Source organism: Astyanax mexicanus, chromosome 2 (genome assembly GCF_023375975.1).
Source record: "Astyanax mexicanus isolate ESR-SI-001 chromosome 2, AstMex3_surface, whole genome shotgun sequence".
NCBI classification, from domain to species: Eukaryota; Metazoa; Chordata; class Actinopteri; order Characiformes; family Acestrorhamphidae; genus Astyanax; species Astyanax mexicanus.
The window spans coordinates 70,073,066-70,145,154 of record NC_064409.1 but is presented as its reverse complement, the minus strand read 5'-3'; the positions used below and the strand labels follow the sequence as shown (position 1 = coordinate 70,145,154).

Genomic DNA, 72,089 nt, shown 5'->3' with positions numbered 1-72,089 from the left:
CCCCCCCCCCCCCACACTCTTTCTACATCACGTCTTTCAGGATACAGTGGGAAAGTAGGCCATGAGGAAAGCAGTAGTAAAGCACCGTGCACGGCAGCCTCAGGCATAGGTGTGAAAGCCAGGATACACCCCAGTGAATTCTCCTCTTCTACACAAACAACTCTTTACTAGCATGGCCTCTATTAGCCATCTCTGTCATACGTCCCTCCACCCCCCATTTTCTCTCTCCTTCTCTGCATCTTGGTCCTTTCTTCTATACAGAGGCGTGAAAAGTAATTGCCCCAAACAGATTTTTTTTGTTCTTACTTAAATTTTTTTTCAGATTATAACACAAACTTTAATATCAGACAAATATAAAAAAGCACTTTTTAAATGATAATTTACTTTTTTAAGGGGAAAAAAAACTATCCAAACCAATTTAGCCCTGTGTGAAAAGTGTTTGCCCCACCTATAAATTAACAGCAATTAATCACACTTTTTGGACAGCTGAATTCAATTTAACTACTAACCACAACCAGGCCTGATTACTGTCAGATCTGTAGAATCATGAAAAATTACTTAAATAAAACCTGTCTGACAACATTAAGCAGATAAAAGATATTAAAAAGCAACACATTATCAAAAACAGCCATTGATCCTCTATCAGTCTGGATAAGGTTTTGAAGTAATTTCTAAGGCTTTGGGACTCCAGCGGACCACAGTGAGAGCTATTACTCATATAACACTGGTGAACCTTCCAAGGGGTGGCCAGCTGAACAAAATTACTCCAAAAGGGCATGGCCAACTCATCCAGGAGGTCACAAAGTAACCCAGAACAACATTTAAAGAACTGCAGGTCTCATTTGCTTCAGTTAAGGTCAGTTTTTGGAAGGTGTGTGTCACGTTACATTTGGCGTAAAACTAATGTATAATTTTAGAAAAAAAATGTCATACGGAACGTAAAACATGGTGGTGGTAGTGCAAATGGTCTTGGGCTGCTAGACATCTTGCTGTAACAGATGGAACCAGAAATTCTGCTGTTTACCAGACAAACCTGAAGGAGAATGTCCGTCCATCTGTTCATGACCTCAAGCTCAGGCGTACTTGGGTTCTGCAGCAGGACAATGATTCCAGACACACAAACAAATCCACCTGTGAATGGCAAAAAAAAACCTAACAAAATTAAGGTTTTGGGGTAGCTTAGTCAAAGTCTTAAAGTTTAAGATGCTGTAGTGTGATCTTAAACAGGCTGTTCATGCTTTAAAAAAAACTCAAATGTGTCTGAATTAAAACAACTAAAGAAGAGTGGACCAAAATTCCTCCACAGAGATGTGAAAAACTCATTGCCAGTTATCAGTAAAACACTTTTTCACACAGAGCTGGATTGGTTTGGATAGCTGTGAATCTAACTGATGCACTAAGAAAGAAAGAGATTGCACAAACAAAAGCCAATCAGGATGTATATTCTGTCTACAGAGTACACTGAGCACAAGGAAGGACCAATCACGAAGCTCTGTGTCACAAATATTGTACGTATATGATTTGAAGGTGTCGGGGAGCTGCTATCAATAAGAAGGAGAATCCTGTGAGTCACAGGAGAGGTAGGATGTCTGAGTAAAATAGTATGAAAAATATTTCTCTAATATAACTTTCTTGACTGTCTTGTTACCTGGTTGTTTGGACCTGGTTTTACAGTTTACTTACTTTTTTATACAGACTTAGTTTTTAATCATCAAGACAGACGAAAAATATGTAGATGACTTGATCATGATAAATTCTGCTTGTGTGCACAGCTTTTAGCCACTAATGTTAAGAAGCTGAGGAACTAAGAAAATGCTATATTATAAGTACTATTATTTTATAGTCACTTTTACTGCAATTTGAATTCAGTTCACTTGTTTTTTTTTCTCTTTATGGATTGTATGTTTTGTTTAATTGCGTTTAACCAGTGTTCTCTAAAGCTGTAAAGCTTGTAAAGTCTACTTCACCAAGGCTAGTCCTCCTTAAGCCTTGACAACCCGAGATGCAACTGGATGCCCCAACATTCCAGGGCTATCGGCGTGGCTGATTGGTATCGGTCCTTGTTGTGTCTGGACTGAAGTAGTCTATTTGGGCTAGCTGATAAACAGCCCATCGCTGATCACTGCTTTCTAGAAGACCAGAGTGCTGTGGATCTGTGTTGTGTTGTTAGAAAGAGAGAGTAGAGAGAGAGAGAGAGAGAGAGAAAGAAAGAGAGTAGTCTGTTCTACACAGGAGTGTTTGGCTGGAATTGGTTTGGCTCTAGGCGGCTCATTAAAGCAAATGAAGATGTTGTTATGGTAATGGTCAGGGGTGTAGGGAAAATGTGAGGGAGCTTTTATGAACAGTACAGTATGATGTGACCCACATTCTCTCCCGGACTGGCTCTGTCCATTGTTACACCCTGTGTCATCATGTGATGTATTTTTTTTCCCTCATAAATGGTCACCTTTTTGAGTCTGAAAGATGTTTTATCTCTCCACTCAATTTATAACTCCAGTTAGCTACATGCAAATTTGTATTTTAATTGTATATTAAGAAAATATCTTACATAGTTGAATAGGTTATTATATGTTATTATGCTAGTGGTGTAAGAAAATATCGAAAATATTGATATATCGATAAAATATTGTGATATTTTTGTTTTTCAATTCTGTATGATTTTATTTTTAAACACAGAATCAATTTTAATTATTAGTATACATGTAAAGATTGGTTCCAGACAGTGGGTCATTTATTTTTGTGTCTGCCCACTAGACGTAAGATAGCAATGTTGTAAGATATGTTATATCTCATCACTAATATAATATAATAAAATAATATCACAATATATTGCGATATATTGAATCATCATTTCCTTACTTACATATTACATATTACCATGTTCGCTAACAGCAGCACTAGCTCTTTCGTCGTTCAGAGGCGAGTAAATCAGACTGTAGCCTGTTTTTTTGTTGTGTTAAATCAAGCTATGTTAGACAAACTGCTAGCTAATAGCGCCCTGGGTTACCAGAACCTGGGTTTCTCTGTCTATTGCTATCAGACGCCATTTACCTCCGGCTAATGCTAATGCTGCTGCTCCCAGCCTTATTGATGGAGAAACTTCACTGAAAAATCACCCTTAGAGAGAATATTGGAAATCTAAGCTTACTGTAATTAAACGGAAGCTCTTTACTCACCCAAATAAAATCTGTGTAGATTAACATCCAGCACTCGTTTGACTCTAAAAGAAGATGTTTTTGTTTACTTAGGCCCTCCCCTTAGCTTCCCTATTGAAAGGAAAAGATGGCGACACTAGGGGTGGGAATCGTTTACTATCTCACGATTCGATTCGATTCCGATTTTGGGGGCCACGATTCGATTCAAAATCGATTTTTGATTCAAAACGATTTGATTTATAAAAATTTCTGCTTCTGGCTTATGAATCTTATTGAAAAAAGCCTCCAAAATATACACTGGTCCTGAAGCAGGTAATGTGTTACAAAAACAATAAAATGTGCAGGAATGTGGGTCCTCAGTGACAGAGGAATCACTGGGATATCACAATGACGTTAATGAACAATAAATAAATAATAAATAACACTGATTTATTACCAGGCTACTAGCGGTGGTGTGTAGGTGACGCTGCTGGGCTGATGTGATGATAGCACTGGAGCGCTAAAGTTCAGGAGCAGCTGCTGATTAACTAGTTAATTTAAGGTCGTTGTATTTCTTCAGAAAGGGGGCAGGAGGTGGAGAAATTAATTCATATTGTCCATTCCTTAATTCCTCTGTGATGAGGAGCTGAAATTAGCTCTGATTAGCTTATTGTTATTTTTCCGTTCCGCCTTAAATGCTGCAGCCCGCTGCCACCTGTAGCGTTATTTAAGGTGGAACTGGAAAGTTAGCTAGTTAGCTAGCTAACAGTTACTGAAACTAACTACTAGCGATCTTTTTTATGCTTGTTATGAAGCATTCTGCCATAAAACATTAAAACTACACGTTAATCTAAGGTAATATAGTGCTTGTTCTGCCATCTTACCGGTGATTCTCAAACACCTACTACGCTCTGTGTGTGTCTGGAAGATCTCCGTTTGAAGGGACAAGCGCTATCCCCAGGGTTGCCAGGTCCAACAAAAATACCCAGCCCAAAATCAGTCTAAAACCCGCCCCTCAGAATCGATTTTGGGACATTTTAAATCGATTCTGAATCGTAGTAAATGAGAATCAAGATTCTTATGTGAATCGATTTTTTGGCACACCTCTAGGCGACACCCTTGCTCACTTCGATGTAGGCATCCTTACTAGTGTCACTTATAACCTGGTGCACCTAATGTATAAAAATAGACCAGAAAGTAGACGTTCATTGATAGTGTGCCTTATAAACTGATGCGCTTTATAGTCAGAAAAATACTTAACTGTTCTGTGGTTTGTCTCTGTGCATTGTCATAGTGTGGTGTGTGTGTGTGTGTGTGTGTGTGTGTGTGTGTCCATGTATTTGTGATTAGTGTGTTGTTTTTGTTTGTAGTAAGTGTGTGTGTGCGTGTATGAGTGTGTCCATGTATTTGTGGTGAGTGTGTGATTTGTGTTCATAGTAAGTGTGTGTGCATGTGTGTGTGTGTGTGTGTGTGTGTGTGTGTTTGTGTGTGTGTGTGTGTGTGTGTGTGTGTGTGTGTTTGTGTGTGTGTGTCTCACAGGCCAAAGCAGAGTCTCTCTCACATGGCCTGAGCCGTGAGTCACATGGGCCGGGCATGTGCCACACTGCACCAGCTCACAATGCACAAACACACACTCACATACACACTCACACACTCACTAACACACACACAAGCGCACACACAAAAAAGACACTTTTTCACTGCCTTTCCTATACACACACACACAACAAGGACAGAATGAGAAATAGAAGACTACTCTGATTGTAAACAGATGAGAGAAGGTGAGGAAGGTCAGAGGTAGCAGATAAAGAGAGAGTGTGGTGTGTGAGAGAGAGAGAGAGAGAGAGGCAGTGTCCCTGTGTTACCTTGTAAGAAAGAATGAGAGCATATATACATATATGATCCTCATATCACCATCAAAAAATAAAGATATCCATATTAAATTGCAATGCTATTCGGAAGGAAGATACAGATTACCAGGAATAATAAATTACTCAAATATTAGTTTGATATGGGTGATATTTAATTATTAAATATTTAATTCTCATTCAGTTCCTGCAGATTTTGCAGAAATAATAGAGTGTTGATAGCACATTCAAAAGCATTCCATGCATTTTGAGTCAGGTATGCATGGCATAGCATCTGTGTCTTCAAGGCAAGCAGTATGTGGGCCAGCATTGTCCTGTTGCAATAGCACACTATCACTGCCCACTGAATGTCCGCAATCATAGCTGTTCAATCAAACCATCAATCCATGCACCCATCTTAGGGCGTTTTCACATAAGCAGTATTTGGTCCGGTTAGAATTAGACTCTGGTTCAAAGAGGTGTGAGTTAATTTCAGGTAATTTTAGACAATTTCTATTGGTCCTTTCATCATGAAATTTTGAAACAGTGTAAGAGATAGTTTGTGTGTTCAAATTATGTAGTAAATTAAAAAACAACAAAAATGGAAATACTTGTTTTTCATTGGGCAGCGACGATATACTTCTTTTATTTGAGCTAAACTGCTGACAAGGCACAGTTTAAACGGATATATTATCCAGAAAATGCTATTTACCACAGTTATGAACAAATGCTGTCTCTGCTGCTCCATGCTGTTTACATGCACCATGTGTGCTGCGTTCACTGCTCTATTTACTATGTGTACATCTGCGCTGCACGTCCCAATAAAAACACAGTTTAAAACACAGCAGCAAATTTTTAGTTTTCAATGTTAAAGCAGCTTCACAGTGCACAGATATATGAGCTGAAACAAAGAATCTTCTCACTATATTTACTTTATTTGCTCCTGCGCCAGACAGCTCTGACCAATCAGAGGAGACAACATGCTTTCGTGGTTTATTGGTGCGTATTTTGGTGCGTTTAGGTTTATGCCTGTGTAAAACCAAACCAAAAAAGAAACTTGGAGAAACGCTCCAAGTAAACGAACTCATCAACTGATCTGAACCATAGTGACGTAAATTTTTTTAGCTTTTCTCTTTATTTTTCTTCACTAATATGTGTAAACATTATTCTAGGAAGACTCCTTCTATGGATGTTTCGATGTCTATGTATGAGTATGTTTAAGTGTTTCCAGATGTATACAATATAACACCCTATATAAGCAGGTCTTTGTCCTGTGAAGTCCTGTGAAGAGGAGAGGGCAGGAACATCAGAATTGGGCAACATCTCTCTCCAGGGCTGGCGTAGGACCGTCTTGAAGATAGTGTCTTAGTCTTTGTAATAAATAATTGTATTACACCTAAGTCAGTGTCTGTGGTGTCTTCTTCCTCATCTTCAAGCATCTTCACAGCAAAGAGACAGCGATAAACGACAATAGAAACCAACTACAGGTGTGAAAACGCCCTTGAACTCTTTCTTTTAACTCAGAGTTAATACAGAGAATATATACAGTGCACACCTATTCTATTTATTGCATTCAGCTACTGTACTTTACATTGTCCCCATTGTTGGCATATATGTGAAAATGCACACACATATAGGTTGTTTAGTCCTTGTTAGGGTTGCCACCTTTCAGAATTTAAAATAAGGGACGCCAAGTACCGCTCCTCTGGGCCATGTCCAGCACAGGCCCGACTGTGGGACGGGGCACGTGCAGCAGTTGTAGTTTTATTTTGTGCTGGTGTTTTTATTGAAGGGGTAATCAAAAAAGCAATTAGTCAAACTTAAAGTTTAAAATGCTTTACTAGCATTGAACACTTTATCTTATAAAATGCAGTTAATTAAATATTCATTGAAATATATTTGTGTGCAACAACAAACATTTGAAATATAAACTAAATAAATTGAGAATGTAACTTTGATGTGCTGAACTATAGGGACACTCTTTAAGCCATGGGGTAATCTTTACTTAAATTGAACAGTATTAGCTGGTGCCTTTCTTATAACTTGAAAGGAAGTCAGGTCATCCGAACAGTTAAACCGCACTTTTTATAATATTTTTGTAATGATCACTGGACACTAAATTTAAATAAAAAAATATATATAAACATTTTGACACAAAATACCCAGAAATCTTAGAAATTATTTTTTAGATTTAATTTTACAGATTTAAAATGTTGACATTTGTGAGGAATACAGTGTCCAGTGATCTCCCGAGACATTGTAGATCAACAAATAAAAAAAAAAGGATATATTAGGTTTTTCACAAATCGCGTTCCTTATTGGTTCAATACCGGATGCAACATTTAGTTGCCAAATATGGGACGATTCCGTTTTTTAAGGGACGGGTGGCAACCCTAGCCCTTGTAGGGAAATATTGTCAAAAGAATAGGACTATCTGGAGCAGGCTAGAGGGATATAAAGGGTTGGAACTGTGTTCTCTGGAGTTGATGGTCTTCTATCCAATACTTTTGAGATGAGCCCTCACAGCTATGCTCATCACCAATCATCCATCAGCGTAAAATATCACATTGACAGAAACAAGACAATGGCTAATCCAGGGTCAATCCTTCTTGGTTGTTGTATTGTATTGCACTCGGCTGAAGCCAGGGGGTACTAGTGAGGTTCAGGGTTTCACTATAAGTGAAAGAGCCACTGAAGAAGCCTCACTCACTGCCCTCTTTCTCCTGACTCTGCTCTACAGGCCTCGTTCACCAGCCTCCTACTGTCAACCTACAAAACCCGAGATCCACAGATCCACAAGTGGAGTGAGTGTCAGCAGATCCCACTCTCAACACCTTCAGCCTACAGGGCTAATGAGACACACACACACACTCATCCCACACTGTATTCCACAGCCTACACTCCTCACACGCCGCAGCTTCATTCAAGCTGTTGCCATGGAGAGACAAGATATCAAAGGCTATATTTGAATCCCACATCTAATAGCGTGCAGAGAGAGGCGTCCATGAGAAACAGCAGACTGAGACAAATACTGTACAAACATGTTCAACAGCAGGCGCTTCTAGTTCTTGCTCAATCTCTAAATCTCTCCTACAAATCTGAAGCTCCAGTTCTGTAAAAAGAAATGAAAATTTACAGTTCCAGCCATGTAACGACCTGAAATCTGAAACTTGCTTCTTTAGTTAAGCATACCTGCTAGGGGTGGGTGATATGGCCCTAAATTAATATTACAATATTTAATGGTATTTTCACTATAACACGATTCAAATATACACTGACATGCCAAAAGTCATGAAACAGGAACTGGAATCATGTCCCACAGCCTTTGCTATGTTTGGACACACCTTCTTATTCAATGTTTTTCATTATTTCTTTATTTAATTAATTTTCTGCATTTGGAATGAGCCGGAGCTTCATGGCATAAAGGAAAAGCAGCAACTATAGTTTGGCCCATGAAGACACTGCGATTAAAATACCAAGAGTGTGCAGATCTGTCCTCAAAGATGAATGCTAATTGGAAGAATCTAAAGTATTAAAACATATTCTGGTTTGTTTAACACTTTTTGTTTATTAAATAACTCTGCATGTGAAATATCTCACAGGTTCCAGATATTAACCAAGTAATTGCGAGGTACAAACCTCAGTAACATGATGATAAGTACCAATACAGTCTCCTTATACTAAAAAAAAGCAGAGCTTATTTCATTGGTTGACCCAAGTTTTTACCATGTAGATCAACACACATTCTTTTGTAGAATTAACTTTTGTAAGTACAGTGTACTACATTGTATAAAAAAAAAACAGACAGAACATAGCTTTTCAATATAAAATGTGCAATATAAAATCATAAGAATGGAAAAAACACTTAGCATTAGGAGAGGTGTGTCCAAACTTTTGACTGGAACTGTACTGGCACTGTTCCTACATGACACATGTGACACTTATTCACACTGGCCAGTGTTCAGCCTTATTCACAAGTCAACACCTCACAAATCCCAAGTCTATACCCTGATGTAACACTTTGTGTTTTCTCTTTTTACAATTTAGATGCTGTTATCCCATGACTTTTGGTATTACAGTCTGTAATCACTTTGGATTCAAGCAAACTGTAGCCAAACTGGGCTAGTCTAGCTAAGAAATAGCCTAATAGTAGCTTTCCAGCTAACAGGTTAATGTTACCTTGCCAGTTATGGTCTACTGACTGGGTACAATGGGCATGTGGGATAGACAAAGGATTATCTCACGTGTCTTATGATCATCAGGAGGCAGTGTTGCAATTTAGCTTCTTTGTTGCTAGATTTAGTTACTCTTAAACCCATACAGCAAGCTTTTTGTACAAACCTACAACACTCCTTATAACTTCAACATGAATGTACAGTATGTAGCAAATTTGTATCTGTTTTTTTTGTATCATCAAAGTCTAAGGATTAAACTTAGTATTGTTTTATTTCTGCTTTAACTTAGTTTCAATACAGCATATGTTTAGACTGGGGGACAAATCATTGAAACATGATAACATTAGGGAAGTCCCAATCCAAAAGTCCCAATGTATTGACTTGGGTTCAGAATCGATCCAGGCATATTTAAAAGGGTTGAGTATCATTATTTTATTCATAGTCCAGTTATGAGTCTATGTTTAACCCCTATTGTTCAAAGCCATCTGGCGTCTGTAAGGCATTACTGTATGTTAAGGGTTCAAAATGATATCGGTTTATATTGATATTGGCCGATAACGTTTTTTTTTTTAAATAATTTTAACAATCTTCTTACTAAAAAATTGTGGGGTCGGGTCGGGCTGGATTTTTTTGAACCCGATCTAAGGTCTACCATGAAGTAACATGTGCTCTCCACACACAAGATTAAAATCATAATATTATGAGGATAAAATCTTGGTATTTTGAGGCAATTTTTCACCATCTACCCAGGAGAAGGTCACATGAAGCGTAGATTTAAATTTGCATTTACCCAGCATGCTTTGCCGAGAAAAACTCTACAAACTCAAACAAAAAAAAAACGTATATTAGCTGCAGTGTTCAAAGCATGGGAAAAAAGTTGCGGATTATGGCCCGGAAATTAAGGTAAATGGCATAACGCACTTGCAAACGTCAATCTCTACAATACATATATAATCTATATTTCTTAAATGTCCATGTATTTCGGCATCAGCTGATACTGTATGTACATGTATAATATATGAGATACTGCATCAGCCCATAATTACCATATCGGTGCATCTCTACTGTACATTATAGCACAGGCAGCAGCACTAAGGAGAGTTCTTATGAGGCCAGTTAGAGAGTTTAGCGTTTAGTGTCTGCAGTGTTGAACTATTGTACAGTGGAGTTTGAAAACATAACATATTATCTGAAAGTATACTAAGCAGTCTGACAGACATTTTACAGGTTTGCATTGTTTTTTTTTTCCCATGATATAAGCCCTTTAATGACATTACTACTCCTATTACTACTAATACTAGTACTATTAGTACTTGATTGCTATAATTAGTACTGTTAAACAATCTGCAGAGCCTCTTAAAAACACCAAATACAGACCTCTTTGGAGTGGAACCATATAAGAAACATGTATAATTTCCTAAAAGACCTCACAATGATGATTCTTTCAAAATTCTATTCAATTGTTTAAAGCTCCACTAGGTAGGATTGAGATTTTGTGCTCGTAGGCTCCCCCTACAGTTGTAGAGTGTAATAAATGTTTCAGGCGGATTAGTTTCTCTTTCTCGTTTTCTAGCTTTCACAGACATATTCGGTCTCTTTCCAGCTTCTGCCAGAGTGTCTGTATGTTAGTTTGTAAAGAATGAACCAGTAGTCCTTGTAGAACTGTTCGAACTAAAGGTCGGAAAGCAGGTCGCAGTTCTCGCGAGAGTTGGTCGTGGCCGCCTCGGAAAACTTACAGTTTGAGCTCAGAGGAGCTCCGGCACAGACACGAGAGCTACTCCTCCTATTACACCTCAATGCAGAGCTGCAGTGAGTTTCAAGCTGTAATTTTACTTCTTTAAAAAGATCAAAAATCAAGGAAGTCCTACCTAGTGCTGCTTTAAGTTCCAAACAATTCAAACCTGTCTCAGACCATGAGACGTGAACATGCTGTGTGTGAGCAGGTGATGCGAGTGGGTGGGGCAGTCATGGGCAGTACATCACGTCCCCCATGAGCAAGGCCTGCACACTGCACATGGACCGCCGGCACGACACGCTCTCATCTCTCTGCAGGATGACCTTGCGGCCCGGATCCTGTGACACAGCCGCAGACAGACGCCTGAAAGCGAAGCCCACAAATGGTTATTCAGGCTCGGCCTCGGCCTGGATTCTGGGAAACGGAGCAGCGAGTGATGCCGTGCATACACTTTAATCGCAGAGCGGATCGTATGGTGCAGCCGTGCTGTTTATGGCAGCTTCTGTTTACCTCTGTGTTGTTTAAGATTCAGTCGGGGAGAAATCTGAGCCAGAAAGCCCCCCAGGGCGATATATTCCTGATACATTTATGCTTCGTTTCCAGCGCAGAGAGAGAAAAAAGGGGAGATAAATTTAATTACACATCCTGGGCATAGCCAAACATGTGATATTTTCAACTGTAGTGAGCAGACAATGAGATTTTGTTCTCTTTTACAGGGGGTTTGTTGTGTTTGACCAGAGAGGCTGTGTGAACTGCAGCTCTGCTTGGTGTGGAATACATTCATTATACTTAGTTTGAAACATAAATCCTCATTAGAATCTGAAGAGTAGCCAAGCTTTACTTTTGATATTATTGAAAGGGAATGTTTACAGTCTTTATTTTAAAAATAATTAATTCATGGGAAATTTCTTTGATTTTTGAAAGATAACATTGGTAAAGATAATATTTTTTTTTTGTTTCTTTTAATGGTCATAAAACAATGTTAACATGCTTCATAGTAAAGACTTAATAAGCGGAACACTGAATTTATATAATACAAATATTTTATATTTAACCATGTGATAGAAATCATTTCAAAATTACTCTTAAATTATGTCCTATGGCCATTAAATTGTTCAAATTTGCATACAAACATATGGTGTTATTTTTTTCAGGAAAAAGGCATGTGGTGTCTAGTAAATACTAACCACTATAAATGGTGAGCACCCGATACTATCAGGTGCACTGCACCAGATACTATGAGCCTTATTTCAGCATGTATAGGCGAGCCATCAATCGTGCATAGTGCAGCTTGATGTAGGGTGTGTCAGTGTGTCTTTGCTCTCATAACGACGGAAAAAGTACACCTACTGTGGCTCAAAATGTGCAAAAGCATAATTCTCTTAATTAATCATTGGTGGGTTTTGGGCGTAACATGCAATAAACCAATCAGCGTGAAACTTGCCATTCCCTTGAGGAGCCAGATGTGTTTTGACTTTGGGAGATTGGTATTTTAATGGCGCATGGCTTCTGTGCTTCTCAGTGCAGAAAGAAAACTGATGTACACGTTCACGCTGTGAAGGTATGGAAATTAGTATAATTAGTATTAGCATTATCCACTCTAGACATTTGGCCGTTTAGAGGTGAGTATTATCAGCCTGTAGTCTGCTGCTAAACCTGGCTAGCTCTGCTGGAGCAGCATTAGCATTACTCGCTAAGTGCCAGCCATTGGGCCATTCAGAGGTGAGTATTATTAGCCTGTAGCCTGTACATTTACAATTCTAAAACAAGCTACGTGGGACGAACCACTAACTAATATCGCTCTGGCTTCCTGAAACACTCAAGGTTCCTCAGTGTAGCTCTTTCATATGGCAGTTAGGCTGTCTTAATGGTTAGCCGCTAATGCTAATGATCCAGCCATTGTCGAAATCAGGAAATCTAAGGTTACTGTAAATAAACAGAAGTGCTTTACTCACTCAAATAAAAAATACACTCTCAAAGAAAATAGACGTTAATTGATTGTGTGCCTTATAATCGGGTGTGCCTTATAGTGTGAAAAATAAAATAAATGTTTGACTGATGACTGTTGTCAGGGTTTAAACCAGTCAGTGGCGCACCAGTGTTCTGTTGCCAAGATAGCAATATGCCAGAAATTTACCTAAACACACCTCACTTCCTGACCTCCACGCCCATCAGTGTAGATATATTTTAACGATGCAGAGGCAAGGTGTGAAAATAGACTGTTGGCAGGGTCTAAGATGGCAATGAACATTGAGATGCGCCTTACGCTGGATCTAAGATAGGGCCTTTAATGTTTGTCAGTATTTAAAATTTTTAAGCATTCTTTAATGAGTCAATTCAGTCTTTACATGGATGGATGGATGGATGGATGGATTATGGATGGATGGATGGATGGATGGATGGATGCTTTATTTATCCCGAAGGAAATTTAGGACAATAATCTGTACAAACAACCTGTTTATAATCCATCGTTTTTCTGATGCCACTTAAACCCACATATTTACATACATCCTTTTAGTTGTTCCAAAAAAATTATTCAAACCTAGTCTCAGATCATAAGATGTTAACATGAGATGAGCCCCAGCTGTAATCAGAACTACCCCCTCCGCAGGGCCTGTGGGCGTCCACATCACTCCACAAAGAGTAAATGAATATTGGCTGCTACTGATCATAAACCCAGCAATATCACTGATTCAAGATGGACCCCCTTCCCCCCCTTCTCCCTTAATACATGAAGGGATCTGAAAACCCCACGTTGAACATCAATTCCCCACCCAACACACCCACCTCTCATAACCGGTGTGGAAATGTTAATATTTTGATGCCGCCTACAAGGAGGAAGATTTATGAGCTGCAAAACAAATCAATTAAACACACTCAAACAAAGAGAGCTGCATGTAAAGCAGGTACTCTAACGTATTAGTCACGTTCCTCAGTGGGGTTTCACTTCTCTGCAATGTTTTAAATTAGCTGCATCTACAGTAGCAGCAGTACATTAAGAGTGCAGTTCTTCTAATCAGCACTAATCATCACATTACACACACAACTGACACACAGCTAACAAATCAAGAGTGTACGAGTTTGACCACAATTTGACTATTATTTGCCCCGTGGAAAATACAGCTCTGGAGACTTAAAGTTTCTTTGATTTTACCAAAATAAAAACCTCTGGAATATAATCAAGAGGAAGATGGATGATCACAAGCCATCAAACCAAGCTGAACTGCATGATTTTTTGCACCAGGAGTGGCATAAAGTTATCCAAAAGCAGTATATACGACTGGTGGAGGAGAACATGCCAAGATGCATAAAAAATTGTGATTAAAAACCAGGGTTATTCCACCAAATATTGATTTCTAAACTCTTAAAAAGTTATGAATATGAACTTGTTTTTGCATTATTTGAGGTCTGAAAGCTCTGCATCTTTTTGTTATTTCAGCCATTTCTCATTTCCTGCAAATAAATGCTCTAAATTACAATATTTTTTTATTTTTCAGACAATAAAGTAACACATAAGGAATCAGGTCCTACTTAAAAGTGTTAAACAATCCAAAATACTCTGTGAAGCATTTAGGAGCTCTTACCTGAGGTACTGTTAACTTGTAGTTTCTGAGGTTGATGAACCTATGAACCTATCCTGTACAACAGAGGTAACTCTTGGTCTTCCTGTCCTGGGGCAGTTCTGATGAGAGCCAGTTTTATCATTATGTTTTTGATGGTCTGCACAACTGCACTTGAGGATACTTTCAAAGTTGAAGCTCCCTCCACAGCTCTGCAGTCACAAGCCAAAGAGGGTGAGTCCATATATCCTAATTTATGGGTTGAGGTCAGTCCGGGGGCTTTTCCTGATTCACTAGTTTTTCTGTCCATATTTTTGTATTGGCTAATGCAGGCAATGTAAGTAGAAGAACAGTTTCACATGCAGCATGCGTATGCAACTCAAAGGGACATATTGTATTTAAAAAAAGAGCTAGAACTAAAGGCTTTATTTTACCTTTACCCTTAAACAACTGCAATTCAGATACTCTTTAATGCAGGGGTGTCCAAACTTTTTTGTTGGGGGCCAGAAGGAGAAATATATTTGAAGTCACGGGCCACAGACTCTGTAATAAAACAAATAATGAAATATACCACTTTAAATAATACATTTTCCTGATTACTTTCATTTACACACCATTTTACTTGACCTACTATCTTTATCTTTGACAGTGTTGTGTAAACTAAGATGTTTCTAATTGATGTTTCATTTCATGATGTCTCTTAATATTAAACTCCTTAATTACGGCAACTTTTAGACTCTTAGGCCCGTTTTTCTGAGCTACAACTGAACACTCTCTCCGCTTTTAGACTTTTTTGGCCCGTTTTTTTTGCGCTAGAACTGCGCACTCTCTCCGCTTTTAGACTCTTTGGCACGTTTTCAACTTCACTATTGCCGCTTTTAGACTCTTTAGCTCGTTTCTGACACCTAGCGTTCAAACTTTGAATCTCACATTATAAAAACCTGCTTAACAGCGGGCCAAGTTTCATTCTATTTCCAAAATACCTCCCGGGGTGCTCCAAAAAAAGGAAAATAGTTGCGCTCTCTCTCTCTCTCTCTCTCTCTCTCTCTGACTGAACATAACCTGGAATCGGATTCATACTCTCTGAAAGGAGACTGCATCACACCCACCCAGTTTAAAATTATTCCTTAGCATGCTCAGTGCAATTTCCTATTCTCACAAGAGAGGGACTTAATCCCCCCAAATCATAAAACTTAAGTACGTCAGCTTTAAATATACAGTTGCATATACAGTGTTCTATAAGCACTGAATAAGAATATTGTAAATTGATACAGTAAAAAATGATCATATTGCTCAGCTCTATACAGCTATAAAGCTGTACAAGCAATAAAACCATGCAAAACTGTAGAAATAGGCCTCAGGGGGAAAAACTAGAATATTGATTTGGGCCCTTTAAGGCCGTAACTAACATTTAAATCCTTAAACTGCACATTGTAGTAGCAAGGATGTTTTCATGCTAAATCCAGTGGGTATTTGAGTGTGTACTGTAAGTCTATCCTTGGTCCAGATGAGGCTTTTCAACTGTGGGAGACAATTTGGTATTCCATCTGTGTCACCTAGTGCATGATGCAAATGTTTTCAAGCCAGCGCTGCAGAGAAACGGAGCGATTTTGATCTGGCCCAGGCACGAATAATCAAGCGCTAAAGCTCGATTACAGGCTGAAAATAGCAGCAGCTTACTTTAATGAGATTTCAGCCTGCAGTGAGCACTAGAATGGCCCTGCATAACATTCTCAGAGCCTCCTAAACCCGTCATTAAAAAGACATGCAGCGCTCATATAGAGGCCGCTGAATGCAGGCTGACTGCAATGAAAAAGCCCTACAATGCCGATATACACAGGCGTGAATGGCGCCTGAGTGAAATGATAAAAGATGCTGAATATAGACTGAGGGAGATGAAGGCATGTGAATGAGGCTATACTCAGTACAGATCCGCCTCTTTTTTTTTTTTTCTCAGCACATTAAAGATTTCTGCAATAGCTTTTCCCTCCCTTGCCCAAAGCAGTATCAAAGAACTCAATTTACAGCAGCTCGGTGGCTCAGTCGGGCTAAGAGGCCGGCTGATAAAAAGTGTGTTTGTGTCTCTGATTCTGTGAGCTCACATGAGCCATGCTTGTCCTACATACATAGAAATGCCAAATGTGCTCTGTTACCATTTAAATATGAAATACGATTAATTATACAGTACTGATTATACAGTATGCATTACATATTTCTCATCATTTTGTCAATTTAGTTTGCATACACACTGACATGCCAAAAGTCCTGGGACTAGACAGGAACTAGTATAATGTCCCATGGATGCTAAAGCATGCTACACTGAGCTGTGGGGTATGATTATGGGATCACAAGCATTAATTTAAGTATGTTTTCTGTCATTATCATTTTTTCAGCTTCAGCCCTTAAACAGATGGATTGATATTTGCATCCAGTTTTTGCTGGTAATTTATAGAATGTATTCTTCCCTTCACCCGAGCAATATTGCTAATGCCACTGGCAGCAACACAACCCTAAAGAATGATCCATCTACCCCCATGCTTAACAGTTAGTAAGGTGTTCTTTTCATGAAATGCAATTAAATCCTTCTTTACCCAAAATTACAAAAATGATACATAAAATTGCAAACCAAAGAAATAGGCATATCCAAAAAAAAACAAGAATAATGACAATTTTTACCTGACCTGTGGGATATGCTTGTGGGATACCTTGCATTGATTGTGGATGTGATTTCTGCCATCTGAGTGGATTTTCTGAGTTTATTATGCAGACCACCCACTGCACTGTCCACTGTCAGTGATAATGCCTTATATTATGTATTTCTGGTACACATGACACTGTGTATATTCAGATATAACCTATATGTACCATCTAGTACTGGTATGTTGTATGCATTTGGGATGCAGCCACTCACTTTTATAATCTAAAACATTACAGTGTTTACCTCCTTGGTAAAAATGACAGCTTGCAAACACTTTTTATTACAGCTACAATTATTTCAGTTATTGTAGAATTATGTGTCCAGAAGGCATTTAGTTTAATTGTTGTCGTCTTGCTGAATTTAAAATATTTAAATTCTATTCTGGAAATATTACGACATTATTTGGAAAATATTACAATTTAAAATATTTAAATCTTTTTTTTATGATTTTATTTGTGAAATATTACGATTTCAAATATTTAAATTATATTCTTGAAATATTACGACTATTTGGAAAATATTACAATTTAAAATATTTACATTCCATTTTTGAAATATTATGACTTTATTTGGAAAATATTACAATTTAAAACATTTAAATTCTATTTGTAAAAAATATCACTTTATTTTGGAAATGTTACGATTTAAAATATTAAAATTCTATTTTTTTAAATATTACCACTTTATTTGGAAAATATTATGATTTAAAATATATTACATCTATTCTTTAACTATTACAACTTTATTCACGAAATATTACAAGTTTAATCTTAAAAAGTAGCCCTAAAACACTGTCCTACTAGCTACATATTAGTGCATATTAAAAGACATATTAGTTAGTATTAATAATTGGGACACACCCATTATTATCTTTCCCAACCACACCTGATTTAATTCACCAGTTACCTAGCTAATTGCCATGTTCAGTTGCTAAATGTGTTAGCTTAGCTTAGCTAGCTTTTCCTTGTTATAAAATATATTCAATCATTATTAAAAATAGCTTGTGTTTTGTATTTAATCTCATTTTTTGTAATATTATTATTCTTATTTAAAAATATATTTAACATTCATCTAAAAAAAAAATGTTTTACATTCTAACCAAGTCCTACTGCTGCTGTAAAGGGAGGGAGAGGGGTGGATGGGGAGGGGGCGTGACTTAGAAGCCGCTGCCCAACCGCGTGGCTGTGGTGTGCGACAGGAGGCGGGGCTAAAGGCGGAAATGTGGCGAGGACTGGCTGCTGGGGAGTCACATGTGCGGCCAGCGTGTTGAGGTTCCCACCCACCTACCCAGCTAGCTCTCCGTCTCTCCCTGGGAAAGAACAGCCCAGTCAGTGTGTGAGTGCAGGCTGGGGAAAAAATAGGATGACAACGAGGCAGAAGAAGGTATGGAGAGGATTGTTTCATATTTCATATTTACAATATTAGAATTAACGTCGTTGTTGTGGTAGCTTGTCAATCTGTATATACATATAATTATATATGCTGGTAGGATCGTTAACCTTGCTAGCTGGTGGAAGGCATATATAGCTATGGCTATGGTGTGTGTCTGTCATTAAGCAAACAGGACACGAACTGAGCTGAGAGCTGAGCTGGCAGCACTAACCTAGCTTGCTAGGGTTTCAGCTGGGGAAGCTTTTGGATTAAAGGGGGTAGATAGATGGGGAGATAGACCAGACTAGAGTGGGAACTACCCCTGCCTTGTCCCCCATAGACTGGAGAAGAGACGTCATCAGCATTTTCCTGTCCTCCTAGCTATTTAAATGGTCCAGATTGAGGAGGTCACTGGTGAGAAAACCTTAGAGAAGATCATAGCTAACTAAGTTAAATAGGTAGGTAGTAGATCTCATTCCATCTTATCCTATTCTTTTTTTTTTTCATTTGCTCGAGTAATGAAAGGATAGATAAATAAAGCTAGCTAACCTAGCTAGGTTATAAATAAGGGAGGAGGAGATGGTGGTAGTGGTGGTGTAGTAGGAGGTGGAGGTAACCTATCATTCATTGAAAAGCTAGCTCTAGGTAGGTAAGTCTAGGTAGCTAACCTTTCTAGCTGTTAGCTAGTTAGCTTAGGCTAGTTAAATCCTTTATCTTTCTAGCTAGCTAGCTAGCTTCTCTATTTCAGGCGAGGGCAAAGCTAGTTAGAGAGCTAATTACATAGACAGCTAACCTAGGTTAGATAGAGACGTTTGTATGGGTAAAGATGGCCCATCACTAGCATTTTAGCCTTTAGCATGGTGGTGCATACCTTTTGAGCTTGGTTAAGACCTGGTTTGGCGTGTATTTGCACGGGAAAAACGACGTTTGGTCACACGGTTAACTCCCTTGAACGCCTATTTTTCACCCTCAGCGTTTATTTCTAATGGTTACGTCAGGGACGCACGCAGATACACACGCATACGCACACACACACACACACACACACACACACACACACCAGATGCTTTCTAGAGGCAAGTGCTGCTGTGTTTTAAAAGGGTGGATTGTGTAGTAGCTGTGTGTGTGTGTTGTATGTGCTGTAAAAATGGTGGTGGATTAACTGAAATAGTGAGTGAGTAAATGAACGAAGGAAGGAATGAATTAATGAATGCATTGATTTATGGATGGATGGTTGATTAATTCATTGATTTAATTGATCAGTAGATGAAGGGGGGGAAAAGAAGCTCCTCTTCCACGCCTGTCACAATAGCAGTAGCTATTTTTTTGTGGCTGATCTACCCAACTATATTCTTAAGACCAATTGTTGTTTTTTATTTGCTTGGAGATGGTCCATGATGGTCAATGTGGTTGAAAAGCTGGTCATCCAGAGATTCAAAATCTACCCTACACTAGTATGGTAGCTAGATGGTTAAACAGCTCTTGATCTGATTAGCATGGTGTATGTCTTTTGTTTGATTTTGATAATGCTGGCTAGTAATGCTGGATGACTAGCTTGGTCTTGGTGGTCGACTAGCTAGTGCAGCATAGTCACCCAGACCTGGACTTGCCCCTCAGTCTCCCACATGGTAGCTAACTGGCAGGTGATGGTGTTATTGACTGCACCACACCAACCTTTTGGCCTTGGTGGTCGTGCTTGCTGACCAGCCTGACCTTGGTGTATTTATGGTACGCGATCTTTGTCTTGCGGGTTGACTAGCCTGACCTTGGTGGTCTTTTTGGTCCACAGTCTTGGTCTTGATGGTTAGCTAGCTTGGTCTTAGTGCTTGTGTTTGCTGATCAGCCTGGTCTTTGGGGTCTTTCTGGTCTTGGTGGTCATTTTGGATATCTAGCTAGCTTGTTCAGGTGAATTATGCTTGTAAACCAGCATGGTATGCTTGTAAACCTATGCAGGTCAAAAGTTAATCCGCTCAACCGTCTTGAGTTAGCTGGGTTTTTTTGTCTTTCCACAGCAAGGGCCTGTAAAATGTATTGCAGTACACCCGCTTGCTTTAAATAACAATTTCTTACTTTCATTAGTCATTGCACAACTGGCTAAAATATTGGTGACTTTAATTCATAGATTATGTAGGTTAACTAATATTCAGGAAATTATAATTGGCAATATCCAGGTCATCAAAAATGATTGAGGCCATTGTAAGATAAGCATATAATGCAATTATTGTAAAACCAAAAAAAAAGCCTATCTTCATTTCTTTCCTCCCTTTCCAAGGTATTCATCGAAACTCATCAAGAATCAACGGACTCAAAGGCAAGTGAGAAGAACCAGGATTAGGCCACACAGCTAAATGGGGGATTACAGCTTTGGAGTTCTGGTTAAAAACAACGCCTCTAACAAATCAGTATTCCCAGTACGGATTCACCCGCACCTGCAGCAGCATCCGGTTCACCACCACACGACTCCACCGAGTCCCCCCGCTTTCATTAACAGCAATACGCCAGCCAGCGGTGGAAATGCAGGCTCCGCTTGGCTTTTCCCTGCCGTGACGACCCACTCTAACATGCAAGATGAGATCCTGGAGTCTGACAAATCAAAGACCCAGCAAGACGACCAAGAAGGACAAGACAAGCAGCCTCTTTCTCCGCAAGGCCACCAAGAAACGCCGAGCATCATATCTGACTTGGACAACAACATGCCGGAAGACGGGCAGCTGGAGAAGGGGACGGTTGAGAACGGCAATGGAAAAGAAAGCCTTCGACTGGAATCTCCAGTGCTGTCCGGTTTTGACTACCAGGAAACGACAGGGATGGGCACTCTGGCGCAATCCAGCAGCTCCTCCTCATCCTCGCTGGTTGGATTCAGCAGCTGGTCCACCGCAATCCCTACCAACCCCTCAACCATGATCGAAGAGGTGGGTTTCTTCAGCCAGGCTGCCACCACCACCAACGCTCCTCCACCACTGCTGTTCCAGAACTTCTCTCATCACACCAGCCCAGGTTTTGGCGGTAGCTTCTCCCACCAGATCGGGCCTCTGTCCCAGCACCATCCTCCTGCTCCTCCTCCTCCACCACCCCCTCACCCCCACTTCCAGCACCCCCACAGCCAACACCAACAGCACCGCAGGTCCCCCGCTAGCCCACACCCTCCACCCTTCAACCACCGCAATGCTGCTTTCAACCAGCTGCCTCATTTGGGGAACAACCTAAACAAGCCGCCGTCTCCGTGGGGCAACTACCAGAGCACGTCCTCCACTCCTTCCTCCAGCTCCTGGAGCCCAGGTGGAGGTTACGGGGGCTGGGGAGGTTCTCAGGGCCGAGAGTACAGGCGGGGTCTGAATGGAGGAGTGACTGCGCTCAGCTCCATCTCGCCACTAAAGAAGTCCTTCCCGAATAACCAGGTTTCATCCCAGAAGTATCCTCGCAACAACACGAGCTTCAACACCAAACCCTGGATGGAGGATAACATCAACCGCAATGACAGCATCTTTCCTTTTCAGGTAAGAGACCTCAATTGTTTACTCTTCTGAAAAAATGAGACCCAAACATATGACCCCTTATCCAATGAATGTACCAAAGTATTTTTTCTACTGTGCAAATGAATGGTTCTCAAACCACCAGTTCTTAAATGGTCCATATATTAGCTCCAACTTAACACATAATGGTGAAGGAGTAAAAATATAGACAGTCACTCTGTCATTGGGCACTGGTTTCAGAACAACTGCTGTATACATCTTAAACTGTTCATATTTCCTTTATTTTAATGTTTTTAATATTTAGTATTAAAATGTGCTATCTATAAAACCTAACTCTTTTCTTTATATCCCACCCAAAACGGAACTTAAAGGGCTTCTACCTGCTACTGAAAATGGAAAATGCTTTTGCTTTGTGTTATTTTTTTATATTTTTTTATTTTTTATTTTTATGATTCAATTATAGCTGTACAACCAAATGCATGGGTGTTTTTGTAATTGAGGAACTAGTTAACCAGGGACAGAACCGTTTAGGCAGGTTCAAGAGTTTTTTTTTTTTTTTTGGTTTGTCATGGTCTTCAAAATTGAACCCTGTCTTCTTTATATATAACATGTAAATTTTGTATAATTATTTGTTTATTTATTTAGTCTAAATTAAGCCTCATCCCTTGTCTTTTTCACTTATTTTGTACTTTAGGACCCTACAAAGCTAAAAGCGTTCCTTTGGGCTCTTGATTAGCGGTGGGCTACATAGTGTTAATAGTATTATTATATATATTGCAATGTACATTTATATTATTAAGAAATGCTTTCAGTAAATAGAACCATTCATTTTTTTTGTCTTTTGTTAATCTTGTACAGGGCCAGTTCTGTGCAGAATAGTCACACAAAAATGTTTATCTCTATAATATTTTTGTTCTTGTATTGTATCATATTGTGAATCTGGCATCTTTTTTATACCTTTTGATATATTTTCACGTGGATTATTTAAAGTACTACATTAGGTTTGATTTGTGTTTGACAATGATATGATCTGATGCAATTATAAATTTCAGTCTCAATAATGATTGAGACAGTATCATCATATTGCTCGTCATACTGCCCTGCTATTGGTTTGATGGTTTATGATTTGTGAGACGATTGTGAGTTGATTCCTGTGACTGAGATGATTCCTTCAACTGTATGTACTGATTAATGCCTCAGATAAGGAGTTACGGGTACATGGGATATGAAACCCCATATGCTGCTCAGTGTGCGTGCTTATAGCTGTTAGCCGCACAGGCTAGGCTATCCTATCCTCCCTCCTCGGCCACCTCTAATCTGCTTATGACTGGTAGGCGCTCCCGTGGCCTGCTCTGAGGGATGTGTGAGATCAAAGCCCAGATGTGTAATGTGCTTCTGCTTTTCCCCTTTTCTGCAAGCAGTGGATATATATATGGTGTGCGTGTGTATGGTGTGCGTGTGCGGCTGATATAAAAAGACATGGATGAGTGAGTCAAAATCACTGGATGGACTGTAAGTCGAGCAGCTAGGGGGAAAATGGGGAGATGAATGGACGTCTGCTTCCGTTAATGGCTCAGGACAGCATGATTATCTGTAATTCCAGACTTGAGGGTGGGGAAAAAAGAAATGCCAGGGACTTTTCTAAGGTCAGTCACTGAGAGTGTTCATTTTTTCCCTCCTCCCTTTAGCCATCATGGGCTAATGACTGGTTGCTCAAGAGGACAGGGGACACCGTTCGTGAGCGTCCAGTCCCACGTAGAGTCTGATCCATGTTATTTTCCCTCCACAGGGCTTCTATTTCCAACGCTGTCTGTGCATCTAATACGTTTAGACGCGGCGTGGCTTTGCGGAGAGGATTGTTTATGCCAGTAGTGACACAGTGACAATTGTGCTGGTGTTCCTCTTTTACCAGCTGGTTAATATTTACTGTTGCATGCTTCATTTATGTTTACTCAGATGGTGCTCTCATTTGAACCCAGTGGTGACAGTGGTGACTTTGAAAACACGTACTGTTGTTTCATATGCTTAGTCAGTCCTCCCCTCTGCACAGCTTCTAGCCTAATTCCAAGAACAGACCTCGTATTGTGTCTGTGAGGGTTTTTTTTTCCACCCCCTCCTCTTAGAGCATGCCTGTTGTACCAACGGGCAGTTTACTGGGATTGGGAATTGCGTGGCAGCGGTTTGTGTTATGAAAATTTACATATTGAAGCCACAATGCTGAAAAATCTCAAGTTTCAACTTGGGGTCGGCGATAAATAATGGCCCTAAAATAATATCACAATAAAAAAAATCAAGAATACTCTACTGTAGCAAAATGAAAATTAAATTTTATTATTGCATATGATATAATATGGCACACCCCTAACTGAGATATTAAAGATTACAAGAATTTTATCAGATTTGTAACAGAAGTCAATGATCGAGAATATCATGATACTAATAATAATGCACTCCAAATATCTCCATATATCCAGGATTAAAGTAAAATAAATGATACTGAACAGATATAATCTGTCTCTAGTAGATACAGTACAGCTCTGGAAAAAAAAATATGAGACCACTTCAGATTTTGAATCAGTTTCTCTGATTTTGCTATTTATAGGTATATGTTTGAGTAAAATAAACATTGTTGTTTTATTCTATAAACTACGGACATTTCTCCCAAATTCCAAATAAAATATTGTCATTAAGAGCATTTATTTGCAGAAAATGAGAAATGGCTGAAATAACAAAAAAGATACAGAGCTTTCAGACCTCAAATAATGCAAAGAAAACAAATTTATATTCATAAAGTTTTAAGTTTTTAGAGTTCTGAAATCAATATCTGGTGGAATAACCCTGGTTTTAAGCACAGTTTTCATGCATTCAGGCATGTTCTCCTCCACCAGTCCTACACACTGCTTTTGGATAACTTTATGCCACTCCTGGTGCAAAGATTCAAGTGGTTTAGCTTGGTTTGATGGCTTGTGCTCATCCAGCTTCCTCTTGATACAATTCCAGAGGTTTTTAATCTGGTAAAATCTAAGAAACTCCTAATTTGTAAGTGTTTTTTTTTTCCCAGAGCTGTATAAGATGGGAAATGTGAACAGTGTGAATTATTCTTTTGCTAAAACAGCAAAAAACTAGTACCCTGACGTGATTATTAAGGGTGGGTGATGATATGGCACAATATTTCAGGGTATAATATTGTTCACCATATACAACAATGTTTCAGCTATGACTGCACAATGTATTATTTCAACATAACCAATCATTACAATGTCTGCATGCACAATATTCCCATTGTAAGATGGTCATAAAGCAAAGTAAACTGTACATGCCATGCTATAACTTGCTTAATACAACAACAAAAAAAAAACACTGTTCTAATGTTATTATTAATATCTGCCCAATATCTCTCTTATTTCACTCCAGTCTTCAATACACAGAGTGCATTATTAATATCATGAGGAATGTCTGATCATTTGACTTCTGGAGAAATCTGGTGACAATTCCTGCTTTTTTTTTATTTATTTTTTTTTTTTATGCACAATACAGTATTTTTCTTTATATACGCAGAGCAGCAACATACCACAGTGATTGTGCTTTTCAATATCTCACAGCCTTATTTTCAGTGCAGTTTTTCTAGTTAAAGAGCCAGAAGCCTGTTCACACAAAGTATTAGCCCATTGATGTCTATTTTAACTGTTTTTTTTTTTGTGAGTCATCAGCTTTTCAGTTCAGTTAAATAATTACCTGTGTCTATAGACCATGTTGTTGCTGTCAGACCTGTTAAACCTTGTATCTTCAAAATTTTCACTTTTCAAGAATTGGAACAAAAAACAGCCTTTAATTCTCATCTATTCCTCTTTTCAAAAAGATGACGAAAATATTGATAAAGAGAATGTGCCTTATTCACCACAGGTTCTTAATTAGATCTTTTTTATATTACATTCCACTCATGCAGTTTTTCTAAAGATTCTGGCATTCACTATTTTTTTTTGCAATTTTTAATTGCAGCATATTAATTTGTGCTGGCTGATAACAGAACTAACTGCATGTGTACAGGCAAAAAGACCACACATTGAGTACATTGAGTACATATTTGATCTAGGACTACATAGACTACATCCCATTTCTGACATTTATCGGAACAGTTCTCGCTCCTAAACTGATGCCTAAAACAGCAATGCTTCTCCAGCATCAAAAGACCCATCAGTGGTCTTGCCATTCATTTTAGCTTAGTCATTGTGTCCGTTGTGTTGCTGCATATTGAATATTGAATGTGGACCAAATCAGAACTAAAAATGTTCGATTTGGGCCACTTTTGCCTGTTGCATTCAATGTATCCAATAATCTCAAGACTCTTATTTGTTTTTGTGTATGTTTTATAAATTGTATATACAGCTCTGAAAAACAATTAAGAGATCACTTCAGTTTCTGAATCAGTTTCTCTGATTTTGCTGTTTATAGGTATGTGTTTGAGTAAAATGAACATTGTTGTTTTATTCTATAAACCTCAGACATTTCTCCCAAATTCCGAATAATAAGATTGTAATTTAGAGCTTTTTTTTTGCAGAAAATTATAATTTTAATCACAGTTATCAAGCATTTTGGCATGTTCTCCTCCACCAGTGCTTTTGGAGAACTTTGTTCCACTCCTGGTGCAAAAATTCAAGCAGTTCTGCTTGGTTTGATGGCTTGTGATCATCCATCTTCCTCTTGAATATATTTCAGAGGTTTTCAATTTGGTAAAATCATTTTTTTTTTTTTAGTGGTTTCTTTTTTGTTTTCAGAACTGTATTATTTGGGTTGTTTTCGTGTTTTGTAGAGTTCATTCTGTGTTGTACAGCATAAATAATAAGTTGTATTTCTAATATGAATAAAATCTAATTTGGGCCCAATGAATCCTGACTTGGAAGAATTGGAAAACAAGATTGGTGGATATTTTAAGCATATCTCAAGAGAGACATCTCCTTATTAAGAAGGTTTTTTAAAGAATAGTTTATTTTTTTCTCTTCTTATCTGGTTACTGTCTGAGTTTCTGTAAAGCCAAATGTAGAATCTGTCAAGCCTTTCAACAAAAAGAGCCAATCAGCTTGCGGATTATCCTGCAAGTGGAGTTGCTAGTGGGGAAAGGCCACTCTCAGCGTGGAGATCTGTACAGTAGCCAGAAAAAAAAACAAAAAAACTACAAACTATTTATGTGTTTCAGTGATTTTAAGATATGATTTTTTTTTATTTTACCAAATTGTGAATCTCTGGAATATAATCAAGAGGAAGATGGATGATCACAAGCCATCAAACCAAGCCGAACTTCTGGATTTTTTGCACCAGGAGTGACAAAGTTATCCAAAAGCAGTGTGTAAGACTGGTGGAGGTGAACATGCCAAGATGCATGAAAACCAGAGTTCCACACAAGTCTTAAGTCTTTATGAATATGAACTTTTTTTTTTGTTTGCATTATTTAAGGTCTGAAAGCTCTGCGTTGTTTTTGCTATTTCAGCCATTTTCATTTTCTGCAAATAAATGCTCTAAATGACAATATTTTTATTTGGAATTTGGGAGAAATCTGTAGTTGTCTAGTTTATAGAATAAAACAACAATGTTTATTTTACTTAAACATATATCTATAAATAGCAAAATCAGAGAAACTAATTCAGAAACTGAAGTGGCCTCTTCATTTTTTTTCCAGAGCTGTATGTTTATCTTCTGCTATAATGATATAATGTTTTAATATTCTCAGGGGCCGTATCATGACTGATTTAGCCTTTTCTCTATAACCACATCATTACCAGTTCATGCAGACAGGTGCTACTGCCCACATCCTGCTGAGAAGATGGCACGTGTGTAGAAATGAGCAGAAAAGGAGGAATCCTGAGACAACTGAAGATCTGAAGGCTAATAATGGGTTCTTCCTGGTCTCTTAGCAGGAGCGCAGCCGGTCCTTTGATGGCTTCAGCATGCACTCTCTGGAGAACTCCCTGATTGACATTATGAGAGCTGAGCAGGACTCTTTGAAAGGTACCTTCACCACAGACATTCACTGAAACACTGATGTTCACAGTAGCAGCACATCTGAAATGATTACGGCGGGTATCTTTATGGGAAAATAAAGAGCAGCCATTCAATGTATCCAGTGCGTAGTTGGATTCGCTCGACTGCTTTTCACAAACGAAAGGGCGAGTGAACCTTCAGCTCAGTCCTTCTGCAGTGCTCTATTAGACGGTGTGGTATTCTAGTCAGGCTGCTTTTCCTTTGAGTGTGTCCTCTGAATTTCCTCCCAGTCTTACTGAATTAGTTACCGTGCTTTGATTCCCTTTATACCCCTTCCACCGTGGATCCCCTGCCTTAAGTTTGTCATGTTCAATCTTTTCAAGTCTGTTTTATATTTGGAGCGAGAAGCCAATGTTTTAAGTTGTCAATTTTAACCCTTTTTGTGGTATGTGATCAGTGGTGTTGATGCCTCAATCTAAATCGAGACCAGAAACGAAGCGCAAGTCTTTCCTACTGATTTTGGATACCCTTCTTCTTTTCCCAGAGCAAGTGTCTCAGACTGCCTTCATTGAGTTCACAGCGCTGTATCTCCGATGGTACATGTAGACTCGCTATCTCCAACGTAGGGCTGCAACGATTATTCAATATAATTGACAATGTCGATTAATTAAATTTGTCAACTACAAAATTCATTGTCGTCTAATCGTTAATTTGTAACAGTAACAGTAGCACATTACATAAAGTGCTGGGGACAGAAGCGCAATGGAATGGGTAAATGGTAGGGCTGCATGACATATCGTTTAAGCATTGTCATCGCGATGTCAGTATTCAATGTCATCGCATTTGCAACTGCCACGCAATTAAATCAAACATGCATGTTGCAATGTTTTGATTCTTGACACAAATAGTAGATACACAGCTCTGTGTCTGTGTCTGTGTAAGTGACAGGCTGCTGCTGCTGCTGCTGCTGCCTGAGAAGGAGGGGGAGCACGTAGTTGGGCACATGCTTGTAAACGTCATGAGCCCTGCATTGTTTAATATTGCAATATATATCATCGAAAAAAAAAAAAAGATCATTTGCAATGTAAAATTTTTCCAATATCGTGCATCCCTAGTAAATAGCTCGCGCACAAAGGTTACACTCAACTTAGTTTGTGTCTCCAAAAGTGCCCAAACACAACAAATTACATATTTAATTACTAAATATCAGTACATCCAGACATTTAAATGGCTTTTAAATCTCATGTTCAGCTGTTTTTCTGTTGTTTTTATAGATTGAGGACGTGGCAGAAATAATCGTTGACTACCAAAATAATCATTATTTGTAGCCCTACTATCTCGATGCATCCTTTTCATTTTAGTAGGGGATGCAGCTGCATGCCAGGGAGCATTATGGGTTGTGTTGCGTCGAAAGCAGCCTTACCGTATGGTGAAAAAGTTCAGCAAAGTTCAACTTTATTCAAATAATCACACGGCACTGTGTCTAGCCAATCGGGTTGAGTAGGCTGGTGTGTTGCTCATATACAAGGCTCACATATTGAACAAATTCCTTACAAACATGGAGGAAAAGCTGAAAACAACATTGTTTTTTTTGGATTTGATTGAAGTTAGTGCAAAAATGTTAAATTTTAAAGCTACAACTATCTGCTGTGAGTGTTCATTTGCATACAAAACCATCACAAGCATGCCTATATAGCAAGTCGAGCGATCAGGCATGCTGGGATGTGTTAAAGAAGAGTCCTCCTGGACGTGTACCACTTGCACTGCTTTATTAACTTTCATAATAATCAGTTCTTTCTTCAGTCAGTTGAGATTCAGTGGGACTGGCTCACTGTGTGATTCTGCACACATTGTCTTACTGTTCAGCCACTTGATGACAGTGCAAATATTTAGCCAGCACTGAATCTGTTTCGACTTCGGAACGGCCGAGTGACGGGATTACATAAAATTCCCACAAGATTCTGAGGAGGGTTTTACGCTCATCTGCTCAGAAACAACACCATAAATCCAGACTGTAGATCTGGGCTGAGAATCTGGCGCTCACAGTTTTTGTTTGTAGAGAAGGATTTGTGTAACATTTCCTCTGAAACTCTGTGTTTTAGTGATGCTGGGTTACAGTCATATGAAAAAGTTTGGGCACCTCTATTAATCTTAATCATTTTTAGTTATAAATATTTGGGTGTTTGCAACAGCCATTTCAGTTTGATATATCTAATAACTAATGGACACAGTAATATTTCAGGATTGAAATGAGGTTTATTGTACTAACAGAAAATGTGCAAAATGCATTAAACCAAAATTTGACCGGTGCAAAAGTATGGGCACCCTTATCATTTTATTGATTTGAATACTCCTAACTACTTTTTACTGACTAACTGAAGCACAAAATTGATTTGGTAACCTCATTGAGCTTTAAACTTCACAGCCAGGTGTATCCAATCATGAGAAAAGGTATTTAAGGTGGACAATTGCAAGTTGTTCTCCTATTTGAATCTCCTCTGAAGAGTGGCATCATGGGCTCGTCAAAACAACTCTCAAATGATCTAAAAACAAAGATTGTTCAACATAGTTATTCAGGGGAAGGATACAAAAAGTTGTCTCAGAGATTTAACCTGTCAGTTTCCACTGTGAGGAACATAGTAAGGAAATGGAAGACCACAGGGACAGTTCTTGTTAAGCCCAGAAGTGGCAGGCCAAGAAAAATATCAGAAAGGCAGAGAAGAAGAATGGTGAGAACAGTCAAGGACAATCCACAGACCACCTCCAAAGAGCTGCAGGATCATCTTGCTGCAGATGGAGTCACTGTGCATCCGTCAACAATACAGCGCACTTTGCACAAGGAGAAGCTGTATGGGAGAGTGATGTGAAAGAAGCCATTTCTTATTATGCTAAATATATATTCTCATTACGCAAAAGCATACCTCAGGCGACTCTGTTTGTGGCGTGCTTGCAGAAATGGCTTCTTTCGCATCACTCTCCCATACAGCTTCTCCTTGTGCAAAGTGCGCTGCTGTATTGTTGACCGATGCACAGTGACACCATCTGCAGCAAGATGATTCTGCAGCTCTTTGGAGGTGGTTTGTGGATTGTTCTTGACTGTTCTCACCATTCTTCTTAGCCTTAATAGTGAACCTGCAAAATCCGCAGTCTTTGCAAAATCTTGGCTTGTGACTAAAAAGTCTGTTGACTTTAGATGTGAGAAGGTGTTAGATTTTAGTCTATTAAAAGTCTTTTCAAAGTCGTGTAGTGTATGGTTAGCATTAGTCTGTGGTTTTAGCATGATCTGAATGTGGACATATGCAATAGTCACATCACAGTACATGTAATGCAATGTAGGATTAATTTTATTAGGTATTAAAACTTTTTTTTTTTCTGCTTGATGCAAAAAGATCCATTATACTGTAAATGTCACAGCATAGCTTCCAAAAGGTTAATTATCATCCAAAAATAATTTATTTAGCTTTTTTCTTTTATAGAGTTAATTTTTAACATTGTCTTTGTTTAATTATTGACTCCTGTCAATTCTACTTTTTTTTTTTTTTGTAAAAAATTATTGTATTGTCTATATTTCAGAATTAAACACTACTGCAATGCCAGTATTTCATTTTATTTTTTTATTTGTGCTGCTCTAATCCCAATATTAAGTTTACGGATAAGTATAAAGCCTAAGCTCGACTTAAATTATAAAGCCTTAATGCTCTATAAATCCTGAAATTGTGATTCCAAAACTGCTAGTCTGATGATTCCATCATCATGATTACATGTTTGTGTGTGTCTAAATAATGCAGCCCCATGATTCGGATAAGATGTGATGTTAATGAACATTAGTAATTTGAATGCAGTTTTTAAATGACTGTTGTAATTTTTAGTGACTATTTTAATCTTTATAGTGTTACCTAGTATAATGTGACCTACCTGACCACTCTGCTCCCAGTTCCTTTAAAACACTGCATTCCTCTCTCAGTCCTCCTCTTGGTTGTGAACATTATGTTCAGTGCTGGTTTCCAACTAAACAAAGCAATGCAGTGCTCTTGTTGCATCTGCAGCAGAGCAGCACCACACATTCAGAGGTGGATAAATGTGGATCTAGTCTTGATTCACATTTTGTTAAAAGCATTTTTGGGCATTCAGACTTTATAATTTAACACTTTAAAGCTTGAGCCAAGAAATAAATGCCAATTAATTCCTTAAAACCTCAGTATTCGTTTGTCATTCTAATCTATTACTTTCTCGTAATGTATCAAATATGGAGCAAATAAAGACACCTAAATTAAAGTGTTATTAGTAAAAGATTGAATATGTTTAGTACTCCAAATAAAACTGAAGACAAAACTGTTTAGCTGTTTATTACGTTATACTGGCTTGTCACTAAATAACTAAAGTAAAATTCAGATGTAGACATCTGTAAATCTCTGTTTCTTGTTTATTGTTTTTTAAAATTTGGAGAATTTACAATAAGCTGCTTATTCCTGTGTGTTGCAGCAAACCAAGATTTCAAACAGTTTGTTAAAAAAAATAAAACGTTTCAATTAAAAGGTCTGTGGTAATTTTAGGAGTTTTTTTTTTACAACAAAAGTATTTATCTAAAAAAAGCCTTAAAGATCTCTTAAGACTTAAAAAAGAGCCATTAAAGCTTTGTGGACTAGCCTAATGTTTATTTTTTTGCGACAGAGTGAGTGAGTGAGGGACATGTCAAGTCCGAGTCAAGACCAAGACCATAAAAAAACAAGAACGAGATCAAGACAGAGACCAGATTAATATTTAAATAAAAATTCAAATACAAAATCCATTCGTTTTTATTCTACAATGTAAAAAAACAATTAAAATTTGCCCTCAAACAGCTCATCACTAAGGTTAGCTATCTCGTTGCTAAGGTTAGCTAGCTTGTCACTAATGGTAGTTCTCTCCTCTGTAGCATTAGTATTTTAGCTAGCTCATCGCTAAGGTTAGCTAGCTCGTTGCTAGCTTTAGTTATCTTCCCGGTATCATTAGTGTGTAATTTAGCTCATTGTAAAGGTTAGCTAGCTCATCGCTAATGGTAGTTTTCTTCCTGGTAGCATTAGTATTGTAGCTAGCTCGTCGCTAAGGTTAGCTAGCTCGTTGCTAGCTTGTTGCTAGCTTTAGTTATCTTCCCGGTATCATTAGTGTGTAATTTAGCTCATTGCAAAGGTTAGCTAGCTCATCGCTAATGGTAGTTTTCTTCCTGGTAGCATTAGTATTTTAGCTAGGTCGTCACTAATATTAGATAGCTTGTCGCTAGCTTTAGTGCTCTCCCTGATAACATTAGAATTTTAGTTAGCTTGTTGCTATGATTAGCCAGCCAGCTGCTAACGTTAGTTATCTCGTTTTTTTTTTCCACTTACTTTTCCTTGCGCTTTCTTTCTTAATGTCTGGAAAAATTTAGCATGGTCCCAGAGGTCACAATGATTCACATAACCAAAGAATATAACATTTAACTTAACATTAGACTGTTCAAATGAAAAGTGTTCAATGATTGGATACTAAACTAAAGCAGGAGTAGCTTGTTTTTTTGCTGTTAGCCAATCTTTGGGTACTCCCAGTACTCTGTAGTACTGAGACGTTTTGGTCGGTGCCTTTTTGGTATTGGATTTTGATACCCAGCTCTAGCTTTGATGTGATGAAGTGAATTTAGCAGTCATAAATTACTCTTTTAAATAAACATTAGATGTTCTAACAGTGTTAAGACACACTATTCCTCTTTTAATATTAGAGGAAAGTCTTGCAGTGATTTTCAGTGCTGTGTAAAAAGGTCCGGCGGTCGTTTGCTTCTGATGTTCTTTTAGCTGGTAGCTGAATCTGAACCCTCAGGATTAGTTGGCTAATCTAGGCCAGGGAGGAGAGGGCAGACTCTGCAGAGTGGATCTGCTCTGCTTCCTGATTAAACCGCTGCTTTCCTGCGCCGTGTTTTCTGTATCTTTCCATTTAATCAGAAAATGTATTATATTCTCTAATGGGTTTATCTTTATCTCAGGAAGCTGAAAGTAATCAGAGATGTCAAACTCTGTAGAACAACAGCAATCTGCAGTTACACGTATATTTGTCGCATCTGCAGCAAAGCAGCGTCGCACATTCAAATGCGGCTTCCCAAAGTCCCAGACATGAGTTTGATGTCTGAAAGTGCATTTATGAATTCAACCTATTAAAACCTGAATCATCAAATAAAGACCAGGAAATATTCTTTAAAACGTTATCTGATCCATTATTTTTAATAGAATTTGTCCAGATCCATTGCATTTTTCCTGATTCCTCACCTCAGTCCTACATACTTAACAAATAATAATAAAATAGTTGCTAGTGTATATCAGGCCACTTTTAATTGTATCGTTAATAAGCACAAATCAAGTATTAATATGTAGAATGTGTATTTCAGAATGCTATGCTTTCCTGCACACAGCATAGTAAAAGTAAATACCCTCTATATAATTAAATTGAATTGTACAGTTTACAAATACGATTCATTTAGATTAATCACAAAGCATGCAATTTATTAGATATATTTTTAATCCTCTGGCAGCATCATTTTACTCATTATAATACGTATTTGAGGTGTGATCAACTTGCGTTTTCTAAAGCTGGAAACTCTGATGAACTTATGAACAACAGAAGTAACTCTTGGTCTTCCTGTCTTGGGGCGGTCCTGATGAGAGCCAGTTTCATCTTAATGTTCTTGATGGTCTTCGTGACTGCACTTGAGGATGCTTTTTCAAAGTTCTTGAAATGTTTTGGATTGACTGACCTTCATTTCTTAGAATATTTTTTTCTTTACTTAGTGTATTAAAATATTACTCAATTAGGTCCATTCACTGTATACCTGTAACTCTACCTCTTCACAACTTCACAGCTGTTAACTGAAAGCCATTCCAGGTTACTCTACCTCATCAAGCTGACATATCTGTAAGTTTAAGCAAGAGGTGCTACTTTGAGGAATCTAAAACATTTTATTTATTTTTTATTTATTTTACTAAATAATTCCATATTATACACACTACATCATAGGTCGGCAATAGGCGGCCCGTGTGCCAAATGTGGCCCACAAGCGTGAAACATCTGGCCCGTGAGGTTGTTTGAACTATAATGAACGATCATGAAAAAAATTATAATAAAAAATAAAGCGCTTCTCTGAACTTTAATTTACACGCCTTCCCTGTCTCTCTCGTCTCATTATAATGCCATCATGCCTTATCTCATTATAAGGCATTTTTTTTCCCCCAGTTGTATATCAATACACTAGCCGCGCCAACGGTAGTTTAAAGGACCGCGAACCCTGATTACTCAGGTTCGATTCAGCGTGAGGCCTTATTTCCTGGGTTTACACAAAAACAGATTTTGGCTTGGAAAATATCTGACCAAAACTAATTGCTGACCCTTGCACTACATGATAACTAAAAATAGGAAAATAATTATTTGCATCAAATATTAACAGTGAATTTACACAATACAGTAGGTAGAATAGTTTTAGTGATTATTAATGGTCAGTTAAACAGTTCTGAGTGTGTTCTCCTGGTCTGGGAAATGAGCTGAAGTTCTGCATATGTTATATGTCTGAGTCTGATGTAGGTTGTGTGCGTTTTGCTACAGGTCGCTTTGGCTTTTCTCATCCGAGTGGAGAAGGCTCTCTGTCTGGAAACGGTATGTAATGTTTTAAATTCTTCTGGTATTGCTTTCTGCACACACTTATAAAACTGAATGAGCTTGAGGCTGTTAATGATGTGCAGTGATGCTGACTGGTGTGCCACTGCTGAACGGTGTTCTGTCTTATTTTGCATGCAGCAAGGAATTATGGGAGGCGACGAGGTAACGTTTTAAGCTGTCTGTACAATATGTATGTGTTTAATTATGTACGTGTGCTTGTTTTCTTGTGCTTTTTTGTTTGTTTTCACTGTGTGACATTGTGTTCATGTTGAATTGTTTGCTACTGTGTGTTAATGCATCCTATTTAGTGCTGGGTGTTAAATACACTGACATGCCTAAAGTCATGGGACAGCAGTATGTAAATTGATCAAGAAGTGTTACCTCAGGGGATGGCTTGGAAATGCCCACACCTTTATGAGTTGTGAGGTGTTCTCTAGTGAGTGAGGTTGAACACTGGCCAGTGTGCTCATGGCAAGGTGATGTGAATTATGGGAGTTGCAGTGAGGTCTGATAGTGGGTGCAGATATATAAATCATATACTGCATTACCACCCGCAGTGGACAGTGCCGTGGGTGGTAATTATGTGACGGTTGGTATCTTTTGCTCCTGAGCTCCCCCCCTACAGTTGTGGAATGTAATTCATGTTTACACCACTGCAGTAAATGTAGGGCTGCAACGATTAGTCGATATAATCGACAATGTTGATAATTTAAAGTTTGTGTCTCATATTTATTCACTAAATATCAGTACTTTTACGTTTAAACAACATCTAGACATTTAAATGCCTTTTAAATCTTCATATTTAAAAGTTCAGCTGTTTTTCTTTTGTTTTTAGAGATGGAGGACATAATCTGTGACTGATCGACTAATCAAAAAAATAATCATCAGATTAGATTAGTCTACTACCAAAATAATCATTAGTTGCAGCTCTAAATAAATGCAAACCATGCTGAGAAATGCAGAAACATCATTTAGAGAGTACTATTACAGGGTTCTGTTTTTTTTTTTTAAAGCTGTTAATTAAAGGCCAAATGGAAGAAACATTTATCTAGCGTGGTAGCCTCTATTTTTGGCCATTTCAGTCACAGTATTGGAAATCTAAGTTTACTTTAAATGAATGGAAGCACTTTAATCACCAAAATAAACAGTTTTCAGGAGAGAAATCTGTGTAGATTAAGGTCCAGCGCTCATTTGACTTTGAAAGATAATGTTTGTTTTTAAGAATTAAAGTTTTTTGTTTACTTCTGTGCCCCCCAGTGGCAAGACCCGTGGAATTATGGTCCCCTATTTTCAGCCATCTTACATTCAGTTTGAAATACCCTACATTAACTGAAAAATATGTACACAAGCTTCTATTTTAATAATAACAACTCTTAACCTGATATTGGTGGCTGATAGTGTGTGTAATATTGCATATTTTCGAATCACTGGGCTTATTTATTTGTGGGACCGTGTCTTTGCCTGCACCGACTATTGGAGACATGGTGTTTCTGCACTGTGCCTCTATGGGATCCAGTGGCTCCCAGTGGTGTATAATGACTTCGCATTTGTCCTGTATGGGCATTCATACTCTGGTTATGTTTGGAAAACATGGCGACACCCTTGTTCACTTAGAATTAGGCTCCCTAAGTAGTGTACAACATAAAAAATCAAGAAAAATAGCTGTAAAAATGCTAAAATAATGTTTTATGACAATTTTTAAGAGTTTTACTAAGGGCGGGATTTGATGTGTTTTGAATTTCTTTAATGCGATTGGCAGAGAGGGAAAGGAAACTGCGCAATAGGCGGAACTGGCCGAAAATAGGAGACCACACGTTAGTAAAATAAATAAAAATAAAAGTTTTAGTTTCTACTAAGACTTCAGGTTTGATTAGGATTTACCCAGCACTAATCCCATTGTGTCATAATTTTGTTAAATGTAATTGTCTGTGCTAAATTACTTTATGTTCTATTTTTCTCTGCAGTGGAAGTTATTAATGCTGTATATGTTTGTGTGTTTATGGTAGGTCACTCATCCCTGTTCCCCATGGAGGACGAGCGCAGTTTTGGGGAGGATGAAAGGTCCGATCAGGGCCTCGGTGGGCTGGGCTCTCCACACTGCTTCCCTCATCAGAACGGGGAGCGTATCGAGCGTTATTCTCGCAAGGTCTTTGTTGGTGGACTCCCTCCTGATATAGACGAAGGTACACGCTGATGTAGACCACATTTAAACAGCAGTTTTACAGTCTGACTTTAAACTGGCCCCTACTTATTTTTCATCTCTTATTTCTACTAATATGAGCACATACTCCAAAAAACAAGTAGAACCAAGTCATGAGACATTGATACGTGTATAAACGTCTCCTATTTACAAAGAACAAAAAAAACGTCATATTAGAGAGACGACTCGTAGCTTTATAACAGGAAATCGATGCGTTTGTTAGCAGCTCATATGTGGAGCATATTTTCTGGAGTGGAGAAACAGCAAACAGCTGGTCTAAAGTTCATGCTCAGGTCGAGGAGGTGAAAAAAGGCCAGGTGGTTTGCTTTTGCTGTTTTTGCAGCTATAGCTGCACAGCTGCACCATGAGATGTGTAGATACCAGAGAGAAGCACGTAGAGCATGCGTAAAAGCAAAAAGACGCATTAACTCCAATTTGACTGTTTACATTCATGTAGCATGTCCATGGATTGGATACATATCTGATTTAGGACCACATGCGAAAGTGACTCAAATCTGACTTGACATTTGCACAGCCATGTGCAGATTTGAGCCACACTGAGCAAAAAATCAGATTTGAGTCTGTTTTTCAGCCTGGTAATGTGAAATGCGAAAAGCATTTTTGGTGTTTGGCCAAAGTTCAAGGAGGGAATAATTTATAATGTACAGTGACTATTTTGATGACTCAAAATAAATAAGCAATAAAAGAAGATTGTGATTTGATTGTCATATTGTGCTTTGTTAGAATATTTCCTTAGATTTGACAACAAATATCTAATATCTAAATTATCCAATGTTAAATCCTGTTTGGTTTTGTTTTACTTTGTTCGGTTTTGCCATCCCTATAAAGCGGCAACTCTCATCTGGTGGTTCGGGACCCCAGACACGTTTTGGGTGGATCACGGACAGCTTGTATTTTTCGCATTATAGTGTAAAATCTGGTACATTAGAAACAAAGTAAAATAAAATTTAAAATAATTTGTGCTCATCTGATTTTGTACTCATCTTCCCAGCTGGCCATCAACAGTCTAATACTGTTACGTGCTTGCTGGGTTTTAAATAGGGAAAAGAAGAGACAGACAGTTTCTTACTCATGTACTCTAGGTGCAGATAAGTGAAATATCTAACTTTGTGGCCTTATTTATTTTGTGCAGTTTTGATATTTAATTTTATTGTTGTAACTGTTATACATGTAGTTGTCATGTTTCTCCTCAGTTTTTTTTAAATTGCTCTTAAATTCACTTTGCATGCTTATGTATGTTTAATTGTATTTTTGAAGGATATTGTTTAAAAATAAATTAGTTTGGTTTGTATTCTATAAAAGTGGGTCATGACTTAATGACCGTGAGAAAATGTGGGTCCCGGGCTGAAACCAGTTGAGAACCCCTGCTATAAAGAAAATTCATAGCTATGAAAAAGGGTTTTGCTATTGTTAGAGAAACCGTTTTTTGTATAGACCTTGGACACCAGTAGTGTTACACTATGAAATGTGTCATCCTCTCTGTCTTTACTGCTGATTCACTGTGGTTTTGGCATGCCAGTTTCATGGTTTGTGCTAATTTGAGTTAGTAATTAGTTAACAGTAACTTATTTTGGACTGCATCATTTCAAGCCCTTTACACTGGATGTTCTCTTTGTGTTGATTATCTAATTTACCCAGTGACTCCCACTGCACACACTCATCAGTGTATTGTGTAAATGCGTGTGTTTCAGATGAGATCACTGCTAGTTTCCGCCGGTTTGGCCACTTGTTTGTGGACTGGCCTCACAAAGCAGAGAGCAAATCCTACTTCCCACCTAAAGGTAAGATTTTAAGATGCTGCATGTGTTCAGTGTTCAGTGCTGGACTACACTGGAGTGAGTAACCTGTAAAAATTACAATCACAGGAGCTAGTCATTTCAGTGCTTCCCTTATTACAGCAAAAATAGGGCACCTCTCTGCACAATGACGATTATTCACCCTGCTGCTTTGTCAGAGTGGCTACTACTAGTAATTTTACTGAAAAGGGAAGCTGTCATTTCTGCAAAAGCTGATTCACCTTTTGGGCCAGATTTTGTATTATAATAAGGGTTTAGCACTAGGCTAAAGTCACGGTTCACGCTACAGTTTTGACCTTAAGTACAGTTTTCACCTTGATACATGCGATTAAAAAAGATACATACAGCTCTGCGGAAAAAAATTAAGACAAATCAGTTTCTCTGATTTTGCTATTTATATCTATACGTTTGAGTTACATGAACAGTGTTGTTTATTCTATAAACTACAGACAACATTTCTCCCAAATTACAAATTATAATATTGTCATTTAGAGCATTTAATTGCAAAAAATGAGAAATGGCTGAAATAAAAAAATAGACGCAGAGCTTTCAGACCTCAAAAAATGAAAAGAAAAAAAGTTAATATTCATAGAGTTTTAAGAGTTCAGAAATCAATATTTGGTGGAATAACTCTGGTTTTTAATCACAGTTTTTATGCATCTTGGCATGTTCTCCTCCACCAGTCTTACACACTGCTTTTGGATAACTTTATGCCACTCCTGGTGCAAAAATTCAAGCAGTTCAGTTTGGTTTGATGGCTTGTGATCATCCCTCTTTGCTCTTGATTATATTCCAGAGGTTTTCAATTTGGTCTTATTTTTTTCCAGAGCTGTATACATATACACATAGTATACAGATACCATAGCAATACTAAATGTAACAGAGAATCAGCCAAGAGTGCCAAGTTGACATCAAAGGAAAAGGTTCTACTTAGAAAAATCTAAAGTGCAAAACATATTCTGATTTAACACTTTTATTTGTCGTTGTTTGCTTCATAATTACATATGCTTTCCTTCATATTTTTTTATGTTTTCAATATTAATCTACAATTTAGAAAACAATACAAATAAAGGAAAAAAAATGACTAGTACTGTAAATAATTACGGGTATAAAATTAAGGGTGCTGAGGGATGAAAAAAGCTATTAAAAAAGAAAAATTAAGTTTCTTTGAAAAAATATATTTGTAAGCTATCATATGACCTTGACTTTTCCTTTCTATTAGTGTGGGACCAGGCTTTATGTCTGGTGGTTTAAGGTCTTTTCCTAACATCCTCCCTGACTCTTTAGTGTTCTTTAGAACATGATGTAGTGCAGCAGAGAGAGCCTCTTCAGTCCTGTCCTCTTCCCCCAGGTTACGCGTTCCTCCTGTTCCAGGAGGAGAGCTCTGTCCAGGCTTTGATCGATGCCTGTATGGAGGAGGAGGGCAAGCTGTATCTCTGCGTCTCCAGCCCCACAATCAAAGATAAACCAGTATGTAACTTCAGTCCACACACACTCTCTCTCTCTCTCTCTCTCTCTCTCTCTCTCTCTCACTCTCTCTCACTCTGCGGGAGCATGTATTTTTAACCTTCTGCACAAATCATGAAAGAGGAGGTGGCGGCTCGGCAGCAGCACTCTTCTAAAGTAGGTGCAGTTAAATATAAAGTCTGAGGAGCAACTCTGGACTTCTACACACACACACACACACACATACACAGATCCATCTGTATAAAACAATGTGTGGGCTGGTGAGGCAGTAACTTGAACTCGTCAAACCTGCAGCAAGTGTCCCATCAAATGCATTTACCGTATTTTACACGCTATAAGGCGCCCCAGATTATAAGGCACACTATCAATGAACGTCTGGTATATGAATTTCTGGTATATTTTCATACATAAGGCGCATTTAGGTTAACCATAGTAAGGAACAAGGGTGGCGCACAGTAATCTACACAGATTTCTCTCCTGAAAATAATGTATTTGGGGTAAAGCGCGTCTGTTTATTTACAGGACTTAGATTTCCAATATTTTCAACAGTGTGGTTAGCAGCAGCACTAGCCACGAGTGTTCTGGTAAGCCAGGGTGCTTTCAGCTAGCAGGTCTTCCATCGTAGCTTGTTTTAATGCGGTAAACACGCAGACTACAGTCTGATAATACTCCCCTCTAAACAGAGAAAAGAGATAGTGCTGCAGTTAGCGGCTAATGCTAATACTGCTCCAGTCTCGGTGCTGGAGTACTAAACTGAAACTCCTGTATAATGCTGTACTTCAGCGGAGTGCCTTTATTGCTCCTTATATCCTGATGGGTAGAATTCATACATAAGGTGCACTGGATTTTAAGGTGCGCTGATGATGATTTTTGGGAAAATTAAAGGATTTTAATTATAGTGTGGAAAATACAGTAAGTGTGTTCTAAATTCTAAATTGTCATTTGATGTGTGACAGTCAAGTTTTCAGTTTTCCCCAAATGAAACCCAAATGTAGTTGATTAATTGCATATATATTGCATATTTCTTTTTGAGGCTGATGTTGATTTTATAGAGAGGTGCAATGATAAAGTTCATAACTTCATAATTGCTGCTCATACTGTAAACTTTATAAGATGTCAAACTTTTGGTTTAAGGCAGGTGTGGATTTAGTCATGAAGGCAGAATCTGGGTCTGTAATACTAAGATCTGGAATACTTTGTTTTGCACAGTGAAGGTTTAAGTGAAAATTATGAATGTAAATTCATAAATATCACCCTCCCGAGTACCATCCCTTTTATCCCCAGCCTTTTCTGATTTAGGGTTAAATACCACTGTTACATTTTCTAAAAAGCATTAGGCACGGTTGCTTAATGAACTAGATTTGGATATGGCAGATCACACTTTACTGTCGTCATGGTAAAAAGGTAATAGAAAAGGTATTCCTGCTAGAAAAGTGATGTGCTCTGTCTTCGTCAGGTCCAGATTCGTCCGTGGAATCTGAATGACAGTGATTTTGTGATGGATGGCTCTCAGCCCCTCGACCCCAGGAAGACCATCTTTGTTGGAGGAGTTCCACGACCTCTTCGAGCAGGTAGAGAGTTTGGGTGTTACAAATGCTACTCAGACAGAATTTAAGAGAAATGCACACACTGCTGTGTTGTGTGTTGTATGTGCGTATACAGTATTTTACAAAAGTGAGTACATCGCTCACATTTTTGTTCATTTGTTAAAAAAAAAAAAAAGGTCACACTAATATTTCATTTGACCACCTTTAGCTTTGATTGCTTTGTTGCATTTACTGTGGCATTGTTTCAATAAGCTTCTGCAATGTCACAACATTTATTTCAATCCAGTGTTGCATTAATTTTTCACCAAGATCTTACAGCAGCATTTATGATGGTAGAGTCTGACCGCTGCACAAAGCAGCGCTTCTCCATCCAGCACATCCCAAAGATTCTCAATGAGGTTAAGACCTGGACTCTGTGGTGAACTCTCTCAATCCATGTGTGAAAATGATGATCTCATGCTCCCTGAATCACTCTTTCACAATTCCAGCCCCATGAATCCTGATATTGTCAAACTTTATGAATATAAACCTTTAAATAATGCAAAGATTTAAACCTATAAATCTTTGCATTATTTGAGGTCTGAAAGCTCTGCATCTTTTTTTTTCCAGTAATTTCTCATTATCTGCAAATAAATGCTCTAAATAACATTATTTTTTATGTGTAATTTGGGAGAAATATTGTCTGTAGTTTATAGAATAAAACAACACTTTTCATTTTACTCAAACATTTATCTATAAATAGCAAAACTGAAGTGCTCTCTTAATTTTTTCCAGAGCTGTATATATACACTTCACACTGTAAGCTGGGACATAAGAGCTTTTATACTGCGTTGAGTGCTGCAGACACCAGTTATGGCATGTGACTCCTGGGACAAAAATGTCCCTCCTGTGGTGTCCTGGTTTGTTTTTTTTTGTGTTTTTTATTTCTTTTTTTGAAACTGCTCTCTCTCTCTCTCTCTCTCTCTCTCTCTCTCTCTCTCTCTCTCTCTCTCTCTCTCTCTCTCTCTCTCTCTCTCTCTCTCTCTCTCTCTCTCTCTCTCTCTCTCTCTCTCTCTCTCTCTCTCTCTCTCTGTCCCCCTCCCTCTCTCTCTGCCCTTTGGTAGTGGAGCTGGCGATGATTATGGACCGGCTGTATGGAGGGGTGTGCTATGCTGGCATTGACACTGACCCTGAGCTGAAGTATCCCAAGGGGGCTGGGCGGGTGGCCTTCTCCAACCAGCAGAGCTACATTGCTGCTATCAGCGCTCGCTTTGTGCAGCTGCAGCATGGCGAGATCGATAAACGGGTGGGTGAGGCCGTGGGGGAAGGGATGCGAATGTGCAGGAGAACTCTGTGGGGACTCTGTGTTTAAAGCCTGGTGTACGTTATGCACGGGGCTGTTTGGGTTATATTACAGGATCATTATGTGACTATATTAGGTAGATGGTTGCGGGAGGGGGGGTGGGTGGAGTCCAAGGAATTAAAAAAATTTTAAACATTTGAGCTGTATTAGCATTACCCCTAAAACCAAAATGTGTGATTTTAATGCTGTTAATTTAACCTGTATGCTTACAAATATACAGTAAGAAATTCAAGCAAATGTATAAAATGGCTACAGAAAGCACAATTGGCGTTGCTCTCTCTGGGTGGGTCTTTCCACATCACTCCCAAGGGTGATGTCCCCAGCACAGGGTGTCTGTAAGCTGATGGATCAGAACCGAGTCAATGCGCTTTCCTCAGAGTGCACTGTGATGCTACTAGGGTTGCAACGGTATGAGATTTTCACGGTATGATAACCGTCTCGGAAAATACCGCGGTATCACGGTTATCACGGTATCACAAGTTTGTTACATATATTATTAAACTGACCCTTAAAGAAATTACAACAAAGTTTTTTTGTTCAATTAACTATTTATTGTAGAAACTACACCATCAGGTGAAGGAAACCATGTTTTTCCACTACTCTTAAGGGCATTAAGAGTGTATATATATATATATATAAAAAGTTTGTATATAACCAGATACTGCAGAAAGAGGGGATTTATTTCTGACATGATCCTCACAATAGATATTTCTATTTTAAGGCTTTCACTACTTAAAACCTTCAACATATGAAAAACAGGCACGTCAGAATTTGAAAATGAACGCATGTAAATGAATGGCGTCTTTCACATCCAGTCCGGCCAGGACCTTTACACGGACACGTGAATCCATCGTAGCACGCACTTCATGCCTGTACCTGCATGCCCAAATTTCGGATAACTCGGCGCTTTTGCGGGCGCTTACCGCATGGGTTGTGCACGACTACAAAGAAGTTTTATTTAGGTTATTTAGGTAAAATTATAAACTGAACACATACTTTGCGCTGCACAGCGGGGTGGTGTTCTCGGAGATGGGAGAACAGGTTTGATGTATTTCCTCCTTTAGCTGTGACTTTACGGCCACATTGATTACAAGCTTGTTGATTACAAGATTACAAGTCTGTTTTCAGGCTGTTTGAATGAGCGAAATATGATCAGAATTATGTTAATTAACACTAACATAGAAGCATAGAACTATTATTTAATAAAAATGATTTTTAAGAACAGCTAAACACAGTGCGGAGAAGTTCACGTGCGAGAGAGAGACACACAGAGAGAGAGAGAGATTTGCGTGTTCTGATGTGAGCTACTCACAGGTAAAGGTTCTCTTTTATCTCCTCGTGCTCATTTTAGTCCAATTCATAATTCTGCAGTTTCTCAGTGTTTTCTGTCGTATTTTGCGGCTAGCGCGAGCGCTTACAACTAACACCGCGGACCGCGAGGTGCAGCCGCGCTGCCGCTGTTATGCCGAATCCGACTCCCTGCTCAATCCGACTCCCGCTTCGCGGACAGAATCGGCACAACACCTCCCGCTGTAGAACTGCGGGAGTGAAAACAGCGCTTATAAATAAGTTAGTTAAGTTTCACTTTCAGTTTTCGTTATTTGGTTCGTTTTCATTAACAATAATAATTGGTTACTTAGCATTAACATTGTGATTATCACACCAGAGCTTTATTTAAAAATAAAATATATAATTAAAAAACAGATGCCTACATCTCAGACTATTTTCTAGAGCCCAACCCGACCCGGCCCGAGGAATGTGGTGGGAAATCTCGGCCCGAACGGACCCGATTTCGGGTCGGTCCTCGGGTCAGGTCTGGTTCGGGCAGAGAATCTAAGCTCTAGTCTGATGCACTTTCTGCCATTCTCACCGCTGTGTGCTGAGCAGCTGAAGCGGAGCAGAGTTGCGCATGCGCGGGTGAGTTTCTCCGCTGGCTTGCGTTTTACCGGTAATAAGCAAACACACACGGTATGATAACCGTGCATTTTAATACCATGGTATACCGTGAAACCGGTTACCGCTGCAACCCTAGATGCTACTTAGCAATGCTACATCAGCAGCAGTTTGAAAAGAGGCGGAGTCTGACTTTACATGTGTCAGAGGAGGCATGTGCTAGTCTTTACCCTCCTGGTGTGTTGGGGCATTACTAGTAATAGGGGTAGTCCTTTTTGGCTGTGTAAATGTGTGTAGAAAATGGGGAAAGAAAAAAATATATAAATAAAATGATAAAAATGAAATTTCCAAACACTACACTTCCAAACACTAATTTCTGCCCCACCCACTCCTCCCTAGATGCAAAGCTCACTTGGATCATCAGATTGACATACAGTGGCAAGCGACCGACAACAATACTTATTCTATAGCCTGTCTGTAATATGCTAATGGTAGCGCAGTGGTAATAAATTACTTAACTATGGTTAGTGAACCTTACTGAAGCTCAGTGATTACCTGTTCAGTAGAAAAATAGCCAGCTCGCATGTGTCCATGGCTGCTTTAGTAAACACGAGGTAACCGCATGGCCTCCATCCACATGGATGGTGTCGAAAGCTGTGCACCTCAGTCCAGCACAGTTTTGCAGCGCAGATATTTCCAGTTACAGCTGAATTCACGCTTTTAATCTCAGAAAAACAAACGCTCTTATTCACATCTTAAAAAGCTATTTAAATGCCTGATTAAAGGGCTGATTACTGTTGTTTTGCTGTTCTCCTCGGGTTTAAGTGCTTGACGTTGGCTCGACTCTTGATCGGTCCGGTCCATATTGTTTAAAATCACAATATTTATATATCATTGAAAAAAGAACATTTGCAATGTTATCACGCAGCTGTAGTTACTACAGGATATATAATCCTTGATGGTTCTTTGAATATTCATAATTTTCAGTCAGTCAATCATTTATATTTAATGATCTTTATAGATTAAATATATTTCTATTTTTTAAGCAGAACTTTAAATCTCTTTCTCCAGGTGGAAGTGAAGCCATATGTTCTGGACGACCAGCTGTGTGACGAGTGTCAGGGCACACGCTGTGGGGGGAAGTTCGCCCCTTTCTTCTGTGCCAACGTCACCTGTCTGCAGTACTACTGTGAATACTGCTGGGCAGCCATCCACTCGCGCGCCGGGCGGGAGTTCCACAAGCCCCTGGTGAAGGAGGGCGGAGACCGGCCGCGCCACATCTCCTTCCGCTGGAACTGACCGCGGGGGAGGCGCTGTGGGGCACAGCTGACTTAACTTGCATACATGCACTTTTCCTTTTTTTGCTAGTTCCTTTTTATTTCGATTTCAATTTTTTTTAAGTGAAAAGATTTAATTTATTCTAAGTTTTTAATTTTTTGCAGATGATTAATGATGATGACGATGACGATGATGTTAATGATGACGATGATAAAAGAAAACAGTATAATCCCAATTTCTTTTTTTTTTATTATTATTATTATTTTTTAATTTTGTTATAAATCTAAGTTGGTGCGCATGAAAAAAACTTGAATGCTTTAGATTTCTACATATGGATGTTTAGCCTGACTTGACTCTAAAAAAAAAAAAATTGCTGTTTTATTTTTATTGTACTACTGATGAGGCCTCACTTTTTTTCATTGTGTTGGGTCACCTTTAGGACGTGGACAGGATGCACTTGAAACTGGAGTGGACTACATCCAGAGAAAGAGGCAGGATCATTAAAGGTGTATGTTTCACTGTACTTGCAAATGGTGATGACTAGTTCTCAGACACTAAGCTCATGTAGTTGCATGACTAAAAAAAAAAATACACTGATGCAGGTCTATTTATTCGTTCTAGCAAAACATACGTGGACCTTACTAGCAGGAGACCAAATCTACTGTATAACTAACAAAATGCTGAACTTCTGATTGGCTGGTTTAGCGTTAATCGGGGTAGCGGGGTAGCCAGGCTGGGCTGAGATAAGCTTCCAGCCTTCCTTGGAGAGGTGGGTGATGGTACATACCTACACTTAAGAGTTAACGCTAACCGCTGCCATTTACATTCACGGAAAAGCAGAACAAAATCTGTAGAAATATATGCATTATATCTGTACTCACTGCTGTCACTTTGCGGTTAACTTTTTGTGGCCACTTCAACTAAAACAGTCCACTGGCCATGTGATCCTACTCCCTCTATACGCCTCCTGACCCTTCAAACTCGGAAGACGGTGGCCGTGGTGCGGTCAGTGCAGCAGTAAGGTTTTCTGTGACTTAACCAACTAACTCTCGTATTGCCTGATCCAAATTTGCAGACAGGCAAACCAAAGATAAGCCTTATAAGAGATATATTAATATCAAAAGTCTTGACCTCTGTGAAATCATGGAACTGATTGCTGTGGAAAGCAAAGAGAGGGAGAGTTGAGTGTTTTGCTTGATTTGGTTTGATTATTAAAACAAACAAACAAACAAAACAAAACAAACAAACAAACAAAAAAAAACAGCTGATAAGATTCCTTAAGAAATAACTGGTTATGGCAGTAACATTGCTCACTTGTCAGGGAATTTGTGCTAAAAAGCTAACTTAATATTGTAGTACTAATGAAGAATTACCACGTGTTGTACTGATTGATAGTATTTGATTGCATGACTTTTTTTCCAAGAGTTTTTGCCGTTCTGATCGAGCATTGTGGTAGCTGAGCACATTTCAAAGACTTTTCTGTAAGAGAGAAACAAATATTATTTTATACATGGTCTGCTGATTTTTGTACTGTGTTTTCTAGATGGTTATTTTGTCATTAACATAAACATATGCACTACTTTTTCTATATATTCTTTTTCAAAGTCATTATTTAGGCACATTTTCTTTTCTCACAAAATGGAAAGTCGTTTTGCGATACCTCATTTTTTTCACTTGTTGGGTATAGATTTTGTACCTTTGTTACAAAGAGACCTGGATATAAGGCAAACCTTAAGAAAAGTTAATATAATTTTCGATTAAGCTTTTTATATGCATAAATCTATATATATAATAGCGGAAATTTGAGGAGTAAATATTGAAGCGAGCATGCCGAGAACACCTTTAAGTGTGTGGCACTTAGTAGAATATCTAAATATTTAAATATCTAACATTTACTGAACTGTTCTCGATAACGTTGAGGATTCCTTCCCTTGTTGCTGACTGTAGGAATAAAATTACGATAGGATGCACCTTGTATCTCAATTAGGAATGTTCCATATAGTGAAATCTCAGTATGTATCAGTAAGTATAATCCTGAATGGCAGACAAGCTCATTTTTGCCAAGTATGCATGACCTAAGATAAAGATAATGATAATTTGATATGGGTCTTGGCTTACGTTTGCATTTTGTTATATTTTTTTTATGTAACTCCTTTCAAATCCTCCTTGTCTGACCCAACTACAGCTTCTATTTCTTGTATTTGAGAGATGGCCTGGCAGAAAACAGGCTATTTTCCGGCTACATTCAGAAAGACGTCTTCAGAAAGACTTTCAGTAAAACCGGTACACCCCGCACTGGTTCCGGGGCTTTGAGACTTGAATGTGATAATACTTGCAAAATAACCTCGAGTTATGTGCAATATTTATATTTTTATTTCTTCTCTCCAGAAACAATCTCTGCAGCAGTATAAATCTTCAGTTATATTTAACTATAACTCTCAGTTCAGTTTTAACCCAAATCACATCCCTCTTTATCACTCCTTTATTAGTCTTTATCAATCCATTATAGCCTTCCTTTTTGTGTTCTCTGAATTGTATACTAAAAATACCACTAATATGTGTAAAAAAAAAAAAACAAAGAAAAAAAAAGAAGAAAAGAAAAAAGGTTATTTTTACTTTTTGTGTATTCACATATTTTCCTACTTAATTTCATAATTTCATGCTACTGTGATTAAAATCATTGTAAATACTAAGTGAAAAAAAAGTGTATTGTTATTTTCGATTGGAATGTTAAACTTTGGTCAAACTTTGAACATGGCTATTATCGATTGTTAAAAAAAACGGTACACTGATTGATTGATAGTTTGAAGTTTTATTAATCACACTTGTGCTTCATGTCTACAGAAATAAGAAAAAAAAAATCAGAATATTCTGGGTGTAACTGCTAATTTAAATTGACATAGTTTATAATGGTATCAAAGGTTGTATTTATCAATAGATTTTTTTAATAAGAAGTATAATTTTTTGCTATGCCATTTATAAGTTTAGATTTTTTTTTATTATTATTATTATTTTCTATTTTACCACCGTATGGAAAACCGTTATGTACAAGAAAAACATCATTTTATAGTTGGGTTAGTCATAAATGTGCTGTTGTAGATCAAGTGCAATGTCTTAATTATTTGCAGCCGGCTATTTATAACAGTAGGCCTAATTTTTAAGTATTTGTATTGTGAAATGTTGAATGAATAAACTTAATAGCAAGCACTGTAGCCCTGGCTGTGTTGTTTTCTCATGTGAAAATAAACGGAACTGAAGATTGGGGCTTACTCCCATAAAAATAGCTTTTGAGTGTGTGTGTGTGTGTGTATGCGTGTGTGTGTGTGCGTGACCCAAATCCCACGAAGGCACAGGTAGCTAGTGGTTTCTAGCACAGTGGTTTACATAAGGTCAGGGCTATTTTTAGACTGTCTTATAGGGTGTGCTGCCTAAATGGAGCGGGATTGGGTATTGACACAAATACACCAGCAGCCTCAGGCCACACTTCATTAGCAACTGTTTCTGCCAGCATCCAATAAGCTATTATGCACCATGTGTATGAAACTAACCTTATGACCTCAACAGTGGTTTGTTTAATCACTAATACGTCATTAAACTCTGTATAATAAGTGAATTACAGGAGGATGTTTGGGCCAAACTTGGTAAAGAGATTAATTTGCTTTAAGAAAAATATAAATAAAAAACGCATGCATTAAAGTATCCAATTTAACCTCATATGTAAATGCATCAACATTGACACCACTATAGAATTTCCTTCATCCTTGACTCAGATTAAAGCAAAACATTGTAATTAATAGTATCAGTGTCCTGGAATGACCATCCCTGCAACGTATAATATATTCATTCTAAAAACCAGAGTGTTCTGGTAGGCTTTTGGATGTATATGATAAAAAAAAAAAATAATAATAAATAATTTATACATATATATATATATATATATATATATATATATATATATATATATATATATATATATATATATATATATATATATATATATATATATATATATACACTCAAACAATTTTACATAGCAATTTATTTACATCAACCTGCGTTAAGGTACTACATGTTTGGTGCAATTACACATTCTCACCAGAGAGGTCTCCAAATCCCAAAGTCTGTGTTTTTCTCAGATGTCCTCTGAGAAAATTACAGGCTGATTTACGTCCTTTTTTTTTTTGCTGAACTCCGTGGTCCTCCAGTAATTTTATTATCATGACACACATCTCTTGAGTTTCGTCTCCTCACGTTTAATAAAATAGCTTTTTGTCCACTGCTACGCACCATAATTACACTTTGGGCACACGTTTCCACAGAGATCCACATAACACAACAGAGAGTGGAAATGGAGGAGCTACTGAACATGATGTCATGTGACCGAGAAAGCCAAAAAAACTCACTGGTCCTCCTATTTTTTTAATTGCAGTCCAGATGCAACAGTTGTATCACTGAGTAGAAGTATGCAATATTTTTCACAGACACCCCCCTGAGAAACTAATCCCGTCTGGATAGGGTTTTAATCTTCACAGTTTAAAAGAAAGCTTGCTTTATTACCATCTTACACAATGCAGCAGGATGTCAGGGCTTAAACTCAGACTTTATTAAGCCTGACATCTGGGTGTGGCCAAAACTGATCATTTAAAGAATCTTAGACTTTTTTTTACTGATTTTTCTTTTCTTTTTTTGTCTAATAATTTACAACTATTTAATATGCCTTATACTATCAAAGTTACAGTTAGTGCTTTTGTGAGGGCACCTTTTGAGGCACTCTATAGTAGTGGTGTCACAGATGGCACTTCATAACGGCACCTGGCCTTTTCTATTGGAAGGGCAGAAGAGTAGATGGTAGATGGGCACTATAGACAGTCTTCATCTAGAGGGCACACCATTATAATTTATTGCAAGATCATTTTTCCCCACTAGTAGGGCAGCCATTAGGGCACTTTTGTCTCTCTTTTTTTCCACTCTAGAAGGCACTTTAGCAACCACAGGCACTGGGGGGGGAGTTAGAGTCTGACATTGGGCATGCATGGCACATGATGAGAAGTCACAAAAATTCCTCATAGACTCTCATAATAGAGACTCCCCATGCTGGTTTGTCTGAGCAGCAGGCCGTGTTTTAGGGAACCGCTGTAGTAGTGCAGTAATTGCAGGCTGTAAATGATGGACTACAGCAGGCCGTACGGATTGGTGCTTCACGCTTGGGTCAAAATCCTACCAGGCCTAGTTTCCCATCCAATGCAGTGACCATAAATCAGGACTGCCCAGGAGATCAGCTCCCTACACAAAGTTTAACCCCTAAAGTCTAATCTAACACAACTAATTCATCACATAAGAGCTCTGTATCTTAGAGTTAGGGCAGGATATTATTCCTACTGGATAGTAAGTTTCACACATTCTAGCAAGACTCCAGACAACAGCACATCCTGGTGGTGTTGGGAAGGAAATACTTTACACTAAATATCTGTGGACTCCCCTAACAATGAATGCATTCAACTGCTTCAAGTATCATCCATTGCTGACACAGATGTGCAAATGCACTGGCAAGCCATGTTAGCCTAAAATGACACCTGTGATACAAGCTGTACATTATTTTATTTTTTTTTACTTGTGCAAACTCAAAATGCAGAACTCCAGCTCAAGACCAGCTGCTCATCCATTAAAAAGTTTTACATCTTTAATCTGTACCTACACCTTTCTCCATCCTTATTACATAAAAATGTGTTTTTTTCTTGCATTCTTTATATTCTTGTTTTTTTTTTTTGTATATGTTCTTAATTATGAAGGACTAGATCTGACAAAACAAACAGAAATAAGTTAAAGAATAAAAGTAGAAACGAAGCAAGAAAAAACAGAAACGAAGAGCATAAAAAAACAAACAAATAAATATGATATTATATGATATAATAAATCAATTCATAAATTCAGTGTATACATTTTGGCAAATGTAAAATTGATGTTTTTTTTTTCTTGTATTCTTTATATTCCTGCCTTGTTTTGTTTTGTTCTTTTATTTATAAAGGACTGGGTATGACAACATAAAAAAAATAAGTTTAAGAATAAAAGTGAAAATCAAATGTTCTAATTTATAGAACTACATAAAAAAATAGGAATAAGTTAAAGAATAAAAGTGGAAATAAAAAAAAACAAAAACAAATAAAGAGCATAAAAAGACAAACAATCAAATAAATAAATAAATAATTATTAAAATTCAGTGTATAATTTTTAGCAAATTTTTTTTTTCTTGTGTTCTTAATATTTTTAAATGAATAAATTTAGTGCATACATTTTGGCAAATCTAAAATGTATGTTTTTCTTGTTTTTTTTTTAATATTCCTGTCTTGATTTGTATATGTTCTTATGTATAGAGGACTAGATCTGACAAAAAAGAGAAATAAGTAAATAAATATGGGACTTAAAAAAATACATTTATTTATAAATTCTGTGTATAAGTTACATTTTGGCAACTCTTTTTTTTTATTTCTGTTTTGTTTAGTATGAGGCTGAACCATATGAAGAATTAAAGTCACAACAGTAAGCAGAAACAAATATCCAAGATTTAAAAGTATTATCTAATTTAAAACACTAATGTAAGTAAACAGCAAACACTGTGTTGTTGCTGTATTGTGTTTACCACTGGCTGCACTAACCTCAGCTGCAGCTTCCTCAGGGCTAACCCTGTCTCTCTCTCTTTTCAGCTCCACTGTTTCGGCTTATTTGCTCGTATTCAGCTTGATTTTTCCACAAGTTTGGGTGAAAGATATTTCTCCTAAATGTCTAATAAAGAGAAATACGTTTATACGCCGCGTTTTGTCACTCAGTCTTCCCAAATAACCGAAAAAGTGAAGGAGAAGCTTGATTCTCCTTCAGAAAAAAAACTGAGAAAGCTGAAGATTAGCAGGGCTCTGTTTGGACTAGCAGACAGAAAAAGCCCAGAAATACCTCAGAATCTGTCCAGAAAGAGAAAACTGCAGGATGGGAAGAAGTCTGACGGGAAAATCAGTCAGAACAACGACAAAACAAAGAGAATAAGGCTCAGCAAGAGACAGCAAGGTCAGGAGATAGCTAGGCTAACGTTTACTAGCTAAACTAGCTAACAGAGCTAACAGCTAATTACCTTAACCCTTTCTGACCCTGCATCCTTTACAGTGGACATTGTGTATTTTCTTTTTTTTTATGTTTTGTTGCACATAACACTATTTTAGAATACATCAGAATAGACAATGAACAAGTTTATAAACAATTGAATCAGTAGCTCAGCCCCAATTGTTCACTGCACTGGAAAAAACAGTAAGTTAGTACTAGAACCATTGAGGCCATATTCAACAATTTTGTGTGATTTAGAACACTTTTACATTTTTTTTTACTGTTTAGGGATGGTTTCTGAAATATAAATTTCAATATGAGATATACAATATTACACACAGCTTTCCAATACAATTTAAATTATTATTTTTTTCCAATCATTGGAGATTCAGGTCTGAAAGGGTTAATAATGTGACCCAGTAACTGAGTTACAGAGCTCTGGATCAGTGTAAAAAGATCAGGAATTTATGATTAGATTTTGAGTAATATGATCAGTCAGATTGTCAGATTTATTTTACAGTGTATTTCTATACGGATTAATTATCTACCCAGTAATAAGCTAATGTTTACTAGTTATTAGTTCCTTTTTTGGGGTTAATTTAATGCTGGTTAGTTAAACTAGTTAACTAATCTTGCTTAACTAGTCTTTAGGTTTGGCAGATGGACTGCTTGGTTGCTTAGTTTTATCATTATTAAAAATAATAAAAAAAAATAATAAAAAAATTAAAATAGCATAATAGGTATAATAGTATAATAGGCATAACAGTATCACAGTATTATTATTATTATTATTATTATTATTATTATTATTATTATTATTATTATTATTTTTAGTAGTAGTAGTAATAGTAATACATTACATACAATACAATGTTTTAACTAATTTATTTATTTCTGTATTTTTTAACAATTAATTCTTAATCATTACACCTTAGTAATGTTTAAAAATGTCTTAACTCGTGTCAATTAATTATTAGTTGAGTCATTGCTGAAACAATTAATAATGTTTATTACTTTTGTAAATACGGTACTATTTTTTTACTCTTATTGTAAAGTGTTACCATGTGTTAACACAAATTGCCCTGAAACACCACTTCATGCACTGTATATATATGTAAAAGTAACATGGTATTATTCACATGTTCACATGTGAATTACTTACTTACTAAATAAGGTTTTCGGTTTCAAAATGCACCAGCACATTTGTAACTATCCAGATTTGAATATATATATATATATATATATATATATAAATTTAAATATCTGGTAGAAAATGTGTGCTCTAAGTTCATTAAATGTATCCTACACTGTATTTACAGGAATGTCCTGTACTGTCCAAGATGTCTTCAACTTTCCATCGGAAGAAAGTCCAAGTATGGAAGGTGCAGTTAGTAAGGTATATTATGCATCATATATCATTATTATTATATAATAATGCAACGAGACCCCTTTTAAATAGCAATAATCTTTTATTATTAATAATACTCAGACTTTGAATAACTCTTATGAGAAGTTGATAATATAGGTATCATGATAGGCCTTGCTGTACCTTTATTTATAAGAGTTTAGACTAGTCAAGTGATTTTTGCTTCTGGTTTCATCAGGACTCTGAAGTGAAGCAGAGTGTGCTGAAGACCATTTCCAAGATGCTGGAGGAGAACAAAGCCTTACGACAGCGAAAGCTCATTCTGAGTCAGGTGACCCCCAAGTCCCAGCATAGCATAGCATACAACGCTTCCACAAGCAGCACTGATGCATAATGGATGGTATATGTACACTTTTTTGTGTGTTTTCCTGTAAAACAGAGGTTCCCGTCCGATTGTCCTGGACAATGTAGCTATTTTTCCTCTACTTCCAACACACCTAAAACAACTGCATTCTTAAATAAATGGTAAAACTGCAGATTTATGGTTCTGTTTGCAAATTTCAGGGATTTAGGTTTTAAACAAGAATTCGGGTGTTGTTAATTTCAAGTTATTCATGTTATTGTGCATGTGCATTAGAACAGTTTTGCGTTCTGCAAGTTTGTTTAAGTAAACACTAGATGGTGCTATATTCAACAAATACACTTATAACACACAGCCACAAGACAGCCACAGGAGCAGCTTCTTGTGACTCAGGCCACAGCCACAGGTTACTGGATATTTTTTAAACTTTCCAAAGAAGTCTTATGAAACAGGAAAATTGATCTTTATAAAAGCACTGACATCACAGTGCATGCATTTTCTGACTAAATTTTAAAAACCTCCTTACAGCAAATTATAAAACTACAGCATGCACATGCTGATGGCACCAGAATTCCGATTTGTGTGCATAAACAAATGTAAATACTGTTCTATTACAAATGTTTTAGATTTAGAATCTGTAATTTTGTGACTTCCATAGTACATTATATAGGGAGTACTGTGTAATTTGGGATAGAAGTTTTGCCGTTTTACAGAGATTTACAAGCATTTTATCTTCTGTGTGGATGAAATTATACAGCTTTGGAAAAAAAAGAGACCACTTAAATAATATGAGTTTCTTTGATTTTAGCAAAATTGAAAACCTCTGGAATATAATCAAAAGGAAGATGGATGATCACAAGCCATCAAACCAAACTAAACTGCTTGTATTTTTGCACCAGGAGTAAAGGCATAAAGTTATTCAAAAGCAGTGTGTAAGACTGGTGGAGGAGAACATGCCAAGATGCATAAAAAAACTGTGATTAAAAACCAGGGTTATTCCACCAAATATTGATTTCTGAACTCTTAAAACTTTATGAATATGAGCCAAGATTTGAAAGCTCTGCACCTTTGTTGTTATTTCAGCCATTTCTCATTTTCTGCAAATAAATGCTCTAAATGACAATATTTTTATTTGGAATTTGGGAGAAATGTTGTCTGTAGTTTATAGAATAAAACAACAATGTTCATTTTACTCAAACACATACCTATAAATAGCAAAATCAGAGAAACTGATTCAGAAACTGAAGTGGTCTCTTAATATTATCCAGAGCTGCATATTAGAATGGAATTTGGGAATATGACTGTTTTATTTCATATTTTGATTGGTTCTCACAGCAGATTGTAACAGCTGGCTTATAGCATTGCAAAATTTACACTTGAACTAGAAAGAGTGTTTTTCAGACAGTTATTTATGCTGTTGTCCATGTTTATCATTTCATTATATTTTTAATATTTTTATGTTTTCATATATTTTCATATGTTTCTCATTTTTACTTGTTTGAAACTTGTTCTTTAGTTCTGTTAGTTTGTGCAATAAACACTAGATGGTGCCGTATTCACAAAACTCAGTTGTGTGTTTGCAATGAGGGAATAATCCTCAGTGTGTTTATTTAGTAGAGTAGCAGACTGATGCAGATTTAGAGTGACAGGTATTTAGGATCTAATAAGCGTAGGATTAAGGGCATTATGTGAGCTTTATTTGTTGACTTTATGCAGGTTTGCAAAGATGTTCATGACACTGTGAACACATGTTCACTGCATTTTCCTTTCATACACTCCCTGTTTTTCTTTTGTAATGTTAGTTAGGGAAAACTTTTAGGATTGCACCAGGTTGTTTTTATTTATTCGTTTCCATTCCATTTTGTTTGAGCATTTGTCTGTGTGTTTTGGATGATTACAGACATTAAGACATGTACTTTGCTTCCTTTAATCATTTGGGTACAGCTTTGATTAATGGGATTCATTACTGCTTTTGCAGTCCGGGTTTATTATGGTCAAAGAAATGTCAAGTAATTAGTGTTCTTAAAAGAACAGTCCTTTTTAAACACTAGGCTAAGCTGTCGAACTTATAAAAGCTTTTTTTTAAAGAGATATACAGCAAAAATTAAGAGACCACTTCAGTTTCTGAATCGGTTTCTCTGATTTTGCTATTTATATGTAACTGTTTGAGCAAAATGAACCTTATTGTTTTATTCTATAAACTACCGACAACATTCTCCCAAATTCCAAATAAAAATATTGTCATTTAGAGCATTTAATTGCAGAAAATAAGAAATGGCTGAAATAACTAAAAAAAATGCAGAGCTTTCAGACCTCAAATAATGCAAAGACAAACAAACAAGTTCATACTCATAAAGTTTTAAGAGTTCAGAAATCAATATTTGGTGGAGTAACCCTTTTTTAACAGTTTTCATCCATCTTGGCATGTTCTCCTCCACCAGTCTTACACACTGCTTTTGGATAACTTTATGCCTTTACTCCTGGTGCAAAAAATCAAGCAGTTCAGTTTGGTTTGATGGCTTGTGATCATCATCTTCCTCTTGATTATATTCCAGAGGTTTTCAATTTGGTAAAATCAAAGAAACTCATACTTTTAAGATTTTTCCAGAGCTGTATTTGTGAGCTGTAAAGGTTTAAAGAAGCTGATATAAAGATCCCTTGCCAAGTTTTAGGTTGTTTACACTCACAGCTACTATACAGAAATGATTCTTAATGAAAACAAAAGTGGTTCTTGTAAGGTTGAGCTCAGAGAACACAATCTAAATTGTTCTCTGTGTGCTACCAGGGAAGTCATAAAGGGAGAAATATTTTATATGTGCATCAAATAAATACATTGTAAATATATGGGCAAATAAACAGAGCAAACAACTAAAACAGTAAAACAATCCCATTACTCTAGAGCCAAAAAGGTCCAAGAAGTGTACTTATGCACTTCAATTCCCAACCAAACACCACAGACAGCTTGCCTATATTAAGTAATTACACACCAATTGTGATAATTGAAGCCATTACAGCTCCATTTTTTAAAGAAAATATTTTCAGGACTTTCTGTGCGTAATCAGACACTGATTCTCGGAGCTTCTTCACCCCAGGTCTGCTCTTTTCATTCTGACGAGAGACAGGACAGGTCTTTGTAAATATAATGTAAGTTTTTTTTTTACAATTTATTTCCATAGAGGAACAGAAAAGATTAACTTTAGCATTACATTTTAAGTTAAGTTATAATTAAGATGATTCCGATTGGTGAAAAAAGTCATTCTGTTCTCCTTCTGCATTGATAGAACTCTAAAAGTGTTCAGAGATGTAAAAGAGCTTCAAAATAAATCAAGATGCATGATAACTGTGATTAGAAATCAGGGTTATTCCACCAAATATTGATTTCTGAATTCTTAAAACTTTTGTTATTTCAGCCATTTCTCATTTTCTGCAAATAAATGCTCTAAATGACAATATTTTTATTTGGAATTTGGGAGAAATGTTGTCCTTAGTTTATAGAATATACCTATAAAAAGCAAAATCAGAGAAACTGATTAAGAAACTGATATGATCTCTTATTTTTTTCTAGAGCTGTATAACGGGAAATGAGAACAGTGTGATTTTATTATTATTATTATTTTTTTTTTTTGCTAAACACAGCAAAAAAGTAGTACCCTGATGTGATAATTAGGGGTGGGTGATATGGCACGATATTTCAGGGTATAATATCGTTCATGATCTTCAAAACTGTTGGCGATATTATTGCATACGATATGCCACTCAGTGTAGCTTCTTACTAGTTACTACACTACTAGTTCATATAGTCTTACTCAGAGCAGTTGGCTTCTCCTCAGACCTCTTTTCATCCAGGTTGTGGCCTGAACTGGACATTACAGGCTCTCTTTGATGACTGGGGCTGTTTCTACCACTGTGGCGTGTTTCTGTGTGGTGTCTGTGTGGTGTTTATATGTAGCTGTACTTATGTAAAGTGAGGTTTGGAGTCTCAGGAGGCTTGTCATGAAAACTCTTCTAGGCCGAGATCGCTTATGAGAGGATCAGTGCGGACGGTTGTTGTGCTTGAGGGCTTTTTTCTGGGGAAGCTTTGACGTGTCTAATGTTCCTTTGATTATGCTTGTTCAGTCCAGTGTGCTTGCAGGCTGGATCTTAAGGGGAATTGTACTGTGTCTTAGGCTTTAAAAAAAGATCTGCACAATATAGTAATTAAAAGACACAAAAAAACATAATTAAAACACAAAGGGTTTTTTATTAAAATGCACAAAGTTAGAGTGGTTCTCACGGTGCTATTGAAAGGAACGAAACAATAATAGAGCTTAATGCCTCTGAAAGCTAAATTGCAGAATATAAGATGTGAAATAGTTACAAATATGCTGCCTAATGCCTTTAAACTTCATGACAGTTTCATGACAACTTATCAGAAAAATGACTATGGAAAAAACTCAGGTTGATGTGAGTAAATCGTAAAATAAAAAATCATATTTCTAATTTGCAATCGTTCTGTAATTTAACAAAGTATGTGACAAACTTCAAACTTCTAGAAATAGCTTTTTGTAAAGATGGACTCATTTTACAGATGAATACAGATCTTTGTTTTTAATTTATTTTTCTACAAAATTCTCTATATTACTGCAAAGATAAAGGGTGAAAGGGTGTGTTTATAAGCACTTAATAATCTGATCATCATTGTATTTCTGCATTACTCAGTGGTAATGTAAACAGCATTCTTTGATTTCTTAGAACTTCTTAGATTAATGTACAGAATTGTCAGTAATCTGACCAACACATGTACAAGAGCTCAGGTAATTGGACAATTCGCATAATCAGATTTTTTCTACGTAAACAACCAATAAACTTATAAAATTTAAAAAGGTTGGGCAAGCAGGAATCAGCAATGGTTTTTAGTTTGTATTCTGTTTATTGTTGATGTAAAAGTTTTAATAGCTGCCAACTGGCACAGGCTAGGGTTGCCAAGATAGCAATGAACGTCTGATTGTTGACGTCTGTCTAGGTTGTATTCAGTCAGTGGCGCAACTGTGTTTTCCATTGCCAAAATACACCAACAACACACCAGAAATGTACCTCACTTCCACACCTCACTTTGAGACCACCACACGCATTGGCGTAGATAACTCAGAAGTTATATTTCTAAGATATAGATGTAGATATAGATATATTTCTAAACTCAACCACTATTTAAATGATGCAAGTGGAAGTCATGAATATAGACTGTTATAGACTGGCTAGGATAGGATGCCTTAATAATGCTGTAGAGTATTTACTTCTGAGAGTCAGAGCTATTTGGGATGAAATATTCCATTTCCAAAGTTTTACAGGCATACAAAAAAATCCTTAAACCACAGTGTCAGGAAAATGTCACATAAAGCATCACCACCTGTGTTATGATAAACAACCAATAAACTCACAAAATACGACATGATGCAGACATCATGTAAATCCAAAACTTCATGCTTCGGCTTTTTTAAACATATTCCTGCTGAGAGTATACATGCACTGAGAAACTTAATTACTGAGCTAAAATCCAGATTTATCGAGCAGATTTTTAGATCTTACACTGATCTAATAAAAGAATGTAAAAACAACTGAAGCAACTGAGATCACCAGTACAGCAGTGCAGCAGTAGGATCAGGTATATTGTATTGTAGTTTAGGTATATTTTTAGGTACAGTATATGGTATATGGTACTACAGGGCTTGAACAATAAAACTGAAACACCTGTCATTTTAGTGTGGGAGGTTTCATGGCTAAATTGGAGCAGCCTGGTGACCAATCTTCAATAATTGCACATTGCACCAGTAAGAGCAGAGTGTGAAGGTTCAATTAGCAGGGTAAGAGCACAGTTCTGCTCAAAATATTGCAATGCACACAACATTATGGGTGACATACCAGAGTTCAAAAGAGGACATATTGTTGGTGCACGTCTTGCTGGAGCATCTGTGACCAAGACAGCAAGTCTTTGTGATGTATGAAGAGCCACGGTAATGATCCAGGGTAATGTCAGCATACCACCAAGAAGGACAAACCACATCCAACAGGATTAACTGTGGACGCTGTAAGAGGAAGCTGTCTGAAAGGGATGTTTGGGTGCTAACCCGGATTGTATCCAAAATACATAAAACCACGGCTGATCAAATCACCTCAACTCTCCTGTTTCAACCAGAACTGTCCATCAGGACAATAAATTATTGTGGTCTAAAACCAGGTGTTTCAGTTTCATTGTCCAACCCCTGTAGGTATAGGTAAATCACCTATATCCACTTTTACTACATATTTAGAGTTTAATCACTTTACATTTTCTTCATAATTATTTTTTACGTGCTTATTTATTTATGATTAATTATTTTATGAAATGAATGTTCCTGGTTCTGGAAGCTACTTTTTTTGGTGGAAATGTGGTGAAACTGTTTTAAAATTAGGTTCGCAAACCAGAACGGTGCCGGTTCCACATCAGTGGAAAAGTGCCACAATTCTGCTGTTCTGCCTTCAATTCTAAAAACTTTCCACTGCTTTCTGTAATAAATACATAACACAGTACTGTACTTTTACTTTCAGTACTTCACTACTACTTTTTTACAATAAACTACTTACAAAAAAACTAAGTATAAAAAATGTTAAATACTTTAGTACTTCTACTTAAATGTGCAGCAGTATACCGGTAATCAAGTATAGTTTAGGTAAATAAACATTAGCTTTGATTTTGAAGTCAGAATTTTTTCCATGTTTATTAAAAGTCATATACAGTGTTCATGATTCCCTCAGGGATTCCTGATCTTGCTCAGAGCGTAAAACATGAAGTTGGTCACAGACTATGTTTATCTGTGGCTTTAAGTAAAGAGGGATCAGATGAAACACACAGCTCCATAGCGGTTAAGGTAGAAAGGTCTTAATCAAGTTGTCAAGTCAATACTTCATAATGGAGTAATATATTTGCGGCGCTTGATTATGCTCAGCGGCTCTTTTGGCTGTTGGGGCCTCTGTCTTGGGCGCCTGGCTGATTAGATGTTGTGGTGAACGTTTTTATGTGCTCTTCTTTTTCTTAAAGAAATTAACTTTAGTTCAGTGCACTTCTTCAGTCTGCTTAATCTGTTTAATCTCCTTTGTTTTCTTCATTCGTTTTCTTTCTTTGTTTGGCTATTATGGAGTAAAGGACACTCAACCTCTACTACAGTCAGAATGCTACAAACTGCTGTTTGTCAGAAGATATTAAGATGTTGGTTAAAAGAAGATGTTGGTTAAAAGAAAACTCTTAAAGAGGATTATTTACTTACTGACTGACAAACTTTAAAGTTTCAAATTTGTGTTTGTCACAAACTGACATGGTTTGTGGTTTTTTTTTTCTTTAGATATACAGTCATATCCGTGTGTTTGTCTGGGCAAAAACCTTTGACAAACTTTTGACGTTATTTAAGAGCCCTAAAAATAACATGTGTGCACCATCAGCAGCCAGAGTCAGAGAAAGAGCACAATTTACCATGCTCTCTCTGGGTGGATGTGACACTGTGACACTGGCCTTGACAGATGTCCGTTAGCTGAGGTATTGGAGCTGGTGATCCAGTGCTGGGGTGGAAACTGGATCAGTCATACTATTAGCCACCAAAATCCATGAGTTAATGTTTGTTGCTTGGCACATTTCTCATTCTCATTTTTCTGTAAATGTTGAGTACATCATTAAAGATAGGTGGGAGACTGTGGTAGCTGCCAGTGTAGAGCTGGCATCGTCTTTACTGCAGTTCTACCAGCAAACAGGATACATTTATTCTGACTAGACGGTGTCAAAGATGAGTCATCATTTAAAAGTAACAGCCTTAGACGAGATGTTGTGTCTCTATTAATAAGATCTGAGACACAGGAAGACACCAGTTTACAACTCTAGAATATGATCAGTAAATGTATTTGCCAATTTAACCATTAAAATTTACAATAAAAGAGAAGAAGTAACTTGCAAATTTCATTAAATAAAGTACATAAAATACAGTACATTTGGACAAGTCAGCTTCATTTTGGAATAAGATGATGTGGACTGATGAAACTAAAATTGAGTTATTTGGAGGACAGTATGCATGGTAGAAAAAGATCACAGCATTCCAAGACAAACACTTTACTGCTCCCACAGTAAAATTTGGTGGTGGTTCCATCATGCTGTGGTGCTGTTTGGTCAGCGCAGGTACTGGGAATCTTGTTAAAGTTGAGGATTGCACGGATTTCAGTCAATATCAGCAGATTCTTGAGAAAAATGTTCAAGAATCAGTGAGAAAGTTGAAGTTGCGCCGGGGCTGGATACTTCAGCAAGACAACGACCCTAAACACTAAACAGTGCTGAAAATCTACTAAAGTATTTATGCAGAGGAACAAGTACAACATTCTGGAATTTTCATCTCAGTCCTCAGACCTGAATATTATTAAAAATCTGTGGTGTGATTTAAAGCAGGCTGTTTATGATCAGAAACCATCAAACCTGACTGAAGTGGAGATGTTTTGTTTTGTAAAGAAGAATGATCCAAAATACCTTCAACCAGAAGCCAGACTCTCATTGGAAGCTAAAGGAAGAGTTTAGAGGCTGTTTTTTCTGCAAAAGGAGGATCTACTAAATATTGATGGATTTTTTCTGTTGGGGTGCCCAAAAAAATTCACCTGACTAGTTTAGTTTAAACAATTATTGCTCACTTTCTGTAAATCCTATAAATTTCTTTTCTCTTCACAAATATCACTGTGTTCGTCTGCTATATGATATATTTAGCTGAAATTGCTGATCCGAGAACTAATGATTTATAAGAAAACTCAGGGGTGAGTTTTCTTATAAGGGTGCCCAAACTTTGTCATACCATTGCACTGTTACAAATATGCTTCTATATAGAATTATGTGCATTGCTCAAAAAAACTTTTTTTTTTTTAAGTGCTGGAAAGTGATATTAATATAGGCCACTATAGACATCTAAAATCTGAAAAATCTGCTTCTATTTCTTTAATGTGTTGTGTCCCATGACTTTTGTCATGTCCCAGGGAGGCTACAGAACACTATACTGATCTGCTGAATATGCATATGTAGTCTCCTGCATTGAATGTGATTATAATTGACATAACTTGCCATAAGAATGCTAACTAGTGTTCGGCCCAAGCACACTCACAAGATAACACCTCACATCTTACACAGTTGTGGACATTCCCATGCTGCCCATTAATTTAACACTTTATGATCATGATGATTACATACAGCTATGCCATGACTTATGCCATAACAGTGTATGTATGGCCTAGGTTAACTATAGATGGGAAAAATACACCATATGCTCTTTAATATTTAATGTTTAGAATTTCTTAATCTTTTAAAAGCATGAAATGTATTTTTTTAACACTCTAAATAAAGGTCTTGAGACCTTGAGACGTTAATCTATTTAAACAATCCCTTTTCAATTGGAAATTCCTTGAATTAGATGTAAAGTGATGGGAATGTTGGGACTGCTATTCTGGAGATTAGCCTACACTCTTGATCTGGTTCACTAATGGTAGCAGCTCTTTGATGGGGTTTATATGTGTTTTATATTCCACCAGAGCGTACAGTGAAGATGGGCTGATGATGTGTGGCAAGTTTGGGAAGTTAAAGCTTGAAAATGGAGCGAGTAATTATATCCCGGGATTAATATCAACACAGGTTCTAAACGCTGAGTCAGAGCTGGCCCCAGAACAGCTCCTCAAAAAAAAAAAAAAAGATCTTCAAAAAGTGCAGCAGACGAGCTAGCCTAGAGCTGGAGGCCGCCAAAAAAGAGAAAACACACCGCTGCTTAGTCTTCTGTGACCACACCACATTATTAAGACCATGTCATTTTGATATAGACGCCAGTGCCGAATTAAGCTGTAATTATTTTCACCGCTGGGCTCATTTAAGGTCATCTGTTGAAACGTGCAAAGCAAATAGAGCCACACCTTGCCTTTAATTGCAGGAATACGACTCCCGAGCCACAAGCCACCTCTGCTCAATATAATCTTCGTAATGGTGGGTAGAGAAACAGGAAAAACACAAACGGCAATTATCCCTGCAGGGATAAGACAGTCAAATTGGGCCACACTGCGTCAATGTACAGCTTCTCCAGGCCGTTCCTCGCTGGAGCCAGTTATATAGCTGATTTCTTCCTTTTCTTTACATGCGTTATAGTTTATTTCTCTTAGACACGGGAAGCTTGCAGATGCTGTTAAGCAGAATAATTGTTCTTAAGCCGGTTTATTTGCTCTCTGCTCTAACAAAGAGCTCAGTATTCTTGCATTTTACCCGATCCTACAGCTTTTTAGTCAACTTGAAAGATGACCGATAAATTTTAAGGTTGTTGGATTGAAATTCGGGCGGTTGCTCTTACTCACAGCATTTTAGTTAAAAAAAAAAAAAGGTTCAGCTTTGTGTTTTTTGGCTGCTGTGTTTAACCAGCATTGTGCAGTGAAATCCTGCAGAGCTTTTAAGGTGATGTAATGGAACAGTGGAAACCTCAGCGAAGTGCCATCGTTAATCATTTTTTCCATCAGAGACGTCTGAGTGAGAACAGTAAGTGATGGCCAGCAGGAATCTCTCCACCCTCTTCTGTTAAGAAACATCATTGGGCTCTTGAGTCTGTCCTCCAGAAGAGATGAATTACTATGGGCCCTATTTTAGTGATCTATAGCGCATTGTTCAATTGCGGATCACGCTGCTGAATTTAGGGCGTGTTCGTCTGTCTTTGGTATCATGATAGCGCAAAAAATTAGTCTTGCTCGAAACGCGCAAAAGTGTGCCAGTTGTTATTCTCTTTAAAGCTCCACTAGGTAGGATTGAGATTTTGTGCTCGTGGGCTCCCCCTACAGTTGCAGAGTGTAATAAAATTTTCAGGCGGATTAGTTTCTCTTTCTTGTTTTCTGGCTTTCACAGACATATTCGGTCTCTTTCCAGCTTCTGCCAGAGTGTCTGTATGTTAGTTCGTAAAGAATGAACCAGTAGTCTTGTAGAACTGTTAGAACTAAAGGTCGGAAAGCAGGTCGCAGTTCTCGCGTGCGTTGGTCGCGGCGGCCTCGGAAAACTTACAGAGTCTGGTTTGAGCTCAGAGGAGCTCTGGCACAGACACGAGAGCACCGCTATTCCTCCTACTACACCTCAATGCAGAGCTGCAGTGAGTTTCAAGCTGTAATTATACTTCTTTAAAAAGATCAAATATCAAGGAAATGCTACCTAGTGCTGCTTTAAGAGGCAGCTGTGCTCTGACTTTGGCGCGTTCATATCTTAACAGCACAGCTCTCTGCGCATCTCAGCAGAGGATACTGACTATGCCAACAGCTCATTTAAGGGAACAGCAATGATATTTCATTCTTTGTTCTGTTTAGTGTAGAATTTAAAGTGTGTGTAAAAAGTGGGGTGTATGTGCATGGTGTACCTATAGGAATGGACTCTGATGACTGACTGTTCTAGGTTTATTTCAGTCAGTGGCACACTTGTGTTTTCCACCGCCAAAATAGAAACACCTGAAAATGTATTTGAACACACCTCACTACCAGATCACCACACCCATCAGCGTTTAATCCTAAATAGACTGCAAATAGACTGCTGACTGAGTGTAAGATAGGAATGAGCATCGCAACGTGCCTTGCACAGGGTATACAATTGGGCACACAACAAACCATGTTAGAATGATGTCTCTGCTTATTGGTCAAATCTGTCTGGGGTGAGAGCAAGAAAGTAAATACAGCAATTACATCCTGTGTACTGAACTATGTGTACTATACTATAAACTTTATATAATTCTCTGCTGTTGCTCCATGTTAAATATGGCATTTATTCATAGCTGTAGTAATTATCAAAAAAATATTCCAGATTAAAGTACAACTGCAGAATACTGTAAAGCACAAACTTGGGAGGTATGGCTAATATTTTGGTTTGATCAAAATCCAATCCCATTCTAATCACAAATAATCTGTTAGGAATCAGGCCACGACCACCCTCTCTTACATCTATACCTGCATAATTTTTTTTTAAATGTAAAACTGGTCAAATTTTCTATTGAACTGTAGTAACCAGTGCAGGTGTAAAAATGTTGTAAGTTACAGGAACAATTTCACAGAGAGAGACACATCTGAATAATCTGCTTTTATCTCATTTCAAACAACCTTTTTGCAAATAATAGATACAATTCAACATATAACAAAAAATGCATTGCACTGACAATCTGAACATAGCCTTAAGAAAATACAGTCAGTAGTCTGTATTAAATATACTGCACTGAACATTTTTCAAAGTTAGGCAACACAGAGGGATAAACACCTCTGTGACAATTGCAGGATAAGACTTTTGTCCGCAAACCATAAATATGCAGCTAACATCTTTTCATTGGTCATGAACTGACCACTGATGAAGGGCTTGGAATGACTAACAAAAACTGTGCAGACAAAGATAATCTGTAGTCTCTAAATGAACACCTACAGGGTGCGCTAAGGTCAGTGTTTGATAAAGTAGTAAAAAAGTGATCTATGTTTATTAATGCATTGTTACATATTGTACAGCAGATAAGATATTTTAATGGTGTTTTCTATTTTACATTATAAATGTCAGATTTCAGACTTTAACAAAACCTTATAAAATTTCCATAATTTCGTTCTCATATATAATCAGTGGAACTAAAAAATTGTGCAGTGTTTGTGGAAACAAAGAGATGGTCATAATATTCTGACTAGACTGTGTATTACTTCATAAATGTTATTTCAAAGAGTGACTAAAAGAAAATATGCTATATAAATAATAGAGATACAGCTTTTATAATATTTTCTTTACTTTCTGATTGTTTTCTCAATATTTTGAATGAAGGAAGCTGCCTGCTTTGTTCCTCATATTAATCAGAGTCGTGTGACAGAGGGCATTGTTTATCAGGCCTCTAACTGCTCTGCACAGACCAATAGGGAAGCACTAGCCCCTGTTCCAAACTGCACAGTTAGCCTATACGCCCTGGGGAAGGAAATTTGGCCTCAGTTGCAATTGCACACTGACCGAATGCTGAACTGCCTTCGCTTTCACTCAGAGCGCAAAACAGACTACATACGACTGTTTACTGAAGGCTATATAAATGAAAATTATGGTTTAGTATAGATTTAATACTGAAAACTGGTCTTTTCCACCTTTTACATCAAGGTATTTGTTTTTTTATTATGACTTCAGTCAAGTTGTCAGACAAATTGGATGCCAGAATTCCAAATAACCCTGTATACCCTGTATAAATAGCCCAAATGGAAATGGTTTCAGGCTGGCCCAATCTAGTGATAAGACTAGAAAGGGCCACATGTATTTTATTCACAACATATGGGGCCATATAAAGTGAGCGTTAAGAAGATTTGGGAAAGTTAAACTTACTTTAAAAGTGTATTTGTTGCTTCTTACGATCTGTTCCTACCACTTAAAGGAGAACTCCAGTGTAAAATGGACGTAAATTTGGGAGTTTGATCCACGCCCTTACTCCTCCCACTTTCCAACCTATATAAACCGTCACTTCCTCTCTACCTGCGTGTCAAACAACCTCCCACCCACCTCCTCCCCATCTTCCTCCTTCAGTTATTTTTTCCCCTTCTCTTCCCGTATCTTTTTGTGTTGGAGGGCTTCAGCTTCACGCTTTTCCAGCGAAGCTGTCCCAAACTCCTGCCCAATCATCTGAGTCCCCCCCCTCTCTTTTCCTTCTCTTCAGTCAAGGGCGTGGGGAAATACTAGCAAAACGTGATTAAAAAGTACTTATCTTTGTTGAATAGCCCACCTCCGTTCTCCTGCAGCTTTCTGAGATCCAGTATTTTGTGCACTTTGCCCAAACATGCTTTAGAATTTGTGAGATGGGGCATATTTTGCCCCTGCAGATAAATCACTTTTTACACCATTATCCAGACTCAATGTAGCTCCACACTTCATTGGTAGAATTCAGAGAGCCCTGACATTTAAATTAAGTCATTAATAAGTTTAAAACTTTTAAAAGTGTATCAACCATCGAGCATGAACGTATAGGTAGGAAAGTTGAGCAGACTGCAAAATTAGTTTCTTGGAAATGCATGAATTCCATCTGTTGCTGAAAATATCTGGTTACTGTCGATATTAAAATGCAAAGAACATTTACATAAACATGGCTAAAAATGTCTTACTATTCGTGCTCGATGGCTGACTTATTGTGACTTAAATTTAAATTGGCGGCGCCTGGAGATTTACCTAGACTATAGTATGTAAACAGTGGCTTTTAATAAACTTTTTAATAAACAGTTTTAAAGTTCTAAATGCCTCGTTTTAATTGTCAGGGCTCTCCGGATTCTGCCAATGAAGTTTGGAGCTAATTTAAGCCTGAATAACGGTGTAAAAAGTGATTTATCTGCAAGAATATGCCCCATATCATCCATTCTAAAGCATTTTTGTGCAAAGTGCACCAAATACTGTATCTCAGTAAGCTGCAGGAGAACAGAGGTGGGATATTTAATAAAGGTAAGTACTTTATATCACATTTTAATACACCTAAAGTCCAATACACACCAGAGTTCTCCTTTACCAATTGAAGTGCTTTAAGTGAATGTTATGTATTATATATAACCCGTTTATACCCGATTTCTAGGATTTGATAAGACAATCATTTATTAATCCCACAGTGGGGAAATTTGCAATGTTACAACAACAAAGAGGACAGAAAATAATTGAAATTAGATATGAATAAAAAAAAAATAAAGCCATGAAATTGTTGTGACATGTATATCATTTAGATTTTGATCTATTTAAAATATTTAGAAATCATGTGACCATTATCATAATAATAAAAAAAATATATATATAAATAAACTGCTCAATCAGCTTATCAATCAGTATTCAAATCTTGGTCTGGGTTTCTATGGGTTAGATTGGGCTGTAATGATGGGGCCAATTTGAGAAGCCCAACTAGATCCCAGTAAAAATAAATGGGTGGCATGCCATTGTAATATTGTCATATTGCCCATCTTAACTGTGAATGTGTTCTCAATGCAAACAGACCTGTGACATCTAATAGCAGTCCAAAGCTATTATTTTATGATACTTGGTCTACATACAAATATGAAATGAGCTCTTTTTGTTTATACTCATTTTCATTTAGTTCAGATCATTTAGAAGCATTTTTGTTGGAGACGAAATGCAAGAATGGAAAAATCAGCAGAAAAACTATGAATTTTTTTGTCAGTTTCTGCACCGTGTTTTTCTGGTGGTCCACAACTTTGCCAAAGTTAGCGTTTTCCCTGATTTAACATTTCTCATTCAACTCATTACCAAGCCCTTCAGAAGCTGAACTGGGTGTTTTAGAGACTAAACAGTAAACTCCAGTCTACTATTTAGCCTCCAGGACCTCCAGGACTTGAGCTTGAAACTGAACCCTCTGATGTCTGCAGCCATAATATCAACCTTTTACTCACTGATGTTTACATTGGTAGGTCAAGGCCGAAAGAGTGGGTAGTAGGATGAAAAACGTGTTGTGTAAATATAATTGCAATTCGCAATCTGCATGAATAGACCGGTTCATATGTAGAGGAATCCCAAAGGTGTGGAGAAGAGGCCCAGAATGCAGAATTTGTGCATACGCTCAGCGTAAACAGGCACTTTTTAAAAGATAAACAGGAGTGTGATTGCAGCCCACCATGAAGTAAAGTGACGGTCCAGCCTTAAATTACATTTACTTAAGTAACAATTTTCTCCTTAGCATGTCAACCAAGACATGTCTGCTGTCTGAACTCCGCTCCTTTAGTTAGTGAAGCACTGATGAAGCTGGAGCGCCTTAACGGACGATGTGTTTATATTTCAGACGTTAAGGTAAAGGGAGGTGACAGCGTCTCAGACCGACTACATACTTCAAGTAAAAAAAGTTTCTATTAAAATTTTGTAATTCTTATGTACGTGTTATTTTTTTTGTGTGTGTGTTATTTTTACTTCTAGATTGTCATATTCTTTTATCTTTTATGTTATGTGTATTTTTCTTTGTTAAATATAAAAAAATAGATGACTCCTGTACAAGTATTTTTATTGTATGCTGATCTGCCTTTTCCATGATGTTGAGTCAGCAATAAAACATATTTGGAATTCTTGCATTTCAGGTGCACTGCAAGTTA

At 37.5% G+C, this 72,089-nt stretch overlaps 1 protein-coding gene across 6 annotated transcripts; it reads left to right on the top strand.

The window, feature by feature from the left end:
• The first annotated feature begins 18,424 nt into the window (after window positions 1-18,424).
• Window positions 18,425-57,537, top strand: cpeb4a (cytoplasmic polyadenylation element binding protein 4a). 6 transcript variants are annotated; one of them, XM_049474882.1, is made up of 13 exons: window positions 18,425-18,532; window positions 20,793-22,017; window positions 27,906-27,996; window positions 35,569-35,619; window positions 35,761-35,784; window positions 37,629-37,805; window positions 39,535-39,624; window positions 40,991-41,109; window positions 42,563-42,677; window positions 43,757-43,938; window positions 46,960-47,672; window positions 55,575-55,651; window positions 55,860-57,537. In XM_049474882.1, exons 2-11 carry the CDS (start codon window positions 20,869-20,871, stop codon window positions 47,185-47,187), a joined length of 2,226 nt encoding a protein of 741 aa, XP_049330839.1. In that variant the 5' UTR covers window positions 18,425-18,532; window positions 20,793-20,868; the 3' UTR covers window positions 47,188-47,672; window positions 55,575-55,651; window positions 55,860-57,537. The 6 variants fall into 6 exon arrangements, with proteins under 6 accessions (XP_049330839.1, XP_049330838.1, XP_049330840.1 ...); XM_049474881.1 differs by having other exon boundaries at window positions 27,903-27,996; XM_049474883.1 differs by lacking the exon at window positions 35,761-35,784 and having other exon boundaries at window positions 27,903-27,996.
• The last annotated feature ends 14,552 nt before the right edge of the window (window positions 57,538-72,089 follow it).

Bases quoted from the DNA above. Each gene is read 5' to 3' on its own strand.
- cpeb4a (XM_049474881.1), top strand. From the start codon at position 20,869: ATGGGGGATTACAGCTTTGGAGTTCTGGTTAAAAACAACGCCTCTAAC. The intron at 35,620-35,760 runs GTATGTAATGTT...TTTTGCATGCAG, and splicing joins AGGCTCTCTGTCTGGAAACG to CAAGGAATTATGGGAGGCGA. The intron at 42,678-43,756 runs GTAGAGAGTTTG...GCCCTTTGGTAG, and splicing joins TCCACGACCTCTTCGAGCAG to TGGAGCTGGCGATGATTATG.